Source organism: Osmia lignaria, unplaced genomic scaffold (genome assembly GCF_051020975.1).
Source record: "Osmia lignaria lignaria isolate PbOS001 unplaced genomic scaffold, iyOsmLign1 scaffold0002, whole genome shotgun sequence".
Lineage (NCBI taxonomy): Eukaryota > Metazoa > Arthropoda > Insecta > Hymenoptera > Megachilidae > Osmia > Osmia lignaria.
Window position 1 is genome coordinate 8883741 of NW_027478159.1, and position 72089 is coordinate 8955829.

The window sequence follows — 72089 nt, forward strand, 5'->3', positions numbered from 1 at the left end:
ATCTGCAAATATCTCGGAAACGAAGCGAGCTATGGCAAAATGTTAAGAGACCTTTTTTGTAGAGAATTAAGTTTCCTGCTTTTTATGTTCTATGATATTTTTTGATCAGATGCGTAGTTCTCGAGATATATCAAGATATGTAAAAGTTCCGAAGCCGCACCAACATAATAGAGATACAGAAACACCGCGGCCCCTTTCTTTGAGATAACTCTGCACTAGAGCGAGCCGCAAATGCCACTTCCAGCTTAGCTGTGCAGAAGAAGAACAACAAGAAGAAGAAATATCTCGAAATATGTCCGTCAGGCCACTTCCCTTGAGATAAATCTGCAAATATCTCGGAAACGAAGCGAGCTATGGCAAAATGTTAAGAGACCTTTTTTGTAGAGAATTATGTTTCCTACTTTTTATGTTCTATGATATTTTTTGATCAGACGCGTAGCTCTCGAGATATATCAAGATATTTAAAAGTTCCGAAGCCGCACCAACATAATAGAGATACAGAAACACCGTGGCCCCTCTCTTTGAGATAACTCTGCACTATTGCGAGCTGGAAATGCCACTTCCAGTTTAGCTGTGCAGAAGAAGAACAACAAGAAGAAGAAATATCTCGAAATATGTCCGTCACGCCCCTTCCCTTGAGATATATCTGCAAATATCTCGGAAACGAAGCGAGCTATGGCAAAATGTTAAGAGACGTTTTTTGTAGAGAATTAAGTTTCCTACTTTTTATGTTCTATGATATTTTTTGATCAGATGCGTAGTTCTCGAGATATATCAAGATATTTAAAAGTTCCGAAGCCGCACCAACATAATAGAGATACAGAAACACCGTGGCCCCTTTCTTTGAGATAACTCTGCACTATTGCGAGCTGCAAATGCCACTTCCAGCTTAGCTGTGCAGAGGAAGAACAACAAGAAGAAGAAATATCTCGAAATATGTCCGTCAGGCCAGTTCCTTTGAGCTGTATCTGCAAATATCTCGGAAACGAAGCGAGCTATGGCAAAATGTTAAGAGACGTTTTTTGTAGAGAATTATGTTTCCTACAATTCATGTTCTATGATATTTTTTGATCAGAAGCGTAGTTTTCGAGATATATCGAGATATTTAAAAGTTCCGAAGCCGCACCAACATAATAGGGATACAGAAACACCGTGGCCCCTTTCTTTGAGATAACTCTGCACTAGTGCGAGCCGCAAATGCCACTTCCAGCTTAGCTGTGCAGAAGAAGAACAACAAGAAGAAGAAATATCTCGAAATATGTCCGTCAGGCCCCTTCCCTTGAGATAAATCTGCAAATATCTCGGAAACGAAGCGAGCTATGGCAAAATGTTAAGAGACCTTTTTTGTAGAGAATTAAGTTTCCTACTTTCTATGTTCTATGATATTTTTTGATCAGAAGCGTAGTTCTCGAGATATATCAAGATATTTAAAAGTTCCGAAGCCGCACCAACATAATAGAGATACAGAAACACCGTGGCCCCTTTCTTTGAGATAACTCTGCACTATTGCGAGCTGTAAATGCCACTTCCAGCTTAGCTGTGCAGAAGAAGAACAACAAGAAGAAGAAATATCTCGAAATATGTCCGTCAGGCCCCTTCCCTTGAGATATATCTGCAAATATCTCGGAAACGAAGCGAGCTATGGCAAAATGTTAAGAGACCTTTTTTGTAGAGAATTCTGTTTCCTACAATTTATGTTCTATGATATTTTTTGATCAGAAGCGTAGTTTTCGAGATATATCGAGATATTTAAAAGTTCCGAAGCCGCACCAACATAATAGGGATACAGAAACACCGTGGCCCCTTTCTTTGAGATAACTCTGCACTAGTGCGAGCCGCAAATGCCACTTCCAGCTTAGCTGTGCAGAAGAAGAACAACAAGAAGAAGAAATATCTCGAAATATGTCCGTCAGGCCCCTTTCCTTGAGATAAATCTGCAAATATCTCGGAAACGAAGCGAGCTATGGCAAAATGTTAAGAGACCTTTTTTGTAGAGAATTAAGTTTCCTACTTTTTATCTTCTATGATATTTTTTGATCAGATGCGTAGTTCTCGAGATATATCAAGATATTTAAAAGTTCCGAAGCCGCACCAACATAATAGAGATACAGAAACACCGTGGCCCCTCTCTTTGAGATAACTCTGCACTATTGCGAGCTGGAAATGCCACTTCCAGTTTAGCTGTGCAGAAGAAGGACAACAAGAAGAAGAAATATCTCGAAATATGTCCGTTAGGCCCCTTCCCTTGAGATAAATCTGCAAATATCTCGGAAACGAAGCGAGCTATGGCGAAATGTTAAGAGACCTTTTTTGTAGAGAATTAAGTTTCCTACTTTTTATGTTCTATGATATTTTTTGATCAGATGCGTAGTTCTCGAGATATATCAAGATATTTAAAAGTTCCGAAGCCGCACCAACATAATAGAGATACAGAAACACCGTGGCCCCTTTCTTTGAGATAACTCTGCACTATTGCGAGCTGCTAATGCCACTTCCAGCTTAGCTGTGCAGAGGAAGAACAACAAGAAGAAGAAATATCTCGAAATATGTCCGTCAGGCTAGTTCCTTTGAGCTGAATCTGCAAATATCTCGGAAACGAAGCGAGCTATGGCACAATGTTAAGAGACGTTTTTTGTAGAGAATTATGTTTCCTACAATTTATGGTCTATGATATTTTTTGATCAGAAGCGTAGTTTTCGAGATATATCGAGATATTTAAAAGTTCCGAAGCCGCACCAACATAATAGGGATACAGAAACACCGTGGCCCCTTTCTTTGAGATAACTCTGCACTAGTGCGAGCCGCAAATGCCACTTCCAGCTTAGCTGTGCAGAAGAAGAACAACAAGAAGAAGAAATATCTCGAAATATGTCCGTCAGGCCCCTTCCCTTGAGATAAATCTGCAAATATCTCGGAAACGAAGCGAGCTATGGCGAAATGTTAAGAGACCTTTTTTGTAGAGAATTAAGTTTCCTACTTTTTATCTTCTACGATATTTTTTGATCAGATGCGTAGTTCTCGAGATATATCAAGATATTTAAAAGTTCCGAAGCCGCACCAACATAATAGAGATACAGAAACACCGTGGCCCCTTTCTTTGAGATAACTCTGCACTATTGCGAGCTGCTAATGCCACTTCCAGCTTAGCTGTGCAGAGGAAGAACAACAAGAAGAAGAAATATCTCGAAATATGTCCGTCAGGCCAGTTCCTTTGAGCTGAATCTGCAAATATCTCGGAAACGAAGCGAGCTATGGCAAAATGTTAAGAGACGTTTTTTGTAGAGAATTATGTTTCCTACAATTTATGTTCTATGATATTTTTTGATCAGAAGCGTAGTTTTCGAGATATATCGAGATATTTAAAAGTTCCGAAGCCGCACCAACATAATAGGGATACAGAAACACCGTGGCCCCTTTCTTTGAGATAACTCTGCACTAGTGCGAGCCGCAAATGCCACTTCCAGCTTAGCTGTGCAGAAGAAGAACAACAAGAAGAAGAAATATCTCGAAATATGTCCGTCAGGCCCCTTCCCTTGAGATAAATCTGCAAATATCTCGGAAACGAAGCGAGCTATGGCGAAATGTTAAGAGACCTTTTTTGTAGAGAATTAAGTTTCCTACTTTTTATCTTCTACGATATTTTTTGATCAGATGCGTAGTTCTCGAGATATATCAAGATATTTAAAAGTTCCGAAGCCGCACCAACATAATAGAGATACAGAAACACCGTGGCCCCTTTCTTTGAGATAACTCTGCACTATTGCGCGCTGCAAATGCCACTTCCAGTTTAGCTGTGCAGAAGAAGAACAACAAGAAGAAGAAATATCTCGAAATATGTCCATCAGGACCCTTCCCTTGAGATAAATCTGCAAATATCTCGGAAACGAAGCGAGCTATGGCAAAATGTTAAGAGACCTTTTTTGTAGAGAATAATGTTTCCTACAATTTACGTTCTATGATATTTTTTGATCAGAAGCGTAGTTTTCGAGATATATCGAGATATTTAAAAGTTCCGAAGCCGCACCAACATAATAGAGATACAGAAAAACCGTGGCCCCTTTCTTTGAGATAACTCTGCACTATTGCGACCTGCAAATGCCACTTCCAGCTCAGCTGTGCAGAAGAAGAACAACAAGAAGAAGAAATATCTCGAAATATGTCCGTCAGGCCACTTCCCTTGAGATAAATCTGCAAATATCTCGGAAACGAAGCGAGCTATGGCAAAATGTTAAGAGACCTTTTTTGTAGAGAATTATGTTTCCTACTTTTTATGTTCTATGATATTTTTTGATCAGACGCGTAGCTCTCGAGATATATCAAGATATTTAAAAGTTCCGAAGCCGCACCAACATAATAGAGATACAGAAACAGCGTGGCCCCTTTCTTTGAGATATCTCTGCACTATTGCGAGCTGCAAATGCCACTTCCAGCTTAGCTGCGCAGAAGAAGAACAACAAGAAGAAGAAATATCTCGAAATATGTCCGTCAGGCCCCTTCCCTTGAGATAAATCTGCAAATATCTCGGAAACGAAGCGAGCTATGGCAAAATGTTAAGAGACCTTATTTGCAGAGAATTAAGTTTCCTACTTTTTATGTTCTATGATATTTTTTGATCAGATGCGTAGTTCTCGAGATATATCAAGATATTTAAAAGTTCCGAAACCGCACCAACATAATAGAGATACAGAAACACCGTGGCCCCTTTCTTTGAGATAACTCTGCACTAGTGCGAGCTGTAAATGCCACTTCCAGCTTAGCTGTGCAGAAGATGAACAACAAGAAGAAGAAATATCTCGAAATATGTCCGTCAGGCCCCTTCCCTTGAGATATATCTGCAAATATCTCGGAAACGAAGCGAGCTATGGCAAAATGTTAAGAGAGGTTTTTTGTAGAGAATTAAGTTTCCTACTTTTTATGTTCTATGATATTTTTTGATCAGATGCGTAGTTCTCGAGATATATCAAGATATTTAAAAGTTCCGAAGTCGCACCAACATAATAGAGATACAGAAACACCGTGGCCCCTTTCTTTGAGATAACTCTGCACTATTGCGAGCTGCAAATGCCACTTCCAGCTTAGCTGTGCAGAGGAAGAACAACAAGAAGAAGAAATATCTCGAAATATGTCCGTCAGGCCAGTTCCTTTGAGCTGAATCTGCAAATATCTCGGAAACGAAGCGAGCTATGGCAAAATGTTAAGAGACGTTTTTTGTAGAGAATTATGTTTCCAACAATTCATGTCCTATGATATTTTTTGATCAGAAGCGTAGTTTTCGAGATATATCGAGATATTTAAAAGTTCCGAAGCCGCACCAACATAATAGGGATACAGAAACACCGTGGCCCCTTTCTTTGAGATAACTCTGCACTAGTGCGAGCCGCAAATGCCACTTCCAGCTTAGCTGTGCAGAAGAAGAACAACAAGAAGAAGAAATATCTCGAAATATGTCCGTCAGGCCCGTTCCTTTGAGCTGAATCTGCAAATATCTCGGAAACGAAGCGAGCTATGGCAAAATGTTAAGAGACGTTTTTTGTAGAGAATTATGTTTCCTACAATTTATGTTCTATCATATTTTTTGATCAGAAGCGTAGTTTTCGAGATATATCGAGATATTTAAAAGTTCCGAAGCCGCACCAACATAATAGAGATACATAAACACCGTGGCCCCTTTCTTTGAGATAACTCTGCACTAGTGCGAGCCGCAAATGCCACTTCCAGCTTAGCTGTGCAGAAGAAGAACAACAAGAAGAAGAAATATCTCGAAATATGTCCGACAGGCCCCTTCCCTTGAGATAAATCTGCAAATATCTCGGAAACGAAGCGAGCTATGGCGAAATGTTAAGAGACCTTTTTTGTAGAGAATTAAGTTTCCTACTTTTTATCTTCTATGATATTTTTTGATCAGATGCGTAGTTCTCGAGATATATCAAGATATTTAAAAGTTCCGAAGCCGCACCAACATAATAGAGATACAGAAACACCGTGGCCCCTTTCTTTGAGATAACTCTGCACTATTGCGAGCTGCAAATGCCACTTCCAGCTTAGCTGTGCAGAAGAAGAACAACAAGAAGAAGAAATATCTCGAAATATGTCCGTCAGGCCCCTTCCCTTGAGATATATCTGCAAATATCTCGGAAACGAAGCGAGCTATGGCAAAATGTTAAGAGACCTTTTTTGTAGAGAATTATGTTTCCTACAATTTAGGTTCCATGATATTTTTTGGTCAGAAGCGTAGTTTTCGAGATATATCGAGATATTTAAAAGTTCCGAAGCCGCACCAACATAATAGGGATACAGAAACACCGTGGCCCCTTTCTTTGAGATAACTCTGCACTAGTGCGAGCCGCAAATGCCACTTCCAGCTTAGCTGTGCAGAAGAAGAACAACAAGAAGAAGAAATATCTCGAAATATGTCCGACAGGCCCCTTCCCTTGAGATAAATCTGCAAATATCTCGGAAACGAAGCGAGCTATGGCGAAATGTTAAGAGACCTTTTTTGTAGAGAATTAAGTTTCCTACTTTTTATCTTCTAAGATATTTTTTGATCAGATGCGTAGTTCTCGAGATATATCAAGATAATTAAAGGTTCCGAAGCCGCACCAACATAATAGAGATACAGAAACACCGTGGCCCCTTTCTTTGAGATAACTCTGCACTATTGCGCGCTGCAAATGCCACTTCCAGCTTAGCTGTGCAGAAGAAGAACAACAAGAAGAAGAAATATCTCGAAATATGTCCGTCAGGCCCCTTCCCTCAAGATAAATCTGCAAATATCTCGGAAACGAAGCGAGCTATGGCAAAATGTTAAGAGACCTTTTTTGTAGAGAATTAAGTTTCCTACTTTTTATGTTCTATGATATTTTTCGATCAGAGGCGTAGTTCTCGAGATATATCAAGATATTTAAAAGTTCCGAAGCCGCACCAACATAATAGAGATACAGAAACACCGTGGCCCCTTTCTTTGAGATAACTCTGCACGATTGCGAGCTGGAAATGCCACTTCCAGTTTAGCTGTGCAGAAGAAGAACAACAAGAAGAAGAAATATCTCGAAATATGTCCATCAGGACCCTTCCCTTGAGATAAATCTGCAAATATCTCGGAAACGAAGCGAGCTATGGCAAAATGTTAAGAGACCTTTTTTGTAGAGAATAATGTTTCCTACAATTTACGTTCTATGATATTTTTTGATCAGAAGCGTAGTTTTCGAGATATATCGAAATATTTAAAAGTTCCGAAGCCGCACCAACATAATAGAGATACAGAAACACCGTGGCCCCTTTCTTTGAGATAATTCAGCACTATTGCGAGCTGCAAATGCCACTTCCAGCTTAGCTGTGCAGAAGAAGAACAACAAGAAGAAGAAATATCTCGAAATATGTCCGTCAGGCCCCTTCCCTTGAGATATATCTGCAAATATCTCGGAAACCAAGCGAGCTATGGCAAAATGTTAAGAGACCTTTTTTGTAGAGAATTATGTTTCCTACAATTTAGGTTCTATGATATTTTTTGGTCAGAAGCGTAGTTTTCGAGATATATCGAGATATTTAAAAGTTCCGAAGCCGCACCAACATAATAGAGATACAGAAACACCGTGGCCCCTTTCTTTGAGATAACTCTGCACTAGTGCGAGCCGCAAATGCCACTTCCAGCTTAGCTGTGCAGAAGAAGAACAACAAGAAAAAGAAATATCTCGAAATATGTCCGTCAGGCCCCTTCCCTTGAGATAAATCTGCAAATATCTCGGGAACGAAGCGAGCTATGGCAAAATGTTAAGAGACCTTTTTTGTAGAGAATTAAGTTTCCTACTTTTTATGTTCTATGATATTTTTTGATCAGATGCGTAGTTCTCGAGATATATCAAGATATTTAAAAGTTCCGAAGCCGCACCAACATAATAGAGATACAGAAACACCGTGGCCCCTTTCTTTGAGATAACTCTGCACTATTGCGAGCTGCAAATGCCACTTCCAGCTTAGCTGTGCAGAGGAAGAACAACAAGAAGAAGAAGTATCTCGAAATATGTCCGTCAGGCCCGTTCCTTTGAGCTGAATCTGCAAATATCTCGGAAACGAAGCGAGCTATGGCAAAATGTTAAGAGACGTTTTTTGTAGTGAATTATGTTTCCTACAATTTATGTTCTATGATATTTTTTGATCAGAAGCGTAGTTTTCGAGATATATCGAGATATTTAAAAGTTCCGAAGCCGCACCAACATAATAGAGATACAGAAACACCGTGGCTCCTTTCTTTGAGATAACTCTGCACTAGTGCGAGCCGCAAATGCCACTTACAGCTTAGCTGTGCAGAAGAAGAACAACAAGAAGAAGAAATATCTCGAAATATGTCCGACAGGCCCCTTCCCTTGAGATAAATCTGCAAATATCTCGGAAACGAAGCGAGCTATGGCGAAATGTTAAGAGACCTTTTTTGTAGAGAATTAAGTTTCCTACTTTTTATCTTCTACGATATTTTTTGATCAGATGCGAAGTTCTCGAGATATATCAAGATATTTAAAAGTTCCGAAGCCGCACCAACATAATAGAGATACAGAAACACCGTGGCCCCTTTCTTTGAGATAACTCTGCACAATTGCGCGCTGCAAATGCCACTTCCAGCTTAGCTGTGCAGAAGAAGAACAACAAGAAGAAGAAATATCTCGAAATATGTCCGTCAGGCCCCTTCCCTTGAGATAAATCTGCAAATATCTCGGGAACGAAGCGAGCTATGGCAAAATGTTAAGAGACCTTTTTTGTAGAGAATTAAGTTTCCTACTTTTTATGTTCTATGATATTTTTTGATCAGATGCGTAGTTCTCGAGATATATCAAGATATTTAAAAGTTCCGAAGCCGCACCAACATAATAGAGATACAGAAACACCGTGGCCCCTTTCTTTGAGATAACTCTGCACTATTGCGAGCTGCAAATGCCACTTCCAGCTTAGCTGTGCAGAGGAAGAACAACAAGAAGAAGAAGTATCTCGAAATATGTCCGTCAGGCCCGTTCCTTTGAGCTGAATCTGCAAATATCTCGGAAACGAAGCGAGCTATGGCAAAATGTTAAGAGACGTTTTTTGTAGTGAATTATGTTTCCTACAATTTATGTTCTATGATATTTTTTGATCAGAAGCGTAGTTTTCGAGATATATCGAGATATTTAAAAGTTCCGAAGCCGCACCAACATAATAGAGATACAGAAACACCGTGGCTCCTTTCTTTGAGATAACTCTGCACTAGTGCGAGCCGCAAATGCCACTTACAGCTTAGCTGTGCAGAAGAAGAACAACAAGAAGAAGAAATATCTCGAAATATGTCCGACAGGCCCCTTCCCTTGAGATAAATCTGCAAATATCTCGGAAACGAAGCGAGCTATGGCGAAATGTTAAGAGACCTTTTTTGTAGAGAATTAAGTTTCCTACTTTTTATCTTCTACGATATTTTTTGATCAGATGCGAAGTTCTCGAGATATATCAAGATATTTAAAAGTTCCGAAGCCGCACCAACATAATAGAGATACAGAAACACCGTGGCCCCTTTCTTTGAGATAACTCTGCACAATTGCGCGCTGCAAATGCCACTTCCAGCTTAGCTGTGCAGAAGAAGAACAACAAGAAGAAGAAATATCTCGAAATATGTCCGTCAGGCCCCTTCCCTTGAGATAAATCTGCAAATATCTCGGAAACGAAGCGAGCTATGGCAAAATGTTAAGAGACCTTTTTTGTAGAGAATTAAGTTTCCTACAATTTATGTTCTATGATATTTTTTGATCAGAAGCGTAGTTTTCGAGATATATCGAGATATTTAAAAGTTCGAAGCCGCACCAACATAATAGAGATACAGAAACACCGTGGCCCCTTTCTTTGAGATAACTCTGCACGATTGCGAGCTGGAAATGCCACTTCCAGTTTAGCTGTGCAGAAGAAGAACAACAAGAAGAAGAAATATCTCGAAATATGTCCATCAGGACCCTTCCCTTGAGATAAATCTGCAAATATCTCGGAAACGAAGCGAGCTATGGCAAAATGTTAAGAGACGTTTTTTGTAGAGAATTATGTTTCCTACAATTTATGTTCTATGATATTTTTTGATCAGAAGCGTAGTTTTCGAGATATATCGAGATATTTAAAAGTTCCGACGCCGCACCAACATAATAGAGATACAGAAACACCGTGGCCCCTTTCTTTGAGATAACTCTGCACTATTGCGACCTGCAAATGCCACTTCCAGCTTAGCTGTGCAGAAGAAGAACAACAAGAAGAAGAAATATCTCGAAATATGTCCGACAGGCCCCTTCCCTTGAGATAAATCTGCAAATATCTCGGAAACGAAGCGAGCTATGGCGAAATGTTAAGAGACCTTTTTTGTAGAGAATTAAGTTTCCTACTTTTTATCTTCTATGATATTTTTTGATCAGATGCGTAGTTCTCGAGATATATCGAGATATTTAAAAGTTCCGAAGCCGCACCAACATAATAGAGATACAGAAACACCGTGGCCCCTTTCTTTGAGATAACTCTGCACTAGTGCGAGCCGCAAATGCCACTTCCAGCTTAGCTGTGCAGAAGAAGAACAACAAGAAGAAGAAATATCTCGAAATATGTCCGACAGGCCCCTTCCCTTGAGATAAACCTGCAAATATCTCGGAAACGAAGCGAGCTATGGCAAAATGTTAAGAGACCTTTTTTGTAGAGAATTAAGTTTCCTACTTTTTATGTTCTATGATATTTTTCGATCAGAGGCGTAGTTCTCGAGATATATCAAGATATTTAAAAGCTCCGAAGTCGCACCAACATAATAGAGATACAGAAACACCGTGGCCCCTTTCTTTGAGATAACTCTGCACTATTGCGACCTGCAAATGCCACTTCCAGCTCAGCTGTGCAGAAGAAGAACAACAAGAAGAAGAAATATCTCGAAATATGTCCGTCAGGCCCCTTCCCTTGAGATAAATCTGCAAATATCTCGGAAACGAAGCGAGCTATGGCAAAATGTTAAGAGACCTTTTTTGTAGAGACTTAAGTTTCCTACTTTTTATGTTCTATGATATTTTTTGATCAGATGCGTAGTTTTCGAGATATATCAAGATATTTAAAAGTTCCGAAGCCGCACCAACATAATAGAGATACAGAAACACCGTGGCCCCTTTCTTTGAGATAACTCTGCACTATTGCGAGCTGCAAATGCCACTTCCAGCTTAGCTGTGCAGAGGAAGAACAACAAGAAGAAGAAGTATCTCGAAATATGTCCGTCAGGCCCGTTCCTTTGAGCTGAATCTGCAAATATCTCGGAAACGAAGCGAGCTATGGCAAAATGTTGAGAGACGTTTTTTGTAGAGAATTATGTTTCCTACAATTTATGTTCTATGATATTTTTTGATCAGAAGCGTAGTTTTCGAGATATATCGAGATATTTAAAAGTTCCGATGCCGCACCAACATAATAGAGATACAGAAACACCGTGGCCCCTTTCTTTGAGATAACACTGCACTAGTGCGAGCCGCAAATGCCACTTCCAGCTTAGCTGTGCAGAAGAAGAACAACAAGAAGAAGAAATATCTCGAAATATGTCCGACAGGCCCCTTCCCTTGAGATAAATCTGCAAATATCTCGGAAACGAAGCGAGCTATGGCGAAATGTTAAGAGACCTTTTTTGTAGAGAATTAAGTTTCCTACTTTTTATCTTCTATGATATTTTTTGATCAGATGCGTAGTTCTCGAGATATATCGAGATATTTAAAAGTTCCGAAGCCGCACCAACATAATAGAGATACAGAAACACCGTGGCCCCTTTCTTTGAGATAACTCTGCACTAGTGCGAGCCGCAAATGCCACTTCCAGCTTAGCTGTGCAGAAGAAGAACAACAAGAAGAAGAAATATCTCGAAATATGTCCGACAGGCTCCTTCCCTTGAGATAAATCTGCAAATATCTCGGAAACGAAGCGAGCTATGGCGAAATGTTAAGAGACCTTTTTTGTAGAGAATTAAGTTTCCTACTTTTTATCTTCTATGATATTTTTTGATCAGATGCGTAGTTCTCGAGATATATCAAGATATTTAAAAGTTCCGAAGCCGCACCAACATAATAGAGATACAGAAACACCGTGGCCCCTTTCTTTGAGATAACTCTGCACTATTGCGCGCTGCAAATGCCACTTCCAGCTTAGCTGTGCAGGAGAAGAACAACAAGAAGAAGAAATATCTCGAAATATGTCCGTCAGGCCCCTTCCCTTGAGATAAATCTGCAAATATCTCGGAAACGAAGCGAGCTATGGCAAAATGTTAAGAGACGTTTTTTGTAGAGAATTATGTTTCCTACAATTTATGTTCTATGATATTTTTTGATCAGAAGCGTAGTTTTCGAGATATATCGAGATATTTAAAAGTTCCGAAGCCGCACCAGCATAATAGAGATACAGAAACACCGTGGCCCCTTTCTTTGAGATAACTCTGCACTATTGCGACCTGCAAATGCCACTTCCAGCTTAGCTGTGCAGAAGAAGAACAACAAGAAGAAGAAATATCTCGAAATATGTCCGTCAGGCCCCTTCCCTTGAGATAAATCTGCAAATATCTCGGAAACGAAGCGAGCTATGGCAAAATGTTAAGAGACCTTTTTTGTAGAGAATTAAGTTTCCTACTTTTTATGTTCTATGATATTTTTCGATCAGAGGCGTAGTTCTCGAGATATATCAAGATATTTAAAAGCTCCGAAGCCGCACCAACATAATAGAGATACAGAAACACCGTGGCCCCTTTCTTTGAGATAACTCTGCACGATTGCGAGCTGGAAATGCCACTTCCAGTTTAGCTGTGCAGAAGAAGAACAACAAGAAGAAGAAATATCTCGAAATATGTCCATCAGGACCCTTCCCTTGAGATAAATCTGCAAATATCTCGGAAACAAAGCGAGCTATGGCAAAATGTTAAGAGACGTTTTTTGTAGAGAATTATGTTTCCTACAATTTATGTTCTATGATATTTTTTGATCAGAAGCGTAGTTTTCGAGATATATCGAGATATTTAAAAGTTCCGAAGCCGCACCAACATAATAGAGATACAGAAACACCGTGGCCCCTTTCTTTGAGATAACTCTGCACTATTGCGACCTGCAAATGCCACTTCCAGCTCAGCTGTGCAGAAGAAGAACAACAAGAAGAAGAAATATCTCGAAATATGTCCGTCAGGCCCCTTCCCTTGAGATAAATCTGCAAATATCTCGGAAACGAAGCGAGCTATGGCAAAATGTTAAGAGACCTTTTTTGTAGAGAATTAAGTTTCCTACTTTTTATGTTCTATGATATTTTTTGATCAGATGCGTAGTTCTCGAGATATATCGAGATATTTAAAAGTTCCGAAGCCGCACCAACATAATAGAGATACAGAAACACCGTGGCCCCTTTCTTTGAGATAACTCTGCACTATTGCGAGCTGCAAATGCCACTTCCAGCTTAGCTGTGCAGAGGAAGAACAACAAGAAGAAGAAGTATCTCGAAATATGTCCGTCAGGCCCGTTCCTTTGAGCTGAATCTGCAAATATCTCGGAAACGAAGCGAGCTATGGCAAAATGTTAAGAGACGTTTTTTGTAGAAAATTATGTTTCCTACAATTTATGTTCTATGATATTTTTTGATCAGAAGCGTAGTTTTCGAGATATATCGAGATATTTAAAAGTTCCGAAGCCGCACCAACATAATAGAGATACAGAAACACCGTGGCCCCTTTCTTTGAGATAACTCTGCACTATTGCGCGCTGCAAATGCCACTTCCAGCTTAGCTGTGCAGAAGAAGAACAACAAGAAGAGGAAATATCTCGAAATATGTCCGACAGGCCCCTTCCCTTGAGATAAATCTGCAAATATCTCGGAAACGAAGCGAGCTATGGCGAAATGTTAAGAGACCTTTTTTGTAGAGAATTAAGTTTCCTACTTTTTATCTTCTATGATATTTTTTGATCAGATGCGTAGTTCTCGAGATATATCGAGATATTTAAAAGTTCCGAAGCCGCACCAACATAGTAGAGATACAGAAACACCGTGGCCCCTTTCTTTGAGATAACTCTGCACTAGTGCGAGCCGCAAATGCCACTTCCAGCTTAGCTGTGCAGAAGTAGAACAACAAGAAGAAGAAATATCTCGAAATATGTCCGACAGGCCCCTTCCCTTGAGATAAATCTGCAAATATCTCGGAAACGAAGCGAGCTATGGCGAAATGTTAAGAGACCTTTTTTGTAGAGAATTAAGTTTCCTACTTTTTATCTTCTATGATATTTTTTGATCAGATGCGTAGTTCTCGAGATATATCAAGATATTTAAAAGTTCCGAAGCCGCACCAACATAATAGAGATACAGAAACACCGTGGCCCCTTTCTTTGAGATAACTCTGCACTATTGCGCGCTGCAAATGCCACTTCCAGCTTAGCTGTGCAGAAGAAGAACAACAAGAAGAAGAAATATCTCGAAATATGTCCGTCAGGCCCCTTCCCTTGAGATAAATCTGCAAATATCTCGGAAACGAAGCGAGCTATGGCAAAATGTTAAGAGACCTTTTTTGTAGAGAATTAAGTTTCCTACTTTTTATGTTCTATGATATTTTTCGATCAGAGGCGTAGTTCTCGAGATATATCAAGATATTTAAAAGCTCCGAAGCCGCACCAACATAATAGAGATACAGAAACACCGTGGCCCCTTTCTTTGAGATAACCCTGCACTATTGCGACCTGCAAATGCCACTTCCAGCTCAGCTGTGCAGAAGAAGAACAACAAGAAGAAGAAATATCTCGAAATATGTCCGTCAGGCCCCTTCCCTTGAGATAAATCTGCAAATATCTCGGAAACGAAGCGAGCTATGGCAAAATGTTAAGAGACCTTTTTTGTAGAGACTTAAGTTTCCTACTTTTTATGTTCTATGATATTTTTTGATCAGATGCGTAGTTTTCGAGATATATCAAGATATTTAAAAGTTCCGAAGCCGCACCAACATAATAGAGATACAGAAACACCGTGGCCCCTTTCTTTGAGATAACTCTGCACTATTGCGAGCTGCAAATGCCACTTCCAGCTTAGCTGTGCAGAGGAAGAACAACAAGAAGAAGAAGTATCTCGAAATATGTCCGTCAGGCCCGTTCCTTTGAGCTGAATCTGCAAATATCTCGGAAACGAAGCGAGCTATGGCAAAATGTTAAGAGACGTTTTTTGTAGAGAATTATGTTTCCTACAATTTATGTTCTATGATATTTTTTGATCAGAAGCGTAGTTTTCGAGATATATCGAGATATTTAAAAGTTCCGATGCCGCACCAACATAATAGAGATACAGAAACACCGTGGCCCCTTTCTTTGAGATAACACTGCACTAGTGCGAGCCGCAAATGCCACTTCCAGCTTAGCTGTGCAGAAGAAGAACAACAAGAAGAAGAAATATCTCGAAATATGTCCGACAGGCCCCTTCCCTTGAGATAAATCTGCAAATATCTCGGAAACGAAGCGAGCTATGGCGAAATGTTAAGAGACCTTTTTTGTAGAGAATTAAGTTTCCTACTTTTTATCTTCTATGATATTTTTTGATCAGATGCGTAGTTCTCGAGATATATCGAGATATTTAAAAGTTCCGAAGCCGCACCAACATAATAGAGATACAGAAACACCGTGGCCCCTTTCTTTGAGATAACTCTGCACTAGTGCGAGCCGCAAATGCCACTTCCAGCTTAGCTGTGCAGAAGAAGAACAACAAGAAGAAGAAATATCTCGAAATATGTCCGACAGGCCCCTTCCCTTGAGATAAATCTGCAAATATCTCGGAAACGAAGCGAGCTATGGCGAAATGTTAAGAGACCTTTTTTGTAGAGAATTAAGTTTCCTACTTTTTATCTTCTATGATATTTTTTGATCAGATGCGTAGTTCTCGAGATATATCAAGATATTTAAAAGTTCCGAAGCCGCACCAACATAATAGAGATACAGAAACACCGTGGCCCCTTTCTTTGAGATAACCCTGCACTATTGCGACCTGCAAATGCCACTTCCAGCTCAGCTGTGCAGAAGAAGAACAACAAGAAGAAGAAATATCTCGAAATATGTCCGTCAGGCCCCTTCCCTTGAGATAAATCTGCAAATATCTCGGAAACGAAGCGAGCTATGGCAAAATGTTAAGAGACCTTTTTTGTAGAGAATTGGGTTTCCTACTTTTTATGTTCTATGATATTTTTTGATCAGATGCGTAGTTTTCGAGATATATCAAGATATTTAAAAGTTCCGAAGCCGCCCCAACATAATAGAGATACAGAAACACCGTGGCCCCTTTCTTTGAGATAACTCTGCACTATTGCGAGCTGCAAATGCCACTTCCAGCTTAGCTGTGCAGAGGAAGAACAACAAGAAGAAGAAGTATCTCGAAATATGTCCGTCAGGCCCGTTCCTTTGAGCTGAATCTGCAAATATCTCGGAAACGAAGCGAGCTATGGCAAAATGTTAAGAGACGTTTTTTGTAGAGAATTATGTTTCCTACAATTTATGTTCTATGATATTTTTTGATCAGAAGCGTAGTTTTCGAGATATATCGAGATATTTAAAAGTTCCGAAGGCGCACCAACATAATAGAGATACAGAAACACCGTGGCCCCTTTCTTTGAGATAACTCTGCACTAGTGCGAGCCGCAAATGCCACTTCCAGCTTAGCTGTGCAGAAGAAGAACAACAAGAAGAAGAAATATCTCGAAATATGTCCGACAGGCCCCTTCCCTTGAGATAAATCTGCAAATATCTCGGAAACGAAGCGAGCTATGGCAAAATGTTAAGAGACCTTTTTTGTAGAGAATTAAGTTTCCTACTTTTTATGTTCTATGATATTTTTTGATCAGATGCGTAGTTCTCGAGATATATCAAGATATTTAAAAGCTCCGAAGCCGCACCAACATAATAGAGATACAGAAACACCGTGGCCCCTTTCTTTGAGATAACTCTGCACGATTGCGAGCTGCAAATGCCACTTCCAGTTTAGCTGTGCAGAAGAAGAACAACAAGAAGAAGAAATATCTCGAAATATGTCCATCAGGACCCTTCCCTTGAGATAAATCTGCAAATATCTCGGAAACAAAGCGAGCTATGGCAAAATGTTAAGAGACGTTTTTTGTAGAGAATTATGTTTCCTACAATTTATGTTCTATGATATTTTTTGATCAGAAGCGTAGTTTTCGAGATATATCGAGATATTTAAAAGTTCCGAAGCCGCACCAACATAATAGAGATACAGAAACACCGTGGCCCCTTTCTTTGAGATAACTCTGCACTATTGCGACCTGCAAATGCCACTTCCAGCTCAGCTGTGCAGAAGAAGAACAACAAGAAGAAGAAATATCTCGAAATATGTCCGTCAGGCCCCTTCCCTTGAGATAAATCTGCAAATATCTCGGAAACGAAGCGAGCTATGGCAAAATGTTAAGAGACCTTTTTTGTAGAGAATTAGGTTTCCTACTTTTTATGTTCTATGATATTTTTTGATCAGATGCGTAGTTTTCGAGATATATCAAGATATTTAAAAGTTCCGAAGCCGCACCAACATAATAGAGATACAGAAACACCGTGGCCCCTTTCTTTAAGATAACTCTGCACTATTGCGCGCTGCAAATGCCACTTCCAGGTTAGCTGTGCAGAAGAAGAACAACAAGAAGAAGAAATATCTCGAAATATGTCCGTCAGGCCCCTTCCCTTGAGATAAATCTGCAAATATCTCGGAAACGAAGCGAGCTATGGCAAAATGTTAAGAGACCTTTTTTGTAGAGAATTAAGTTTCCTACTTTTTATGTTCTATGATATTTTTCGATCAGAGGCGTAGTTCTCGAGATATATCAAGATATTTAAAAGCTCCGAAGCCGCACCAACATAATAGAGATACAGAAACACCGTGGCCCCTTTCTTTGAGATAACTCTGCACGATTGCGAGCTGGAAATGCCACTTCCAGTTTAGCTGTGCAGAAGAAGAACAACAAGAAGAAGAAATATCTCGAAATATGTCCATCAGGACCCTTCCCTTGAGATAAATCTGCGAATATCTCGGAAACAAAGCGAGCTATGGCAAAATGTTAAGAGACGTTTTTTGTAGAGAATTATGTTTCCTACAATTTATGTTCTATGATATTTTTTGATCAGAAGCGTAGTTTTCGAGATATATCGAGATATTTAAAAGTTCCGAAGCCGCACCAACATAATAGAGATACAGAAACACCGTGGCCCCTTTCTTTGAGATAACTCTGCACTATTGCGACCTGCAAATGCCACTTCCAGCTCAGCTGTGCAGAAGAAGAACAACAAGAAGAAGAAATATCTCGAAATATGTCCGTCAGGCCCCTTCCCTTGAGATAAATCTGCAAATATCTCGGAAACGAAGCGAGCTATGGCAAAATGTTAAGAGACCTTTTTTGTAGAGAATTAGGTTTCCTACTTTTTATGTTCTATGATATTTTTTGATCAGATGCGTAGTTTTCGAGATATATCAAGATATTTAAAAGTTCCGAAGCCGCCCCAACATAATAGAGATACAGAAACACCGTGGCCCCTTTCTTTGAGATAACTCTGCACTATTGCGAGCTGCAAATGCCACTTCCAGCTTAGCTGTGCAGAGGAAGAACAACAAGAAGAAGAAGTATCTCGAAATATGTCCGTCAGGCCCGTTCCTTTGAGCTGAATCTGCAAATATCTCGGAAACGAAGCGAGCTATGGCAAAATGTTAAGAGACGTTTTTTGTAGAGAATTATGTTTCCTACAATTTATGTTCTATGATATTTTTTGATCAGAAGCGTAGTTTTCGAGATATATCGAGATATTTAAAAGTTCCGAAGCCGCACCAACATAATAGAGATACAGAAACACCGTGGCCCCTTTCTTTGAGATAACTCTGCACGATTGCGAGCTGGAAATGCCACTTCCAGTTTAGCTGTGCAGAAGAAGAACAACAAGAAGAAGAAATATCTCGAAATATGTCCATCAGGACCCTTCCCTTGAGATAAATCTGCAAATATCTCGGAAACGAAGCGAGCTATGGCAAAATGTTAAGAGACCTTTTTTGTAGAGAATTAAGTTTCCTACTTTTTATGTTCTATGATATTTTTTGATCAGATGCGTAGTTCTCGCGATATATCAAGATATTTAAAAGTTCCGAAGCCGCACCAACATAATAGAGATACAGAAACACCGTGGCCCCTTTCTTTGAGATAACTCTGGACTATTGTGAGCTGTAAATGCCACTTCCAGCTTAGCTGTGCAGAAGAAGAACAACAAGAAGAAGAAATATCTCGAAATATGTCCGTCAGGCCTCTGCCCTTGAGATAAATCTGCAAATATCTCGGAAACGAAGCGAGCTATGGCAAAATGTTAAGAGACCTTTTTTGTAGAGACTTAAGTTTCCTACTTTTTATATTCTATGATATTTTTTGATCAGATGCGTAGTTTTCGAGATATATCAAGATATTTAAAAGTTCCGAAGCCGCACCAACATAATAGAGATACAGAAACACCGTGGCCCCTTTCTTTGAGATAACTCTGCACTATTGCGACCTGCAAATGCCACTTCCAGCTTAGCTGTGCAGAAGAAGAACAACAAGAAGAAGAAATATCTCGAAATATGTCCGACAGGCCCCTTCCCTTGAGATAAATCTGCAAATATCTCGGAAACGAAGCGAGCTATGGCGAAATGTTAAGAGACCTTTTTTGTATAGAATTAAGTTTGCTACTTTTTATCTTCTATGATATTTTTTGATCAGAAGCGTAGTTTTCGAGATATATCGAGATATTTAAAAGTTCCGAAGCCGCACCAACATAATAGAGATACAGAAACACCGTGGCCCCTTTCTTTGAGATAACTCTGCACTAGTGCGAGCCGCAAATGCCACTTCCAGCTTAGCTGTGCAGAAGAAGAACAACAAGAAGAAGAAATATCTCGAAATATGTCCGACAGGCCCCTTCCCTTGAGATAAATCTGCAAATATCTCGGAAACGAAGCGAGCTATGGCAAAATGTTAAGAGACCTTTTTTGTAGAGAATTAAGTTTCCTACTTTTTATGTTCTATGATATTTTTTGATCAGATGCGTAGTTCTCGAGATATATCAAGATATTTAAAAGCTCCGAAGCCGCACCAACATAATAGAGATACAGAAACACCGTGGCCCCTTTCTTTGAGATAACTCTGCACGATTGCGAGCTGGAAATGCCACTTCCAGTTTAGCTGTGCAGAAGAAGAACAACAAGAAGAAGAAATATCTCGAAATATGTCCATCAGGACCCTTCCCTTGAGATAAATCTGCAAATATCTCGGAAACAAAGCGAGCTATGGCAAAATGTTAAGAGACGTTTTTTGTAGAGAATTATGTTTCCTACAATTTATGTTCTATGATATTTTTTGATCAGAAGCGTAGTTTTCGAGATATATCGAGATATTTAAAAGTTCCGAAGCCGCACCAACATAATAGAGATACAGAAACACCGTGGCCCCTTTCTTTGAGATAACTCTGCACTATTGCGACCTGCAAATGCCACTTCCAGCTCAGCTGTGCAGAAGAAGAACAACAAGAAGAAGAAATATCTCGAAATATGTCCGTCAGGCCCCTTCCCTTGAGATAAATCTGCAAATATCTCGGAAACGAAGCGAGCTATGGCAAAATGTTAAGAGACCTTTTTTGTAGAGAATTAGGTTTCCTACTTTTTATGTTCTATGATATTTTTTGATCAGATGCGTAGTTTTCGAGATATATCAAGATATTTAAAAGTTCCGAAGCCGCACCAACATAATAGAGATACAGAAACACCGTGGCCCCTTTCTTTAAGATAACTCTGCACTATTGCGCGCTGCAAATGCCACTTCCAGGTTAGCTGTGCAGAAGAAGAACAACAAGAAGAAGAAATATCTCGAAATATGTCCGTCAGGCCCCTTCCCTTGAGATAAATCTGCAAATATCTCGGAAACGAAGCGAGCTATGGCAAAATGTTAAGAGACCTTTTTTGTAGAGAATTAAGTTTCCTACTTTTTATGTTCTATGATATTTTTCGATCAGAGGCGTAGTTCTCGAGATATATCAAGATATTTAAAAGCTCCGAAGCCGCACCAACATAATAGAGATACAGAAACACCGTGGCCCCTTTCTTTGAGATAACTCTGCACGATTGCGAGCTGGAAATGCCACTTCCAGTTTAGCTGTGCAGAAGAAGAACAACAAGAAGAAGAAATATCTCGAAATATGTCCATCAGGACCCTTCCCTTGAGATAAATCTGCAAATATCTCGGAAACAAAGCGAGCTATGGCAAAATGTTAAGAGACGTTTTTTGTAGAGAATTATGTTTCCTACAATTTATGTTCTATGATATTTTTTGATCAGAAGCGTAGTTTTCGAGATATATCGAGATATTTAAAAGTTCCGAAGCCGCACCAACATAATAGAGATACAGAAACACCGTGGCCCCTTTCTTTGAGATAACTCTGCACTATTGCGACCTGCAAATGCCACTTCCAGTTTAGCTGTGCAGAAGAAGAACAACAAGAAGAAGAAATATCTCGAAATATGTCCATCAGGACCCTTCCCTTGAGATAAATCTGCAAATATCTCGGAAACGAAGCGAGCTATGGCAAAATGTTAAGAGACCTTCTTTGTAGAGAATTAAGTTTCCTACTTTTTATGTTCTATGATATTTTTTGATCAGATGCGTAGTTCTCGCGATATATCAAGATATTTAAAAGTTCCGAAGCCGCACCAACATAATAGAGATACAGAAACACCGTGGCCCCTTTCTTTGAGATAACTCTGCACTATTGCGAGCTGCAAATGCCACTTCCAGCTTAGCTGTGCAGAAGAAGAACAACAAGAAGAAGAAGTATCTCGAAATATGTCCGTCAGGCCCCTTCCCTTGAGATAAATCTGCAAATATCTCGGAAACGAAGAGAGCTATGGCAAAATGTTAAGAGACCTTATTTGTAGAGAATTAAGTTTCCTACTATTTATGTTCTATGATATTATTTGATCAGATGCGTAGTTCTCGAGATATATCAAGATATTTAAAGGTTCCGAAGCCGCACCAACATAATAGAGATACAGAAACACCGTGGCCCATTTCCTTGAGATAACTCTGCACTATTGCGAGCTGCAAATGCCACTTCCAGCTTAGCTGTGCAGAGGAAGAACAACAAGAAGAAGAAATATCTCGAAATATGTCCGTCAGGCCAGTTCCTTTGAGCTGAATCTGCAAATATCTCGGAAACGAAGCGAGCTATGGCAAAATGTTAAGAGACCTTTTTTGTAGAGAATTATGTTTCCTACAATTTATGTTCTATGATATTTTTTGATCAGAAGCGTAGTTTTCGAGATATATCGAGATATTTAAAAGTTCCGAAGCCGCACCAACATAATAGAGATACAGAAACACCGTGGCCCCTCTCTTTGAGATAACTCTGCACTATTGCGAGCTGCAAATGCCACTTCCAGCTTAGCTGTGCAGAAGAAGAACAACAAGAAGAAGAAATATCTCGAAATATGTCCGTCAGGCCACGTCTCTTGAGATAAATCTGCAAATATCTCGGAAACGAAACGAGCTATGGCAAAATGTTCAGCGACTTTATTTGTAGAGAATTAAGTTTCCTACTTTTTACGTTCTATGATATTTTTTGATCAGATGCGTAGTTCTCGAGATATATCAAGATATTTAAAAGTTCCGAAGCCGCACCAACATAATAGAGATACAGAAACACCGTGGCCCCTTTCTTTGAGATAACTCTGCACTATTGCGAGCTGTAAATGCCACTTCCAGCTTAGCTGTGCAGAAGAAGACCAACAAGAAGAAGAAATATCTCGAAATATGTCCATCAGGACCCTTCCCTTGAGATAAATCTGCAAATATCTCGGAAACAAAGCGAGCTATGGCAAAATGTTAAGAGACGTTTTTTGTAGAGAATTATGTTTCCTACAATTTATGTTCTATGATATTTTTTGATCAGAAGCGTAGTTTTCGAGATATATCGAGATATTTAAAAGTTCCGAAGCCGCACCAACATAATAGAGATACAGAAACACCGTGGCCCCTTTCTTTGAGATAACTCTGCACTATTGCGACCTGCAAATGCCACTTCCAGCTCAGCTGTGCAGAAGAAGAACAACAAGAAGAAGAAATATCTCGAAATATGTCCGTCAGGCCCCTTCCCTTGAGATAAATCTGCAAATATCTCGGAAACGAAGCGAGCTATGGCAAAATGTTAAGAGACCTTTTTTGTAGAGAATTAGGTTTCCTACTTTTTATGTTCTATGATATTTTTTGATCAGATGCGTAGTTTTCGAGATATATCAAGATATTTAAAAGTTCCGAAGCCGCCCCAACATAATAGAGATACAGAAACACCGTGGCCCCTTTCTTTGAGATAACTCTGCACTATTGCGAGCTGCAAATGCCACTTCCAGCTTAGCTGTGCAGAGGAAGAACAACAAGAAGAAGAAGTATCTCGAAATATGTCCGTCAGGCCCGTTCCTTTGAGCTGAATCTGCAAATATCTCGGAAACGAAGCGAGCTATGGCAAAATGTTAAGAGACGTTTTTTGTAGAGAATTATGTTTCCTACAATTTATGTTCTATGATATTTTTTGATCAGAAGCGTAGTTTTCGAGATATATCGAGATATTTAAAAGTTCCGAAGCCGCACCAACATAATAGAGATACAGAAACACCGTGGCCCCTTTCTTTGAGATAACTCTGCACGATTGCGAGCTGGAAATGCCACTTCCAGTTTAGCTGTGCAGAGGAAGAACAACAAGAAGAAGAAATATCTCGAAATATGTCCGTCAGGCCAGTTCCTTTGAGCTGAATCTGCAAATATCTCGGAAACGAAGCGAGCTATGGCAAAATGTTAAGAGACCTTTTTTGTAGAGAATTATGTTTCCTACAATTTATGTTCTATGATATTTTTTGATCAGAAGCGTAGTTTTCGAGATATATCGAGATATTTAAAAGTTCCGAAGCCGCACCAACATAATAGAGATACAGAAACACCGTGGCCCCTCTCTTTGAGATAACTCTGCACTATTGCGAGCTGCAAATGCCACTTCCAGCTTAGCTGTGCAGAAGAAGAACAACAAGAAGAAGAAATATCTCGAAATATGTCCGTCAGGCCACGTCTCTTGAGATAAATCTGCAAATATCTCGGAAACGAAACGAGCTATGGCAAAATGTTCAGCGACTTTATTTGTAGAGAATTAAGTTTCCTACTTTTTACGTTCTATGATATTTTTTGATCAGATGCGTAGTTCTCGAGATATATCAAGATATTTAAAAGTTCCGAAGCCGCACCAACATAATAGAGATACAGAAACACCGTGGCCCCTTTCTTTGAGATAACTCTGCACTATTGCGAGCTGTAAATGCCACTTCCAGCTTAGCTGTGCAGAAGAAGACCAACAAGAAGAAGAAATATCTCGAAATATGTCCGTCAGGCCCCTTCCCTTGAGATAAATCTGCAAATATCTCGGAAACGAAGCGAGCTATGGCAAAATGTTAAGAGACCTTTTTTGTAAAGAATTAAGTTTCCTACTTTTTATGTTCTATGATATTTTTTGATCAGATGCGTAGTTCTCGAGATATATCCAGATATTTAAAAGTTCCGAAGCGGCACCAACATAATAGAGATACAGAAACACCGTGGCCCCTTTCTTTGAGGTAACTCTGCACTACTGCGAGCTGCAAATGCCACTTCCAGCTTAGCTGTGCAGAAGAAGAACAACAAGAAGAAGAAATATCTCGAAATATGTCCGTCAGACCCCTTCCCTTGAGATAAATCTGCAAATATCTCGGAAACGAAGCGAGCTATGGCAAAATGTTAAGAGACCTTATTTGTTGAGAATTAAGTTTCCTACTTTTTATGTTCTATGATATTATTTGATCAGATGCGTAGTTCTCGAGATATATCAAGATATTTAAAGGTTCCGAAGCCGCACCAACATAATAGAGATACAGAAACACCGTGGCCCCTTTCTTTGAGATAACTCTGCACTATTGCGAGCTGCAAATGCCACTTCCAGCTTAGCTGTGCAGAGGAAGAACAACAAGAAGAAGAAGTATCTCGAAATATGTCCGTCAGGCCCGTTCCTTTGAGCTGAATCTGCAAATATCTCGGAAACGAAGCGAGCTATGGCAAAATGTTAAGAGACGTTTTTTGTAGTGAATTATGTTTCCTACAATTTATGTTCTATGATATTTTTTGATCAGAAGCGTAGTTTTGGAGATATATCGAGATATTTAAAAGTTCCGAAGCCGCACCAACATAATAGAGATACAGAAACACCGTGGCTCCTTTCTTTGAGATAACTCTGCACTAGTGCGAGCCGCAAATGCCACTTCCAGCTTAGCTGTGCAGAGGAAGAACAACAAGAAGAAGAAATATCTCGAAATATGTCCGTCAGGCCCCTTCCCTTGAGATAAATCTGCAAATATCTCGGAAACGAAGCGAGCTATGGCAAAATGTTAAGAGACCTTTTTTGTAGAGAATTAAGTTTCCTACTTTTCATGTTCTATGATATTTTTCGATCAGAGGCGTAGTTCTCGAGATATATCAAGATATTTAAAAGTTCCGAAGCCGCACCAACATAATAGAGATACAGAAACACCGTGGCCCCTTTCTTTGAGATAACTCTGCACGATTGCGAGCTGGAAATGCCACTTCCAGTTTAGCTGTGGAGAAGAAGAACAACAAGAAGAAGAAATATCTCGAAATATGTCCATCAGGACCCTTCCCTTGAGATAAATCTGCAAATATCTCGGAAACGAAGCGAGCTATGGCAAAATGTTAAGAGACCTTTTTTGTAGAGAATTAAGTTTCCTACTTTTTATGTTCTATGATATTTTTTGATCAGATGCGTAGTTCTCGAGATATATCAAGATATTTAAAAGTTCCGAAGCCGCACCAACATAATAGAGATACAGAAACACCGTGGCCCCTTTCTTTGAGTTAACTCTGCACTATTGCGAGCTGTAAATGCCACTTCCAGCTTAGCTGTGCAGAAGAAGAACAACAAGAAGAAGAAATATCTCGAAATATGTCCGTCAGGCCCCGTCTCTTGAGATAAATCTGCAAATATCTCGGAAACGAAGCGAGCTATGGCAAAATGTTAAGAGACCTTATTTGTAGAGAATTAAGTTTCCTACTTGTTATCTTCTATGATATTATTTGATCAGATGCGTAGTTCTCGAGATATATCCAGATATTTAAAAGTTCCGAAGCGGCACCAACATAATAGAGATACAGAAACACCGTGGCCCCTTTCTTTGAGGTAACTCTGCACTACTGCGAGCTGCAAATGCCACTTCCAGCTTAGCTGTGCAGAAGAAGAACAACAAGAAGAAGAAATATCTCGAAATATGTCCGTCAGACCCCTTCCCTTGAGATAAATCTGCAAATATCTCGGAAACGAAGCGAGCTATGGCAAAATGTTCAGCGACTTTATTTGTAGAGAATTAAGTTTCCTACTTTTTACGTTCTATGATATTTTTTGATCAGATGCGTAGTTCTCGAGATATATCAAGATATTTAAAAGTTCCGAAGCCGCACCAACATAATAGAGATACAGAAACACCGTGGCCCCTTTCTTTCAGATAACTATGCACTATTGCGAGCTGCAAATGCCACTTCCAGCTTAGCTGTGCAGAAGAAGAACAACAAGAAGAAGAAATATCTCGAAATATGTCCGTCAGGCCCCTTACCTTGAGATAAATCTGCAAATATCTCGGAAACGAAGCGAGCTATGGCAAAATGTTAAGAGACCTTTTTTGTAGAGAATTAAGTTTCCTACTTTTTATCTTCTATGATATTTTCTGATCCGATGCGTAGTTCTCGAGATATATCAAGATATTTAAAAGTTCCGAAGCCGCACCAACATAATAGAGATACAGAAACAGCGTGGCCCCTTCCTTTGAGATATCTCTGCACTATTGCGAGCTGCAAATGCCACTTCCAGCTTAGCTGCGCAGAAGAAGAACAACAAGAAGAAGAAATATCTCGAAATATGTCCGTCAGGCCCCTTCCCTTGAGATAAATCTGCAAATATCTCGGAAACGAAGCGAGCTATGGCAAAATGTTAAGAGACCTTATTTGTAGAGAATTAAGTTTCCCACTTTTTATGTTCTATGATATTTTTTGATCAGATGCGTAGTTCTCGAGATATATCGAGATATTTAAAAGTTCCGAAGCCGCACCAACATAATAGAGATACAGAAACACCGTGGCCCCTTTCTTTGAGATAACTCTGCACGATTGCGAGCTGGAAATGCCACTTCCAGTTTAGCTGTGCAGAAGAAGAACAACAAGAAGAAGAAATATCTCGAAATATGTCCATCAGGACCCTTCCCTTGAGATAAATCTGCAAATATCTCGGAAACGAAGCGAGCTATGGCAAAATGTTAAGAGACCTTTTTTGTAGAGAATTAAGTTTCCTACTTTTTATGTTCTATGATATTTTTTGATCAGATGCGTAGTTCTCGCGATATATCAAGATATTTAAAAGTTCCGAAGCCGCACCAACATAATAGAGATACAGAAACACCGTGGCCCCTTTCTTTGAGATAACTCTGCACTATTGCGAGCTGCAAATGCCACTTCCAGCTTAGCTGTGCAGAAGAAGAACAACAAGAAGAAGAAGTATCTCGAAATATGTCCGTCAGGCCCCTTCCCTTGAGATAAATCTGCAAATATCTCGGAAACGAAGAGAGCTATGGCAAAATGTTAAGAGACCTTTTTTGTAGAGAATTAAGTTTCCTACTTTTTATGTTCTATGATATTTTTTGATCAGATGCGTAGTTCTCGAGATATATCAAGATATTTAAAAGTTCCGAAGCCGCACCAACATAATAGAGATACAGAAACACCGTGGCCCCTTTCTTTGAGATAACTCTGGACTATTGTGAGCTGTAAATGCCACTTCCAGCTTAGCTGTGCAGAAGAAGAACAACAAGAAGAAGAAATATCTCGAAATATGTCCGTCAGGCCTCTGCCCTTGAGATATACCTGCAAATATCTCGGAAACGAAGCGAGCTATGGCAAAATGTTAAGAGACCTTTTTTGTAGAGAATTATGTTTCCTACAATTTATGTTCTATGATATTTTTTGATCAGAAGCGTAGTTTTCGAGATATATCGAGATATTTAAAGGTTCCGAAGCCGCACCAACATAATAGAGATACAGAAACACCGTGGCCCCTTTCTTTGAGATAACTCTGCACTATTGCGAGCTGCAAATGCCACTTCCAGCTTAGCTGTGCAGAGGAAGAACAACAAGAAGAAGAAGTATCTCGAAATATGTCCGTCAGGCCCGTTCCTTTGAGCTGAATCTGCAAATATCTCGGAAACGAAGCGAGCTATGGCAAAATGTTAAGAGACGTTTTTTGTAGTGAATTATGTTTCCTACAATTTATGTTCTATGATATTTTTTGATCAGAAGCGTAGTTTTCGAGATATATCGAGATATTTAAAAGTTCCGAAGCCGCACCAACATAATAGAGATACAGAAACACCGTGGCTCCTTTCTTTGAGATAACTCTGCACTAGTGCGAGCCGCAAATGCCACTTCCAGCTTAGCTGTGCAGAAGAAGAACAACAAGAAGAAGAAATATCTCGAAATATGTCCGTCAGGCCCCTTCCCTTGAGATAAATCTGCAAATATCTCGGAAACGAAGCGAGCTATGGCAAAATGTTAAGAGACCTTTTTTGTAGAGAATTAAGTTTCCTACTTTTCATGTTCTATGATATTTTTCGATCAGAGGCGTAGTTCTCGAGATATATCAAGATATTTAAAAGTTCCGAAGCCGCACCAACATAATAGAGATACAGAAACACCGTGGCCCCTTTCTTTGAGATAACTCTGCACTATTGCGAGCTGTAAATGCCACTTCCAGCTTAGCTGTGCAGAAGAAGAACAACAAGAAGAAGAAATATCTCGAAATATGTCCGTCAGGCCCCGTCTCTTGAGATAAATCTGCAAATATCTCGGAAACGAAGCGAGCTATGGCAAAATGTTAAGAGACCTTATTTGTAGAGAATTAAGTTTCCTACTTGTTATGTTCTACGATATTATTTGATCAGATGCGTAGTTCTCGAGATATATCCAGATATTTAAAAGTTCCGAAGCGGCACCAACATAATAGAGATACAGAAACACCGTGGCCCCTTTCTTTGAGGTAACTCTGCACTACTGCGAGCTGCAAATGCCACTTCCAGCTTAACTGTGCAGAAGAAGAACAACAAGAAGAAGAAATATCTCGAAATATGTCCGTCAGACCCCTTCCCTTGAGATAAATCTGCAAATATCTCGGAAACGAAGCGAGCTATGGCAAAATGTTAAGAGACCTTATTTGTAGAGAATTAAGTTTCCTACTATTTATGTTCTATGATATTATTTGATCAGATGCGTAGTTCTCGAGATATATCAAGATATTTAAAGGTTCCGAAGCCGCACCAACATAATACAGATACAGAAACACCGTGGCCCATTTCCTTGAGATAACTCTGCACTATTGCGAGCTGCAAATGCCACTTCCAGCTTAGCTGTGCAGAGGAAGAACAACAAGAAGAAGAAATATCTCGAAATATGTCCGTCAGGCCAGTTCCTTTGAGCTGAATCTGCAAATATCTCGGAAACGAAGCGAGCTATGGCAAAATGTTAAGAGACGTTTTTTGTAGAGAATTATGTTTCCTACAATTTATGTTCTATGATATTTTTTGATCAGAAGCGTAGTTTTCGAGATATATCGAGATATTTAAAAGTTCCGAAGCCGCACCAACATAATAGAGATACAGAAACACCGTGGCCCCTCTCTTTGAGATAACTCTGCACTATTGCGAGCTGCAAATGCCACTTCCAGCTTAGCTGTGCAGAAGAAGAACAACAAGAAGAAGAAATATCTCGAAATATGTCCGTCAGGCCACGTCTCTTGAGATAAATCTGCAAATATCTCGGAAACGAAACGAGCTATGGCAAAATGTTCAGCGACTTTATTTGTAGAGAATTAAGTTTCCTACTTTTTACGTTCTATGTTATTTTTTGATCAGATGCGTAGTTCTCGAGATATATCAAGATATTTAAAAGTTCCGAAGCCGCACCAACATAATAGAGATACAGAAACACCGTGGCCCCTTTCTTTGAGATAACTCTGCACTATTGCGAGCTGTAAATGCCACTTCCAGCTTAGCTGTGCAGAAGAAGACCAACAAGAAGAAGAAATATCTCGAAATATGTCCATCAGGACCCTTCCCTTGAGATAAATCTGCAAATATCTCGGAAACAAAGCGAGCTATGGCAAAATGTTAAGAGACGTTTTTTGTAGAGAATTATGTTTCCTACAATTTATGTTCTATGATATTTTTTGATCAGAAGCGTAGTTTTCGAGATATATCGAGATATTTAAAAGTTCCGAAGCCGCACCAACATAATAGAGATACAGAAACACCGTGGCCCCTTTCTTTGAGATAACTCTGCACTATTGCGACCTGCAAATGCCACTTCCAGCTCAGCTGTGCAGAAGAAGAACAACAAGAAGAAGAAATATCTCGAAATATGTCCGTCAGGCCCCTTCCCTTGAGATAAATCTGCAAATATCTCGGAAACGAAGCGAGCTATGGCAAAATGTTAAGAGACCTTTTTTGTAGAGAATTAGGTTTCCTACTTTTTATGTTCTATGATATTTTTTGATCAGATGCGTAGTTTTCGAGATATATCAAGATATTTAAAAGTTCCGAAGCCGCCCCAACATAATAGAGATACAGAAACACCGTGGCCCCTTTCTTTGAGATAACTCTGCACTATTGCGAGCTGCAAATGCCACTTCCAGCTTAGCTGTGCAGAGGAAGAACAACAAGAAGAAGAAGTATCTCGAAATATGTCCGTCAGGCCCGTTCCTTTGAGCTGAATCTGCAAATATCTCGGAAACGAAGCGAGCTATGGCAAAATGTTAAGAGACGTTTTTTGTAGAGAATTATGTTTCCTACAATTTATGTTCTATGATATTTTTTGATCAGAAGCGTAGTTTTCGAGATATATCGAGATATTTAAAAGTTCCGAAGCCGCACCAACATAATAGAGATACAGAAACACCGTGGCCCCTTTCTTTGAGATAACTCTGCACGATTGCGAGCTGGAAATGCCACTTCCAGTTTAGCTGTGCAGAAGAAGAACAACAAGAAGAAGAAATATCTCGAAATATGTCCATCAGGACCCTTCCCTTGAGATAAATCTGCAAATATCTCGGAAACGAAGCGAGCTATGGCAAAATGTTAAGAGACCTTTTTTGTAGAGAATTAAGTTTCCTACTTTTTATGTTCTATGATATTTTTTGATCAGATGCGTAGTTCTCGCGATATATCAAGATATTTAAAAGTTCCGAAGCCGCACCAACGTAATAGAGATACAGAAACACCGTGGCCCCTTTCTTTGAGATAACTCTGCACTATTGCGAGCTGCAAATGCCACTTCCAGCTTAGCTGTGCAGAAGAAGAACAACAAGAAGAAGAAGTATCTCGAAATATGTCCGTCAGGCCCCTTCCCTTGAGATAAATCTGCAAATATCTCGGAAACGAAGAGAGCTATGGCAAAATGTTAAGAGACCTTTTTTGTAGAGAATTAAGTTTCCTACTTTTTATGTTCTATGATATTTTTTGATCAGATGCGTAGTTCTCGAGATATATCAAGATATTTAAAAGTTCCGAAGCCGCACCAACATAATAGAGATACAGAAACACCGTGGCCCCTTTCTTTGAGATAACTCTGGACTATTGCGAGCTGTAAATGCCACTTCCAGCTTAGCTGTGCAGAAGAAGAACAACAAGAAGAAGAAATATCTCGAAATATGTCCGTCAGGCCTCTGCCCTTGAGATATACCTGCAAATATCTCGGAAACGAAGCGAGCTATGGCAAAATGTTAAGAGACCTTTTTTGTAGAGAATTAAGTTTCCTACTTTTTACGTTCTATGATATTTTTTGATCAGATGCGTAGTTCTCGAGATATATCAAGATATTTAAAAGTTCCGAAGCCGCACCAACATAATAGAGATACAGAAACACCGTGGCCCCTTTCTTTGAGATAACTCTGCACTATTGCGAGCTGTAAATGCCACTTCCAGCTTAGCTGTGCAGAAGAAGACCAACAAGAAGAAGAAATATCTCGAAATATGTCCGTCAGGCCCCTTCCCTTGAGATAAATCTGCAAATATCTCGGAAACGAAGCGAGCTATGGCAAAATGTTAAGAGACCTTTTTTGTAAAGAATTAAGTTTCCTACTTTTTATGTTCTATGATATTTTTTGATCAGATGCGTAGTTCTCGAGATATATCCAGATATTTAAAAGTTCCGAAGCGGCACCAACATAATAGAGATACAGAAACACCGTGGCCCCTTTCTTTGAGGTAACTCTGCACTACTGCGAGCTGCAAATGCCACTTCCAGCTTAGCTGTGCAGAAGAAGAACAACAAGAAGAAGAAATATCTCGAAATATGTCCGTCAGACCCCTTCCCTTGAGATAAATCTGCAAATATCTCGGAAACGAAGCGAGCTATGGCAAAATGTTAAGAGACCTTTTTTGTAGAGAATTAAGTTTCCTACTTTTCATGTTCTATGATATTTTTCGATCAGAGGCGTAGTTCTCGAGATATATCAAGATATTTAAAAGTTCCGAAGCCGCACCAACATAATAGAGATACAGAAACACCGTGGCCCCTTTCTTTGAGATAACTCTGCACGATTGCGAGCTGGAAATGCCACTTCCAGTTTAGCTGTGCAGAAGAAGAACAACAAGAAGAAGAAATATCTCGAAATATGTCCATCAGGACCCTTCCCTTGAGATAAATCTGCAAATATCTCGGAAACGAAGCGAGCTATGGCAAAATGTTAAGAGACCTTTTTTGTAGAGAATTAAGTTTCCTACTTTTTATGTTCTATGATATTTTTTGATCAGATGCGTAGTTCTCGAGATATATCAAGATATTTAAAAGTTCCGAAGCCGCACCAACATAATAGAGATACAGAAACACCGTGGCCCCTTTCTTTGAGTTAACTCTGCACTATTGCGAGCTGTAAATGCCACTTCCAGCTTAGCTGTGCAGAAGAAGAACAACAAGAAGAAGAAATATCTCGAAATATGTCCGTCAGGCCCCGTCTCTTGAGATAAATCTGCAAATATCTCGGAAACGAAGCGAGCTATGGCAAAATGTTAAGAGACCTTATTTGTAGAGAATTAAGTTTCCTACTTGTTATCTTCTATGATATTATTTGATCAGATGCGTAGTTCTCGAGATATATCCAGATATTTAAAAGTTCCGAAGCGGCACCAACATAATAGAGATACAGAAACACCGTGGCCCCTTTCTTTGAGGTAACTCTGCACTACTGCGAGCTGCAAATGCCACTTCCAGCTTAGCTGTGCAGAAGAAGAACAACAAGAAGAAGAAATATCTCGAAATATGTCCGTCAGACCCCTTCCCTTGAGATAAATCTGCAAATATCTCGGAAACGAAGCGAGCTATGGCAAAATGTTCAGCGACTTTATTTGTAGAGAATTAAGTTTCCTACTTTTTACGTTCTATGATATTTTTTGATCAGATGCGTAGTTCTCGAGATATATCAAGATATTTAAAAGTTCCGAAGCCGCACCAACATAATAGAGATACAGAAACACCGTGGCCCCTTTCTTTCAGATAACTATGCACTATTGCGAGCTGCAAATGCCACTTCCAGCTTAGCTGTGCAGAAGAAGAACAACAAGAAGAAGAAATATCTCGAAATATGTCCGTCAGGCCCCTTACCTTGAGATAAATCTGCAAATATCTCGGAAACGAAGCGAGCTATGGCAAAATGTTAAGAGACCTTTTTTGTAGAGAATTATGTTTCCTACAATTTATGTTCTATGATATTTTTTGATCAGAAGCGTAGTTTTCGAGATATATCGAGATATTTAAAAGTTCCGAAGCCGCACCAACATAATAGAGATACAGAAACACCGTGGCCCCTTTCTTTGAGATAACTCTGCACTAGTGCGAGCCGCAAATGCCACTTGCAGCTTAGCTGTGCAGAGGAAGAACAACAAGAAGAAGAAATATCTCGAAATATGTCCGTCAGGCCCCTTCCCTTGAGATAAATCTGCAAATATCTCGGAAACCAAGCGAGCTATGGCAAAATGTTAAGAGACCTTTTTTGTAGAGAATTAAGTTTCCTACTTTTTATCTTCTATGATATTTTCTGATCCGATGCGTAGTTCTCGAGATATATCAAGATATTTAAAAGTTCCGAAGCCGCACCAACATAATAGAGATACAGAAACAGCGTGGCCCCTTCCTTTGAGATATCTCTGCACTATTGCGAGCTGCAAATGCCACTTCCAGCTTAGCTGCGCAGAAGAAGAACAACAAGAAGAAGAAATATCTCGAAATATGTCCGTCAGGCCCCTTCCCTTGAGATAAATCTGCAAATATCTCGGAAACGAAGCGAGCTATGGCAAAATGTTAAGAGACCTTATTTGTAGAGAATTAAGTTTCCTACTTTTTATGTTCTATGATATTTTTTGATCAGATGCGTAGTTCTCGAGATATATCAAGATATTTAAAAGTTCCGAAGCCGCACCAACATAATAGAGATACAGAAACACCGTGGCCCCTCTCTTTGAGATAACTCTGCACTATTGCGAGCTGGAAATGCCACTTCCAGTTTAGCTGTGCAGAAGAAGAACAACAAGAAGAAGAAATATCTCGAAATATGTCCGTCAGGCCCCTTCCCTTGAGATCAATCTGCAAATATCTCGGAAACGAAGCGAGCTATGGCAAAATGTTAAGAGACCTTTTTTGTAGAGAATTATGTTTCCTACAATTTATGTTCTATGATATTTTTTGATCAGAAGCGTAGTTTTCGAGATATATCGAGATATTTAAAAGTTCCGAAGCCGCACCAACATAATAGAGATACAGAAACACCGTGGCCCCTTTCTTTGAGATAACTCTGCACTAGTGCGAGCCGCAAATGCCACTTGCAGCTTAGCTGTGCAGAGGAAGAACAACAAGAAGAAGAAATATCTCGAAATATGTCCGTCAGGCCCCTTCCCTTGAGATAAATCTGCAAATATCTCGGAAACGAAGCGAGCTATGGCAAAATGTTAAGAGACCTTTTTTGTAGAGAATTAAGTTTCCTACTTTTTATCTTCTATGATATTTTTTGATCAGATGCGTAGTTCTCGAGATATATCAAGATATTTAAAAGTTCCGAAGCCGCACCAACATAATAGAGATACAGAAACACCGTGGCCCCTCTCTTTGAGATAACTCTGCACTATTGCGAGCTCGAAATGCCACTTCCAGTTTAGCTGTGCAGAAGAAGAACAACAAGAAGAAGAAATATCTCGAAATATGTCCGTTAGGCCCCTTCCCTTGAGATAAATCTGCAAATCTCTCGGAAACGAAGCGAGCTATGGCAAAATGTTAAGAGACCTCTTTTGTAGAGAATTAAGTTTCCTACTTTTTATGTTCGATGATATTTTTTGATCAGATGCGTAGTTCTCGAGATATATCAAGATATTTAAAAGTTCCGAAGCCGCACCAACATAATAGAGATACAGAAACACCGTGGCCCCTTTCTTTCAGATAACTATGCACTATTGCGAGCTGCAAATGCCACTTCCAGCTTAGCTGTGCAGAAGAAGAACAACAAGAAGAAGAAATATCTCGAAATATGTCCGTCAGGCCCCTTACCTTGAGATAAATCTGCAAATATCTCGGAAACGAAGCGAGCTATGGCAAAATGTTAAGAGACCTTTTTTGTAGAGAATTAAGTTTCCTACTTTTTATCTTCTATGATATTTTCTGATCCGATGCGTAGTTCTCGAGATATATCAAGATATTTAAAAGTTCCGAAGCCGCACCAACATAATAGAGATACAGAAACAGCGTGGCCCCTTCCTTTGAGATATCTCTGCACTATTGCGAGCTGCAAATGCCACTTCCAGCTTAGCTGCGCAGAAGAAGAACAACAAGAAGAAGAAATATCTCGAAATATGTCCGTCAGGCCCCTTCCCTTGAGATAAATCTGCAAATATCTCGGAAACGAAGCGAGCTATGGCAAAATGTTAAGAGACCTTATTTGTAGAGAATTAAGTTTCTCACTTTTTATGTTCTATGATATTTTTTGATCAGATGCGTAGTTCTCGAGATATATCAAGATATTTAAAAGTTCCGAAGCCGCACCAACATAATAGAGATACAGAAACACCGTGGCCCCTCTCTTTGAGATAACTCTGCACTATTGCGAGCTGGAAATGCCACTTCCAGTTTAGCTGTGCAGAAGAAGAACAACAAGAAGAAGAAATATCTCGAAATATGTCCGTCAGGCCCCTTCCCTTGAGATAAATCTGCAAATATCTCGGAAACGAAGCGAGCTATGGCAAAATGTTAAGAGACCTTATTTGTAGAGAATTAAGTTTCCTACTTTTTATGTTCTATGATATTTTTTGATCAGATGCGTAGTTCTCGAGATATATCAAGATATTTAAAAGTTCCGAAGCCGCACCAACATAATAGAGATACAGAAACAGCGTGGCCCCTTCCTTTGAGATATCTCTGCACTATTGCGAGCTGCAAATGCCACTTCCAGCTTAGCTGCGCAGAAGAAGAACAACAAGAAGAAGAAATATCTCGAAATATGTCCGTTAGGCCCCTTCCCTTGAGATAAATCTGCAAATATCTCGGAAACGAAGCGAGCTATGGCAAAATGTTAAGAGACCTCTTTTGTAGAGAATTAAGTTTCCTACTTTTTATGTTCGATGATATTTTTTGATCAGATGCGTAGTTCTCGAGATATATCAAGATATTTAAAAGTTCCGAAGCCGCACCAACATAATAGAGATACAGAAACACCGTGGCCCCTTTCTTTGAGATAACTCTGCACTATTGCGAGCTGCAAATGCCACTTCCAGCTTAGCTGTGCAGAAGAAGAACATCAAGAAAAAGAAATATCTCGATTAATGTCCGTCAGGCCCCTTCCCTTGAGATAAATCTGCAAATATCTCGGAAACGAAGAGGGCTATGGCAAAATGTTAAGAGACCTTTTTTGTAGAGAATTAAGTTTCCTACTTTTTATGTTCTATGATATTTTTTTATCTGATGCGTAGTTCTCGAGATATATCAAGATATTTAAAAGTTCCGAAGCCGCACCAACATAATAGAGATACAGAAACACCGTGGCCCCTTTCTTTGAGATAACTCTGCACTATTGAGAGCTGTAAATGCCACTTCCAGCTTAGCTGTGCAGAAGAAGAACAACAAGAAGAAGAAATATCTCGAAATATGTCCGTCAGGCCCCTTCCCTTGGGATATATCTGCAAATATCTCGGAAACGAAGCGAGCTATGGCCAATTGTTAAGAGACTTTTTTGTAGAGAATTAAGTTTCCTACTTTTTATGTTCTATGATATTTTTTGATCAGATGCGTAGTTCTCGAGATATATCAAGATATTTAAAAGTTCCGAAGCCGCACCAACATAATAGAGATACAGAAACACCGTGGCCCCTCTCTTTGAGATAACTCTGCACTATTGCGAGCTGGAAATGCCACTTCCAGTTTAGCTGTGCAGAAGAAGAACAACAAGAAGAAGAATTATCTCGAAATATGTCCGTCAGGCCCCTTCCCTTGAGATCAATCTGCAAATATCTCGGAAACGAAGCGAGCTATGGCAAAATGTTAAGAGACCTTTTTTGTAGAGAATTATGTTTCCTACAATTTATGTTCTATGATATTTTTTGATCAGAAGCGTAGTTTTCGAGATATATCGAGATATTTAAAAGTTCCGAAGCCGCACCAACATAATAGAGATACAGAAACACCGTGGCCCCTTTCTTTGAGATAACTCTGCACTAGTGCGAGCCGCAAATGCCACTTGCAGCTTAGCTGTGCAGAGGAAGAACAACAAGAAGAAGAAATATCTCGAAATATGTCCGTCAGGCCCCTTCCCTTGAGATAAATCTGCAAATATCTCGGAAACGAAGCGAGCTATGGCAAAATGTTAAGAGACCTCTTTTGTAGAGAATTAAGTTTCCTACTTTTTATGTTCGATGATATTTTTTGATCAGATGCGTAGTTCTCGAGATATATCAAGATATTTAAAAGTTCCGAAGCCGCACCAACATAATAGAGATACAGAAACACCGTGGCCCCTTTCTTTGAGATAACTCTGCACTATTGCGAGCTGCAAATGCCACTTCCAGCTTAGCTGTGCAGAAGAAGAACATCAAGAAAAAGAAATATCTCGATTAATGTCCGTCAGGCCCCTTCCCTTGAGATAAATCTGCAAATATCTCGGAAACGAAGAGGGCTATGGCAAAATGTTAAGAGACCTTTTTTGTAGAGAATTAAGTTTCCTACTTTTTATGTTCTATGATATTTTCTTATCTGATGCGTAGTTCTCGAGATATATCAAGATATTTAAAAGTTCCGAAGCCGCACCAACATAATAGAGATACAGAAACACCGTGGCCCCTTTCTTTGAGATAACTCTGCACTATTGAGAGCTGTAAATGCCACTTCCAGCTTAGCTGTGCAGAAGAAGAACAACAAGAAGAAGAAATATCTCGAAATATGTCCGTCAGGCCCCTTCCCTTGGGATATATCTGCAAATATCTCGGAAACGAAGCGAGCTATGGCCAATTGTTAAGAGACCTTTTTTGTAGAGAATTAAGTTTCCTACTTTTTATGTTCTATGATATTTTTTGATCAGATGCGTAGTTCTCGAGATATATCAAGATATTTAAAAGTTCCGAAGCCGCACCAACATAATAGAGATACAGAAACACCGTGGCCCCTTTCTTTGAGATAACTCTGCACTATTGCGTGCTGTAAATGCCACTTCCAGCTTAGCTGTGCAGAAGAAGAACAACAAGAAGAAGAAATATCTCGAAATATGTCCGTCAGGCCCCTTCCCTTGAGATATATCTGCAAATATCTCGGAAACGAAGCTAGCTGTGGCAAAATGTTAAGAGACCTTTTTTGTAGAGAATTATGTTTCCTACAATTTATGTTCTATGATATTTTTTGATGAGAAGCGTAGTTTTCGAGATATATCGAGATATTTAAAAGTTCCGAAGCCGCACCAACATAATAGAGATACAGAAACACCGTGGCCCCTTTCTTTGAGATAACTCTGCACTATTGCGAGCCGCAAATGCCACTTCCAGCTTAGCTGTGCAGAAGAAGAACAACAAGAAGAAGAAATATCTCGAAATATGTCCGTCAGGCCCCTTCCCTTGAGATATATCTGCAAATATCTCGGAAACGAAGCGAGCTATGGCAAAATGTTAAGAGACCTTTTTTGTAGAGAATTATGTTTCCTACAATTTATGTTCTATGATATTTTTTGATCAGAAGCGTAGTTTTCGAGATATATCGAGATATTTAAAAGTTCCGAAGCCGCACCAACATAATAGAGATACAGAAACACCGTGGCCCCTTTCTTTGAGATAACTCTGCGTTTAGTGCGAGCCGCAAATGCCACTTCCAGCTTAGCTGTGCAGAAGAAGAACAACAAGAAGAAGAAATATCTCGAAATATGTCCGTCAGGCCCCTTCCCTTGAGATAAATCTGCAAATATCTCGGAAACGAAGCGAGCTATGGCAAAACCTTAAGAAACCTTTTTGGAGAGAATTAAGTTTCCTACTTTTTATGTTCTATGATATTTTTTGATCAGATGCGTAGTTCTCGAGATATATCAAGATATTTAAAAGTTCCGAAGCCGCACCAACATAATAGAGATACAGAAACACCGTGGCCCCTTTCTTTGAGATAACTCTGCCCTAGTGCGAGCCGCAAATGCCACTTCCAGCTTAGCTGTGCAGAAGAAGAACAACAAGAAGAAGAAATATCTCGAAATATGTCCGTCAGGCCCCTTCCCTTGAGATGTATCTGCAAATATCTCGGAAACGAAGCGAGCTATGGCAAAATGTTAAGAGACCTTTTTTGTAGAGAATTATGTTTCCTACAATTTATGTTCTATGATATTTTTTGATCAGAAGCGGAGTTTTCGAGATATATCGAGATATTTAAAAGTTCCGAAGCCGCACCAACATAATAGAGATACAGAAACACCGTGGCCCCTTTCTTTGAGATAACTCTGCGTTTAGTGCGAGCCGCAAATGCCACTTCCAGCTTAGCTGTGCAGAAGAAGAACAACAAGAAGAAGAAATATCTCGAAATATGTCCGTCAGGCCCCTTCCCTTGAGATAAATCTGCAAATATCTCGGAAACGAAGCGAGCTATGGCAAAATGTTAAGACACCTTTTTTGTAGAGAATTAAGTTTCCTACTTTTTATGTTCTATGATATTTTTTGATCAGATGCGTAGTTCTCGAGATATATCAAGATATTTAAAAGTTCCGAAGCCGCACCAACATAATAGAGATACAGAAACACCGTGGCCCCTTTCTTTGAGATAACTCTGCACTATTGCGAGCTGGAAATGCCACTTCCAGTTTAGCTGTGCAGAGGAAGAACAACAAGAAGAAGAAATATCTCGAAATATGTCCGTCAGGCCCCTTCCCTTGAGATAAATCTGCAAATATCTCGGAAACGAAGCGAGCTATGGCAAAATGTTAAGAGACCTTTTTTGTAGAGAATTAAGTTTCCTACTTTTTATGTTCTATGATATTTTTTGATGAGATGCGTAGTTCTCGAGATATATCAAGATATTTAAAAGTTCCGAAGCCGCACCAACATAATAGAGATACAGAAACACCGTGGCCCCTTTCTTTGAGATAACTCTGCACTATTGCGAGCTGTAAATGCCACTTCCAGCTTAGCTGTGCAGAAGAAGAACAACAAGAAGAAGAAATATCTCGAAATATGTCCGTCAGGCCCCTTCCCTTGGGATATATCCGCAAATATCTCGGAAACGAAGCGAGCTATGGCCAATTGTTAAGAGACCTTTTTTGTAGAGAATTAAGTTTCCTACTTTTTATGTTCTATGATATTTTTCGATCAGATGCGTAGTTCTCGAGATATATCAAGATATTTAAAAGTTCCGAAGCCGCACCAACATAATAGAGATACAGAAACACCGTGGCCCCTTTCTTTGAGATAACTCTGCACTATTGCGTGCTGTAAATGCCACTTCCAGCTTAGCTGTGCAGAAGAAGAACAACAAGAAGAAGAAATATCTCGAAATATGTCCGTCAGGCCCCTTCCCTTGAGATATATCTGCAAATATCTCGGAAACGAAGCTAGCTATGGCAAAATGTTAAGAGACCTTTTTTGTAGAGAATTATGTTTCCTACAATTTATGTTCTATGATATTTTTTGATCAGAAGCGTAGTTTTCGAGATATATCGAGATATTTAAAAGTTCCGAAGCCGCACCAACATAATAGAGATACAGAAACACCGTGGCCCCTTTCTTTGAGATAACTCTGCACTATTGCGAGCCGCAAATGCCACTTCCAGCTTAGCTGTGCAGAAGAAGAACAACAAGAAGAAGAAATATCTCGAAATATGTCCGTCAGGCCCCTTCCCTTGAGATATATCTGCAAATATCTCGGAAACGAAGCGAGGTATGGCAAAATGTTAAGAGACCTTTTTTGTAGAGAATTATGTTTCCTACAATTTATGTTCTATGATATTTTTTGATCAGAAGCGTAGTTTTCGAGATATATCGAGATATTTAAAAGTTCCGAAGCCGCACCAACATAATAGAGATACAGAAACACCGTGGCCCCTTTCTTTGAGATAACTCTGCGTTTAGTGCGAGCCGCAAATGCCACTTCCAGCTTAGCTGTGCAGAAGAAGAACAACAAGAAGAAGAAATATCTCGAAATATGTCCGTCAGGCCCCTTCCCTTGAGATAAATCTGCAAATATCTCGGAAACGAAGCGAGCTATGGCAAAACCTTAAGAAACCTTTTTGGAGAGAATTAAGTTTCCTACTTTTTATGTTCTATGATATTTTTTGATCAGATGCGTAGTTCTCGAGATATATCAAGATATTTAAAAGTTCCGAAGCCGCACCAACATAATAGAGATACAGAAACACCGTGGCCCCTTTCTTTGAGATAACTCTGCACTAGTGCGAGCCGCAAATGCCACTTCCAGCTTAGCTGTGCAGAAGAAGAACAACAAGAAGAAGAAATATCTCGAAATATGTCCGTCAGGCCCCTTCCCTTGAGATGTATCTGCAAATATCTCGGAAACGAAGCGAGCTATGGCAAAATGTTAAGAGACCTTTTTTGTAGAGAATTATGTTTCCTACAATTTATGTTCTATGATATTTTTTGATCAGAAGCGGAGTTTTCGAGATATATCGAGATATTTAAAAGTTCCGAAGCCGCACCAACATAATAGAGATACAGAAACACCGTGGCCCCTTTCTTTGAGATAACTCTGCGTTTAGTGCGAGCCGCAAATGCCACTTCCAGCTTAGCTGTGCAGAAGAAGAACAACAAGAAGAAGAAATATCTCGAAATATGTCCGCCAGGCCCCTTCCCTTGAGATAAATCTGCAAATATCTCGGAAACGAAGCGAGCTATGGCAAAATGTTAAGACACCTTTTTTGTAGAGAATTAAGTTTCCTACTTTTTATGTTCTATGATATTTTTTGATCAGATGCGTAGTTCTCGAGATATATCAAGATATTTAAAAGTTCCGAAGCCGCACCAACATAATAGAGATACAGAAACACCGTGGCCCCTTTCTTTGAGATAACTCTGCACTATTGCGAGCTGGAAATGCCACTTCCAGTTTAGCTGTGCAGAGGAAGAACAACAAGAAGAAGAAATATCTCGAAATATGTCCGTCAGGCCCCTTCCCTTGAGATAAATCTGCAAATATCTCGGAAACGAAGCGAGCTATGGCAAAATGTTAAGAGACCTTTTTTGTAGAGAATTAAGTTTCCTACTTTTTATGTTCTATGATATTTTTTGATCAGATGCGTAGTTCTCGAGATATATCAAGATATTTAAAAGTTCCGAAGCCGCACCAACATAATAGAGATACAGAAACACCGTGGCCCCTTTCTTTGAGATAACTCTGCACTATTGCGAGCCGCAAATGCCACTTCCAGCTTAGCTGTGCAGAAGAAGAACAACAAGAAGAAGAAATATCTCGAAATATGTCCGTCAGGCCCCTTCCCTTGAGATATATCTGCAAATATCTCGGAAACGAAGCGAGGTATGGCAAAATGTTAAGAGACCTTTTTTGTAGAGAATTATGTTTCCTACAATTTATGTTCTATGATATTTTTTGATCAGAAGCGTAGTTTTCGAGATATATCGAGATATTTAAAAGTTCCGAAGCCGCACCAACATAATAGAGATACAGAAACACCGTGGCCCCTTTCTTTGAGATAACTCTGCGTTTAGTGCGAGCCGCAAATGCCACTTCCAGCTTAGCTGTGCAGAAGAAGAACAACAAGAAGAAGAAATATCTCGAAATATGTCCGTCAGGCCCCTTCCCTTGAGATATATCTGCAAATATCTCGGAAACGAAGCTAGCTATGGCAAAATGTTAAGAGACCTTTTTTGTAGAGAATTATGTTTCCTACAATTTATGTTCTATGATATTTTTTGATCAGAAGCGTAGTTTTCGAGATATATCGAGATATTTAAAAGTTCCGAAGCCGCACCAACATAATAGAGATACAGAAACACCGTGGCCCCTTTCTTTGAGATAACTCTGCACTATTGCGAGCCGCAAATGCCACTTCCAGCTTAGCTGTGCAGAAGAAGAACAACAAGAAGAAGAAATATCTCGAAATATGTCCGTCAGGCCCCTTCCCTTGAGATATATCTGCAAATATCTCGGAAACGAAGCGAGCTATGGCAAAATGTTAAGAGACCTTTTTTGTAGAGAATTATGTTTCCTACAATTTATGTTCTATGATATTTTTTGATCAGAAGCGTAGTTTTCGAGATATATCGAGATATTTAAAAGTTCCGAAGCCGCACCAACATAATAGAGATACAGAAACACCGTGGCCCCTTTCTTTGAGATAACTCTGCGTTTAGTGCGAGCCGCAAATGCCACTTCCAGCTTAGCTGTGCAGAAGAAGAACAACAAGAAGAAGAAATATCTCGAAATATGTCCGTCAGGCCCCTTCCCTTGAGATAAATCTGCAAATATCTCGGAAACGAAGCGAGCTATGGCAAAATGTTAAGACACCTTTTTTGTAGAGAATTAAGTTTCCTACTTTTTATGTTCTATGATATTTTTTGATCAGATGCGTAGTTCTCGAGATATATCAAGATATTTAAAAGTTCCGAAGCCGCACCAACATAATAGAGATACAGAAACACCGTGGCCCCTTTCTTTGAGATAACTCTGCGTTTAGTGCGAGCCGCAAATGCCACTTCCAGCTTAGCTGTGCAGAAGAAGAACAACAAGAAGAAGAAATATCTCGAAATATGTCCGTCAGGCCCCTTCCCTTGAGATGTATCTGCAAATATCTCGGAAACGAAGCGAGCTATGGCAAAATGTTAAGAGACCTTTTTTGTAGAGAATTATGTTTCCTACAATTTATGTTCTATGATATTTTTTGATCAGAAGCGTAGTTTTCGAGATATATCGAGATATTTAAAAGTTCCGAAGCCGCACCAACATAATAGAGATACAGAAACACCGTGGCCCCTTTCTTTGAGATAACTCTGCGTTTAGTGCGAGCCGCAAATGCCACTTCCAGCTTAGCTGTGCAGAAGAAGAACAACAAGAAGAAGAAATATCTCGAAATATGTCCGTCAGGCCCCTTCCCTTGAGATAAATCTGCAAATATCTCGGAAACGAAGCGAGCTATGGCAAAATGTTAAGACACCTTTTTTGTAGAGAATTAAGTTTCCTACTTTTTATGTTCTATGATATTTTTTGATCAGATGCGTAGTTCTCGAGATATATCAAGATATTTAAAAGTTCCGAAGACGCACCAACATAATAGAGATACAGAAACACCGTGGCCCCTTTCTTTGAGATAACTCTGCACTATTGCGAGCTGCAAATGCCACTTCCAGCTTAGCTGTGCAGAAGAAGAACAACAAGAAGAAGAAATATCTCGAAATATGTCCGTCAGGCCCCTTCCCTTGAGATAAATCTGCAAATATCTCGGAAACGAAGAGAGCTATGGCAAAATGTTAAGAGACCTTTTTTGTAGAGAATTAAGTTTCCTACTTTTTATGTTCTATGATATTTTTTGATCAGATGCGTAGTTCTCGAGATATATCAAGATATTTAAAAGTTCCGAAGCCGCACCAACATAATAGAGATACAGAAACACCGTGGCCCCTTTCTTTGAGATAACTCTGCACTATTGCGAGCTGTAAATGCCACTTCCAGCTTAGCTGTGCAGAAGAAGAACAACAAGAAGAAGAAATATCTCGAAATATGTCCGTCAGGCCCCTTCCCTTGGGATATATCTGCAAATATCTCGGAAACGAAGCGAGCTATGGCCAATTGTTAAGAGACCTTTTTTGTAGAGAATTAAGTTTCCTACTTTTTATGTTCTATGATATTTTTCGATCAGATGCGTAGTTCTCGAGATATATCAAGATATTTAAAAGTTCCGAAGCCGCACCAACATAATAGAGATACAGAAACACCGTGGCCCCTTTCTTTGAGATAACTCTGCACTATTGCGTGCTGTAAATGCCACTTCCAGCTTAGCTGTGCAGAAGAAGAACAACAAGAAGAAGAAATATCTCGAAATATGTCCGTCAGGCCCCTTCCCTTGAGATATATCTGCAAATATCTCGGAAACGAAGCTAGCTATGGGAAAATGTTAAGAGACCTTTTTTGTAGAGAATTATGTTTCCTACAATTTATGTTCTATGATATTTTTTGATCAGAAGCGTAGTTTTCGAGATATATCGAGATATTTAAAAGTTCCGAAGCCGCACCAACATAATAGAGATACAGAAACACCGTGGCCCCTTTCTTTGAGATAACTCTGCACTATTGCGAGCCGCAAATGCCACTTCCAGCTTAGCTGTGCAGAAGAAGAACAACAAGAAGAAGAAATATCTCGAAATATGTCCGTCAGGCCCCTTCCCTTGAGATATATCTGCAAATATCTCGGAAACGAAGCGAGGTATGGCAAAATGTTAAGAGACCTTTTTTGTAGAGAATTATGTTTCCTACAATTTATGTTCTATGATATTTTTTGATCAGAAGCGTAGTTTTCGAGATATATCGAGATATTTAAAAGTTCCGAAGCCGCACCAACATAATAGAGATACAGAAACACCGTGGCCCCTTTCTTTGAGATAACTCTGCGTTTAGTGCGAGCCGCAAATGCCACTTCCAGCTTAGCTGTGCAGAAGAAGAACAACAAGAAGAAGAAATATCTCGAAATATGTCCGTCAGGCCCCTTCCCTTGAGATATATCTGCAAATATCTCGGAAACGAAGCTGGCTATGGCAAAATGTTAAGAGACCTTTTTTGTAGACAATTATGTTTCCTACAATTTATGTTCTATGATATTTTTTGATCAGAAGCGTAGTTTTCGAGATATATCGAGATATTTAAAAGTTCCGAAGCCGCACCAACATAATAGAGATACAGAAACACCGTGGCCCCTTTCTTTGAGATAACTCTGCACTATTGCGAGCCGCAAATGCCACTTCCAGCTTAGCTGTGCAGAAGAAGAACAACAAGAAGAAGAAATATCTCGAAATATGTCCGTCAGGCCCCTTCCCTTGAGATATATCTGCAAATATCTCGGAAACGAAGCGAGCTATGGCAAAATGTTGAGAGACCTTTTTTGTAGAGAATTAAGTTTCCTACTTTCTATGTTCTATGATATTTTTTGATCAGATGCGTAGTTCTCGAGATATATCAAGATATTTGAAAGTTCCGAAGCCGCACCAACATAATAGAGATACAGAAACACCGTGGCCCCTTTCTTTGAGATAACTCTGCACTATTGCGAGCTGCAAATGCCACTTCCAGCTTAGCTGTGCAGAAGAAGAACATCAAGAAGAAGAAATATCTCGAAATATGTCCGTCAGGCCCCTTCCCTTGAGATAAATCTGCAAATATCTCGGAAACGAAGAGAGCTATGGCAAAATGTTAAGAGACCTTTTTTGTAGAGAATTATGTTTCCTACAATTTATGTTCTATGGTATTTTTTGATCAGAAGCGTAGTTTTCGAGATATATCGAGATATTTAAAAGTTCCGAAGCCGCACCAACATAATAGAGATACAGAAACACCGTGGCCCCTTTCGTTGAGATAACTCTGCACTAGTGCGAGCCGCAAATGCCACTTCCGGCTTAGCTGTGCAGAAGAAGAACAACAAGAAGAAGAAATATCTCGAAATATGTCCGTCAGGCCCCTTCCCTTGAGATAAATCTGCAAATATCTCGGAAACGAAGCGAGCTATGGCAAAATGTTAAGAGACCTTTTTTGTAGAGAATTATGTTTCCTACAATTTATGTTCTATGGTATTTTTTGATCAGAAGCGTAGTTTTCGAGATATATCGAGATATTTAAAAGTTCCGAAGCCGCACCAACATAATAGAGATACAGAAACACCGTGGCCCCTTTCGTTGAGATAACTCTGCACTAGTGCGAGCCGTAAATGCCACTTCCAGCTTCGCTGTGCAGAAGAAGAACAACAAGAAGAAGAAATATCTCGAAATATGTCCGTCAGGCCCCTTCCCTTGAGATAAATCTGCAAATATCTCGGAAACGAAGCGAGCTATGGCCAATTGTTAAGAGACCTTTTTTGTAGAGAATTAAGTTGCCTACTTTTTATGTTCTATGATATTTTTTGATCAGATGCGTAGTTCTCGAGATATATCAAGATATTTAAAAGTTCCGAAGCCGCACCAACATAATAGAGATACAGAAACACCGTGGCCCCTTTCTTTGAGATAACTCTGCACTATTGCGAGCTGCAAATGCCACTTCCAGCTTAGCTGTGCAGAAGAAGAACATCAAGAAGAAGAAATATCTCGAAATATGTCCGTCAGGCCCCTTCCCTTGAGATAAATCTGCAAATATCTCGGAAACGAAGCGAGCTATGGCAAAACCTTAAGAAACCTTTTTGGAGAGAATTAAGTTTCCTACTTTTTATGTTCTATGATATTTTTTGATCAGATGCGTAGTTCTCGAGATATATCAAGATATTTAAAAGTTCCGAAGCCGCACCAACATAATAGAGATACAGAAACACCGTGGCCCCTTTCTTTGAGATAACTCTGCACTATTGCGTGCTGTAAATGCCACTTCCAGCTTAGCTGTGCAGAAGAAGAACAACAAGAAGAAGAAATATCTCGAAATATGTCCGTCAGGCCCCTTCCCTTGAGATATATCTGCAAATATCTCGGAAACGAAGCTAGCTGTGGCAAAATGTTAAGAGACCTTTTTTGTAGAGAATTATGTTTCCTACAATTTATGTTCTATGATATTTTTTGATCAGAAGCGTAGTTTTCGAGATATATCGAGATATTTAAAAGTTCCGAAGCCGCACCAACATAATAGAGATACAGAAACACCGTGGCCCCTTTCTTTGAGATAACTCTGCACTATTGCGAGCCGCAAATGCCACTTCCAGCTTAGCTGTGCAGAAGAAGAACAACAAGAAGAAGAAATATCTCGAAATATGTCCGTCAGGCCCCTTCCCTTGAGATATATCTGCAAATATCTCGGAAACGAAGCGAGCTATGGCAAAATGTTAAGAGACCTTTTTTGTAGAGAATTATGTTTCCTACAATTTATGTTCTATGATATTTTTTGATCAGAAGCGTAGTTTTCGAGATATATCGAGATATTTAAAAGTTCCGAAGCCGCACCAACATAATAGAGATACAGAAACACCGTGGCCCCTTTCTTTGAGATAACTCTGCGTTTAGTGCGAGCCGCAAATGCCACTTCCAGCTTAGCTGTGCAGAAGAAGAACAACAAGAAGAAGAAATATCTCGAAATATGTCCGTCAGGCCCCTTCCCTTGAGATAAATCTGCAAATATCTCGGAAACGAAGCGAGCTATGGCAAAACCTTAAGAAACCTTTTTGGAGAGAATTAAGTTTCCTACTTTTTATGTTCTATGATATTTTTTGATCAGATGCGTAGTTCTCGAGATATATCAAGATATTTAAAAGTTCCGAAGCCGCACCAACATAATAGAGATACAGAAACACCGTGGCCCCTTTCTTTGAGATAACTCTGCACTAGTGCGAGCCGCAAATGCCACTTCCAGCTTAGCTGTGCAGAAGAAGAACAACAAGAAGAAGAAATATCTCGAAATATGTCCGTCAGGCCCCTTCCCTTGAGATGTATCTGCAAATATCTCGGAAACGAAGCGAGCTATGGCAAAATGTTAAGAGACCTTTTTTGTAGAGAATTATGTTTCCTACAATTTATGTTCTATGATATTTTTTGATCAGAAGCGGAGTTTTCGAGATATATCGAGATATTTAAAAGTTCCGAAGCCGCACCAACATAATAGAGATACAGAAACACCGTGGCCCCTTTCTTTGAGATAACTCTGCGTTTAGTGCGAGCCGCAAATGCCACTTCCAGCTTAGCTGTGCAGAAGAAGAACAACAAGAAGAAGAAATATCTCGAAATATGTCCGTCAGGCCCCTTCCCTTGAGATAAATCTGCAAATATCTCGGAAACGAAGCGAGCTATGGCAAAATGTTAAGACACCTTTTTTGTAGAGAATTAAGTTTCCTACTTTTTATGTTCTATGATATTTTTTGATCAGATGCGTAGTTCTCGAGATATATCAAGATATTTAAAAGTTCCGAAGCCGCACCAACATAATAGAGATACAGAAACACCGTGGCCCCTTTCTTTGAGATAACTCTGCACTATTGCGAGCTGGAAATGCCACTTCCAGTTTAGCTGTGCAGAGGAAGAACAACAAGAAGAAGAAATATCTCGAAATATGTCCGTCAGGCCCCTTCCCTTGAGATAAATCTGCAAATATCTCGGAAACGAAGCGAGCTATGGCAAAATGTTAAGAGACCTTTTTTGTAGAGAATTAAGTTTCCTACTTTTTATGTTCTATGATATTTTTTGATGAGATGCGTAGTTCTCGAGATATATCAAGATATTTAAAAGTTCCGAAGCCGCACCAACATAATAGAGATACAGAAACACCGTGGCCCCTTTCTTTGAGATAACTCTGCACTATTGCGAGCTGTAAATGCCACTTCCAGCTTAGCTGTGCAGAAGAAGAACAACAAGAAGAAGAAATATCTCGAAATATGTCCGTCAGGCCCCTTCCCTTGGGATATATCTGCAAATATCTCGGAAACGAAGCGAGCTATGGCCAATTGTTAAGAGACCTTTTTTGTAGAGAATTAAGTTTCCTACTTTTTATGTTCTATGATATTTTTCGATCAGATGCGTAGTTCTCGAGATATATCAAGATATTTAAAAGTTCCGAAGCCGCACCAACATAATAGAGATACAGAAACACCGTGGCCCCTTTCTTTGAGATAACTCTGCACTATTGCGTGCTGTAAATGCCACTTCCAGCTTAGCTGTGCAGAAGAAGAACAACAAGAAGAAGAAATATCTCGAAATATGTCCGTCAGGCCCCTTCCCTTGAGATATATCTGCAAATATCTCGGAAACGAAGCTAGCTATGGCAAAATGTTAAGAGACCTTTTTTGTAGAGAATTATGTTTCCTACAATTTATGTTCTATGATATTTTTTGATCAGAAGCGTAGTTTTCGAGATATATCGAGATATTTAAAAGTTCCGAAGCCGCACCAACATAATAGAGATACAGAAACACCGTGGCCCCTTTCTTTGAGATAACTCTGCACTATTGCGAGCCGCAAATGCCACTTCCAGCTTAGCTGTGCAGAAGAAGAACAACAAGAAGAAGAAATATCTCGAAATATGTCCGTCAGGCCCCTTCCCTTGAGATATATCTGCAAATATCTCGGAAACGAAGCGAGGTATGGCAAAATGTTAAGAGACCTTTTTTGTAGAGAATTATGTTTCCTACAATTTATGTTCTATGATATTTTTTGATCAGAAGCGTAGTTTTCGAGATATATCGAGATATTTAAAAGTTCCGAAGCCGCACCAACATAATAGAGATACAGAAACACCGTGGCCCCTTTCTTTGAGATAACTCTGCGTTTAGTGCGAGCCGCAAATGCCACTTCCAGCTTAGCTGTGCAGAAGAAGAACAACAAGAAGAAGAAATATCTCGAAATATGTCCGTCAGGCCCCTTCCCTTGAGATATATCTGCAAATATCTCGGAAACGAAGCTAGCTATGGCAAAATGTTAAGAGACCTTTTTTGTAGAGAATTATGTTTCCTACAATTTATGTTCTATGATATTTTTTGATCAGAAGCGTAGTTTTCGAGATATATCGAGATATTTAAAAGTTCCGAAGCCGCACCAACATAATAGAGATACAGAAACACCGTGGCCCCTTTCTTTGAGATAACTCTGCACTATTGCGAGCCGCAAATGCCACTTCCAGCTTAGCTGTGCAGAAGAAGAACAACAAGAAGAAGAAATATCTCGAAATATGTCCGTCAGGCCCCTTCCCTTGAGATATATCTGCAAATATCTCGGAAACGAAGCGAGCTATGGCAAAATGTTAAGAGACCTTTTTTGTAGAGAATTATGTTTCCTACAATTTATGCTCTATGATATTTTTTGATCAGAAGCGTAGTTTTCGAGATATATCGAGATATTTAAAAGTTCCGAAGCCGCACCAACATAATAGAGATACAGAAACACCGTGGCCCCTTTCTTTGAGATAACTCTGCGTTTAGTGCGAGCCGCAAATGCCACTTCCAGCTTAGCTGTGCAGAAGAAGAACAACAAGAAGAAGAAATATCTCGAAATATGTCCGTCAGGCCCCTTCCCTTGAGATAAATCTGCAAATATCTCGGAAACGAAGCGAGCTATGGCAAAATGTTAAGACACCTTTTTTGTAGAGAATTAAGTTTCCTACTTTTTATGTTCTATGATATTTTTTGATCAGATGCGTAGTTCTCGAGATATATCAAGATATTTAAAAGTTCCGAAGCCGCACCAACATAATAGAGATACAGAAACACCGTGGCCCCTTTCTTTGAGATAACTCTGCGTTTAGTGCGAGCCGCAAATGCCACTTCCAGCTTAGCTGTGCAGAAGAAGAACAACAAGAAGAAGAAATATCTCGAAATATGTCCGTCAGGCCCCTTCCCTTGAGATATATCTGCAAATATCTCGGAAACGAAGCGAGCTATGGCAAAATGTTAAGAGACCTTTTTTGTAGAGAATTATGTTTCCTACAATTTATGTTCTATGATATTTTTTGATCAGAAGCGTAGTTTTCGAGATATATCGAGATATTTAAAAGTTCCGAAGCCGCACCAACATAATAGAGATACAGAAACACCGTGGCCCCTTTCTTTGAGATAACTCTGCGTTTAGTGCGAGCCGCAAATGCCACTTCCAGCTTAGCTGTGCAGAAGAAGAACAACAAGAAGAAGAAATATCTCGAAATATGTCCGTCAGGCCCCTTCCCTTGAGATAAATCTGCAAATATCTCGGAAACGAAGCGAGCTATGGCAAAACCTTAAGAAACCTTTTTGGAGAGAATTAAGTTTCCTACTTTTTATGTTCTATGATATTTTTTGATCAGATGCGTAGTTCTCGAGATATATCAAGATATTTAAAAGTTCCGAAGCCGCACCAACATAATAGAGATACAGAAACACCGTGGCCCCTTTCTTTGAGATAACTCTGCACTAGTGCGAGCCGCAAATGCCACTTCCAGCTTAGCTGTGCAGAAGAAGAACAACAAGAAGAAGAAATATCTCGAAATATGTCCGTCAGGCCCCTTCCCTTGAGATGTATCTGCAAATATCTCGGAAACGAAGCGAGCTATGGCAAAATGTTAAGAGACCTTTTTTGTAGAGAATTATGTTTCCTACAATTTATGTTCTATGATATTTTTTGATCAGAAGCGGAGTTTTCGAGATATATCGAGATATTTAAAAGTTCCGAAGCCGCACCAACATAATAGAGATACAGAAACACCGTGGCCCCTTTCTTTGAGATAACTCTGCGTTTAGTGCGAGCCGCAAATGCCACTTCCAGCTTAGCTGTGCAGAAGAAGAACAACAAGAAGAAGAAATATCTCGAAATATGTCCGTCAGGCCCCTTCCCTTGAGATAAATCTGCAAATATCTCGGAAACGAAGCGAGCTATGGCAAAACCTTAAGAAACCTTTTTGGAGAGAATTAAGTTTCCTACTTTTTATGTTCTATGATATTTTTTGATCAGATGCGTAGTTCTCGAGATATATCAAGATATTTAAAAGTTCCGAAGCCGCACCAACATAATAGAGATACAGAAACACCGTGGCCCCTTTCTTTGAGATAACTCTGCACTAGTGCGAGCCGCAAATGCCACTTCCAGCTTAGCTGTGCAGAAGAAGAACAACAAGAAGAAGAAATATCTCGAAATATGTCCGTCAGGCCCCTTCCCTTGAGATGTATCTGCAAATATCTCGGAAACGAAGCGAGCTATGGCAAAATGTTAAGAGACCTTTTTTGTAGAGAATTATGTTTCCTACAATTTATGTTCTATGATATTTTTTGATCAGAAGCGGAGTTTTCGAGATATATCGAGATATTTAAAAGTTCCGAAGCCGCACCAACATAATAGAGATACAGAAACACCGTGGCCCCTTTCTTTGAGATAACTCTGCGTTTAGTGCGAGCCGCAAATGCCACTTCCAGCTTAGCTGTGCAGAAGAAGAACAACAAGAAGAAGAAATATCTCGAAATATGTCCGTCAGGCCCCTTCCCTTGAGATAAATCTGCAAATATCTCGGAAACGAAGCGAGCTATGGCAAAATGTTAAGACACCTTTTTTGTAGAGAATTAAGTTTCCTACTTTTTATGTTCTATGATATTTTTTGATCAGATGCGTAGTTCTCGAGATATATCAAGATATTTAAAAGTTCCGAAGCCGCACCAACATAATAGAGATACAGAAACACCGTGGCCCCTTTCTTTGAGATAACTCTGCACTATTGCGAGCTGGAAATGCCACTTCCAGTTTAGCTGTGCAGAGGAAGAACAACAAGAAGAAGAAATATCTCGAAATATGTCCGTCAGGCCCCTTCCCTTGAGATAAATCTGCAAATATCTCGGAAACGAAGCGAGCTATGGCAAAATGTTAAGAGACCTTTTTTGTAGAGAATTAAGTTTCCTACTTTTTATGTTCTATGATATTTTTTGATCAGATGCGTAGTTCTCGAGATATATCAAGATATTTAAAAGTTCCGAAGCCGCACCAACATAATAGAGATACAGAAACACCGTGGCCCCTTTCTTTGAGATAACTCTGCACTATTGCGAGCTGTAAATGCCACTTCCAGCTTAGCTGTGCAGAAGAAGAACAACAAGAAGAAGAAATATCTCGAAATATGTCCGTCAGGCCCCTTCCCTTGGGATATATCTGCAAATATCTCGGAAACGAAGCGAGCTATGGCCAATTGTTAAGAGACCTTTTTTGTAGAGAATTAAGTTTCCTACTTTTTATGTTCTATGATATTTTTCGATCAGATGCGTAGTTCTCGAGATATATCAAGATATTTAAAAGTTCCGAAGCCGCACCAACATAATAGAGATACAGAAACACCGTGGCCCCTTTCTTTGAGATAACTCTGCACTATTGCGTGCTGTAAATGCCACTTCCAGCTTAGCTGTGCAGAAGAAGAACAACAAGAAGAAGAAATATCTCGAAATATGTCCGTCAGGCCCCTTCCCTTGAGATATATCTGCAAATATCTCGGAAACGAAGCTAGCTGTGGCAAAATGTTAAGAGACCTTTTTTGTAGAGAATTATATTTCCTACAATTTATGTTCTATGATATTTTTTCATCAGAAGCGTAGTTTTCGAGATATATCGAGATATTTAAAAGTTCCGAAGCCGCACCAACATAATAGAGATACAGAAACACCGTGGCCCCTTTCTTTGAGATAACTCTGCACTATTGCGAGCCGCAAATGCCACTTCCAGCTTAGCTGTGCAGAAGAAGAACAACAAGAAGAAGAAATATCTCGAAATATGTCCGTCAGGCCCCTTCCCTTGAGATATATCTGCAAATATCTCGGAAACGAAGCGAGCTATGGCAAAATGTTAAGAGACCTTTTTTGTAGAGAATTATGTTTCCTACAATTTATGTTCTATGATATTTTTTGATCAGAAGCGTAGTTTTCGAGATATATCGAGATATTTAAAAGTTCCGAAGCCGCACCAACATAATAGAGATACAGAAACACCGTGGCCCCTTTCTTTGAGATAACTCTGCGTTTAGTGCGAGCCGCAAATGCCACTTCCAGCTTAGCTGTGCAGAAGAAGAACAACAAGAAGAAGAAATATCTCGAAATATGTCCGTCAGGCCCCTTCCCTTGAGATAAATCTGCAAATATCTCGGAAACGAAGCGAGCTATGGCAAAACCTTAAGAAACCTTTTTGGAGAGAATTAAGTTTCCTACTTTTTATGTTCTATGATATTTTTTGATCAGATGCGTAGTTCTCGAGATATATCAAGATATTTAAAAGTTCCGAAGCCGCACCAACATAATAGAGATACAGAAACACCGTGGCCCCTTTCTTTGAGATAACTCTGCACTAGTGCGAGCCGCAAATGCCACTTCCAGCTTAGCTGTGCAGAAGAAGAACAACAAGAAGAAGAAATATCTCGAAATATGTCCGTCAGGCCCCTTCCCTTGAGATGTATCTGCAAATATCTCGGAAACGAAGCGAGCTATGGCAAAATGTTAAGAGACCTTTTTTGTAGAGAATTATGTTTCCTACAATTTATGTTCTATGATATTTTTTGATCAGAAGCGGAGTTTTCGAGATATATCCAGATATTTAAAAGTTCCGAAGCCGCACCAACATAATAGAGATACAGAAACACCGTGGCCCCTTTCTTTGAGATAACTCTGCGTTTAGTGCGAGCCGCAAATGCCACTTCCAGCTTAGCTGTGCAGAAGAAGAACAACAAGAAGAAGAAATATCTCGAAATATGTCCGTCAGGCCCCTTCCCTTGAGATAAATCTGCAAATATCTCGGAAACGAAGCGAGCTATGGCAAAATGTTAAGACACCTTTTTTGTAGAGAATTAAGTTTCCTACTTTTTATGTTCTATGATATTTTTTGATCAGATGCGTAGTTCTCGAGATATATCAAGATATTTAAAAGTTCCGAAGCCGCACCAACATAATAGAGATACAGAAACACCGTGGCCCCTTTCTTTGAGATAACTCTGCACTATTGCGAGCTGGAAATGCCACTTCCAGTTTAGCTGTGCAGAGGAAGAACAACAAGAAGAAGAAATATCTCGAAATATGTCCGTCAGGCCCCTTCCCTTGAGATAAATCTGCAAATATCTCGGAAACGAAGCGAGCTATGGCAAAATGTTAAGAGACCTTTTTTGTAGAGAATTAAGTTTCCTACTTTTTATGTTCTATGATATTTTTTGATGAGATGCGTAGTTCTCGAGATATATCAAGATATTTAAAAGTTCCGAAGCCGCACCAACATAATAGAGATACAGAAACACCGTGGCCCCTTTCTTTGAGATAACTCTGCACTATTGCGAGCTGTAAATGCCACTTCCAGCTTAGCTGTGCAGAAGAAGAACAACAAGAAGAAGAAATATCTCGAAATATGTCCGTCAGGCCCCTTCCCTTGGGATATATCTGCAAATATCTCGGAAACGAAGCGAGCTATGGCCAATTGTTAAGAGACCTTTTTTGTAGAGAATTAAGTTTCCTACTTTTTATGTTCTATGATATTTTTCGATCAGATGCGTAGTTCTCGAGATATATCAAGATATTTAAAAGTTCCGAAGCCGCACCAACATAATAGAGATACAGAAACACCGTGGCCCCTTTCTTTGAGATAACTCTGCACTATTGCGTGCTGTAAATGCCACTTCCAGCTTAGCTGTGCAGAAGAAGAACAACAAGAAGAAGAAATATCTCGAAATATGTCCGTCAGGCCCCTTCCCTTGAGATATATCTGCAAATATCTCGGAAACGAAGCTAGCTATGGCAAAATGTTAAGAGACCTTTTTTGTAGAGAATTATGTTTCCTACAATTTATGTTCTATGATATTTTTTGATCAGAAGCGTAGTTTTCGAGATATATCGAGATATTTAAAAGTTCCGAAGCCGCACCAACATAATAGAGATACAGAAACACCGTGGCCCCTTTCTTTGAGATAACTCTGCACTATTGCGAGCCGCAAATGCCACTTCCAGCTTAGCTGTGCAGAAGAAGAACAACAAGAAGAAGAAATATCTCGAAATATGTCCGTCAGGCCCCTTCCCTTGAGATATATCTGCAAATATCTCGGAAACGAAGCGAGGTATGGCAAAATGTTAAGAGACCTTTTTTGTAGAGAATTATGTTTCCTACAATTTATGTTCTATGATATTTTTTGATCAGAAGCGTAGTTTTCGAGATATATCGAGATATTTAAAAGTTCCGAAGCCGCACCAACATAATAGAGATACAGAAACACCGTGGCCCCTTTCTTTGAGATAACTCTGCGTTTAGTGCGAGCCGCAAATGCCACTTCCAGCTTAGCTGTGCAGAAGAAGAACAACAAGAAGAAGAAATATCTCGAAATATGTCCGTCAGGCCCCTTCCCTTGAGATATATCTGCAAATATCTCGGAAACGAAGCTAGCTATGGCAAAATGTTAAGAGACCTTTTTTGTAGAGAATTATGTTTCCTACAATTTATGTTCTATGATATTTTTTGATCAGAAGCGTAGTTTTCGAGATATATCGAGATATTTAAAAGTTCCGAAGCCGCACCAACATAATAGAGATACAGAAACACCGTGGCCCCTTTCTTTGAGATAACTCTGCACTATTGCGAGCCGCAAATGCCACTTCCAGCTTAGCTGTGCAGAAGAAGAACAACAAGAAGAAGAAATATCTCGAAATATGTCCGTCAGGCCCCTTCCCTTGAGATATATCTGCAAATATCTCGGAAACGAAGCGAGCTATGGCAAAATGTTAAGAGACCTTTTTTGTAGAGAATTATGTTTCCTACAATTTATGTTCTATGATATTTTTTGATCAGAAGCGTAGTTTTCGAGATATATCGAGATATTTAAAAGTTCCGAAGCCGCACCAACATAATAGAGATACAGAAACACCGTGGCCCCTTTCTTTGAGATAACTCTGCGTTTAGTGCGAGCCGCAAATGCCACTTCCAGCTTAGCTGTGCAGAAGAAGAACAACAAGAAGAAGAAATATCTCGAAATATGTCCGTCAGGCCCCTTCCCTTGAGATAAATCTGCAAATATCTCGGAAACGAAGCGAGCTATGGCAAAATGTTAAGACACCTTTTTTGTAGAGAATTAAGTTTCCTACTTTTTATGTTCTATGATATTTTTTGATCAGATGCGTAGTTCTCGAGATATATCAAGATATTTAAAAGTTCCGAAGCCGCACCAACATAATAGAGATACAGAAACACCGTGGCCCCTTTCTTTGAGATAACTCTGCGTTTAGTGCGAGCCGCAAATGCCACTTCCAGCTTAGCTGTGCAGAAGAAGAACAACAAGAAGAAGAAATATCTCGAAATATGTCCGTCAGGCCCCTTCCCTTGAGATATATCTGCAAATATCTCGGAAACGAAGCGAGCTATGGCAAAATGTTAAGAGACCTTTTTTGTAGAGAATTATGTTTCCTACAATTTATGTTCTATGATATTTTTTGATCAGAAGCGTAGTTTTCGAGATATATCGAGATATTTAAAAGTTCCGAAGCCGCACCAACATAATAGAGATACAGAAACACCGTGGCCCCTTTCTTTGAGATAACTCTGCGTTTAGTGCGAGCCGCAAATGCCACTTCCAGCTTAGCTGTGCAGAAGAAGAACAACAAGAAGAAGAAATATCTCGAAATATGTCCGTCAGGCCCCTTCCCTTGAGATAAATCTGCAAATATCTCGGAAACGAAGCGAGCTATGGCAAAACCTTAAGAAACCTTTTTGGAGAGAATTAAGTTTCCTACTTTTTATGTTCTATGATATTTTTTGATCAGATGCGTAGTTCTCGAGATATATCAAGATATTTAAAAGTTCCGAAGCCGCACCAACATAATAGAGATACAGAAACACCGTGGCCCCTTTCTTTGAGATAACTCTGCACTAGTGCGAGCCGCAAATGCCACTTCCAGCTTAGCTGTGCAGAAGAAGAACAACAAGAAGAAGAAATATCTCGAAATATGTCCGTCAGGCCCCTTCCCTTGAGATGTATCTGCAAATATCTCGGAAACGAAGCGAGCTATGGTAAAATGTTAAGAGACCTTTTTTGTAGAGAATTATGTTTCCTACAATTTATGTTCTATGATATTTTTTGATCAGAAGCGGAGTTTTCGAGATATATCGAGATATTTAAAAGTTCCGAAGCCGCACCAACATAATAGAGATACAGAAACACCGTGGCCCCTTTCTTTGAGATAACTCTGCGTTTAGTGCGAGCCGCAAATGCCACTTCCAGCTTAGCTGTGCAGAAGAAGAACAACAAGAAGAAGAAATATCTCGAAATATGTCCGTCAGGCCCCTTCCCTTGAGATAAATCTGCAAATATCTCGGAAACGAAGCGAGCTATGGCAAAATGTTAAGACACCTTTTTTGTAGAGAATTAAGTTTCCTACTTTTTATGTTCTATGATATTTTTTGATCAGATGCGTAGTTCTCGAGATATATCAAGATATTTAAAAGTTCCGAAGCCGCACCAACATAATAGAGATACAGAAACACCGTGGCCCCTTTCTTTGAGATAACTCTGCACTATTGCGAGCTGGAAATGCCACTTCCAGTTTAGCTGTGCAGAGGAAGAACAACAAGAAGAAGAAATATCTCGAAATATGTCCGTCAGGCCCCTTCCCTTGAGATAAATCTGCAAATATCTCGGAAACGAAGCGAGCTATGGCAAAATGTTAAGAGACCTTTTTTGTAGAGAATTAAGTTTCCTACTTTTTATGTTCTATGATATTTTTTGATCAGATGCGTAGTTCTCGAGATATATCAAGATATTTAAAAGTTCCGAAGCCGCACCAACATAATAGAGATACAGAAACACCGTGGCCCCTTTCTTTGAGATAACTCTGCGTTTAGTGCGAGCCGCAAATGCCACTTCCAGCTTAGCTGTGCAGAAGAAGAACAACAAGAAGAAGAAATATCTCGAAATATGTCCGTCAGGCCCCTTCCCTTGAGATATATCTGCAAATATCTCGGAAACGAAGCTAGCTATGGCAAAATGTTAAGAGACCTTTTTTGTAGAGAATTATGTTTCCTACAATTTATGTTCTATGATATTTTTTGATCAGAAGCGTAGTTTTCGAGATATATCGAGATATTTAAAAGTTCCGAAGCCGCACCAACATAATAGAGATACAGAAACACCGTGGCCCCTTTCTTTGAGATAACTCTGCACTATTGCGAGCCGCAAATGCCACTTCCAGCTTAGCTGTGCAGAAGAAGAACAACAAGAAGAAGAAATATCTCGAAATATGTCCGTCAGGCCCCTTCCCTTGAGATATATCTGCAAATATCTCGGAAACGAAGCGAGCTATGGCAAAATGTTAAGAGACCTTTTTTGTAGAGAATTATGTTTCCTACAATTTATGTTCTATGATATTTTTTGATCAGAAGCGTAGTTTTCGAGATATATCGAGATATTTAAAAGTTCCGAAGCCGCACCAACATAATAGAGATACAGAAACACCGTGGCCCCTTTCTTTGAGATAACTCTGCGTTTAGTGCGAGCCGCAAATGCCACTTCCAGCTTAGCTGTGCAGAAGAAGAACAACAAGAAGAAGAAATATCTCGAAATATGTCCGTCAGGCCCCTTCCCTTGAGATGTATCTGCAAATATCTCGGAAACGAAGCGAGCTATGGCAAAATGTTAAGAGACCTTTTTTGTAGAGAATTATGTTTCCTACAATTTATGTTCTATGATATTTTTTGATCAGAAGCGTAGTTTTCGAGATATATCGAGATATTTAAAAGTTCCGAAGCCGCACCAACATAATAGAGATACAGAAACACCGTGGCCCCTTTCTTTGAGATAACTCTGCGTTTAGTGCGAGCCGCAAATGCCACTTCCAGCTTAGCTGTGCAGAAGAAGAACAACAAGAAGAAGAAATATCTCGAAATATGTCCGTCAGGCCCCTTCCCTTGAGATAAATCTGCAAATATCTCGGAAACGAAGCGAGCTATGGCAAAATGTTAAGACACCTTTTTTGTAGAGAATTAAGTTTCCTACTTTTTATGTTCTATGATATTTTTTGATCAGATGCGTAGTTCTCGAGATATATCAAGATATTTAAAAGTTCCGAAGACGCACCAACATAATAGAGATACAGAAACACCGTGGCCCCTTTCTTTGAGATAACTCTGCACTATTGCGAGCTGCAAATGCCACTTCCAGCTTAGCTGTGCAGAAGAAGAACAACAAGAAGAAGAAATATCTCGAAATATGTCCGTCAGGCCCCTTCCCTTGAGATAAATCTGCAAATATCTCGGAAACGAAGAGAGCTATGGCAAAATGTTAAGAGACCTTTTTTGTAGAGAATTAAGTTTCCTACTTTTTATGTTCTATGATATTTTTTGATCAGATGCGTAGTTCTCGAGATATATCAAGATATTTAAAAGTTCCGAAGCCGCACCAACATAATAGAGATACAGAAACACCGTGGCCCCTTTCTTTGAGATAACTCTGCACTATTGCGAGCTGTAAATGCCACTTCCAGCTTAGCTGTGCAGAAGAAGAACAACAAGAAGAAGAAATATCTCGAAATATGTCCGTCAGGCCCCTTCCCTTGGGATATATCTGCAAATATCTCGGAAACGAAGCGAGCTATGGCCAATTGTTAAGAGACCTTTTTTGTAGAGAATTAAGTTTCCTACTTTTTATGTTCTATGATATTTTTCGATCAGATGCGTAGTTCTCGAGATATATCAAGATATTTAAAAGTTCCGAAGCCGCACCAACATAATAGAGATACAGAAACACCGTGGCCCCTTTCTTTGAGATAACTCTGCACTATTGCGTGCTGTAAATGCCACTTCCAGCTTAGCTGTGCAGAAGAAGAACAACAAGAAGAAGAAATATCTCGAAATATGTCCGTCAGGCCCCTTCCCTTGAGATATATCTGCAAATATCTCGGAAACGAAGCTAGCTATGGCAAAATGTTAAGAGACCTTTTTTGTAGAGAATTATGTTTCCTACAATTTATGTTCTATGATATTTTTTGATCAGAAGCGTAGTTTTCGAGATATATCGAGATATTTAAAAGTTCCGAAGCCGCACCAACATAATAGAGATACAGAAACACCGTGGCCCCTTTCTTTGAGATAACTCTGCACTATTGCGAGCCGCAAATGCCACTTCCAGCTTAGCTGTGCAGAAGAAGAACAACAAGAAGAAGAAATATCTCGAAATATGTCCGTCAGGCCCCTTCCCTTGAGATATATCTGCAAATATCTCGGAAACGAAGCGAGGTATGGCAAAATGTTAAGAGACCTTTTTTGTAGAGAATTATGTTTCCTACAATTTATGTTCTATGATATTTTTTGATCAGAAGCGTAGTTTTCGAGATATATCGAGATATTTAAAAGTTCCGAAGCCGCACCAACATAATAGAGATACAGAAACACCGTGGCCCCTTTCTTTGAGATAACTCTGCGTTTAGTGCGAGCCGCAAATGCCACTTCCAGCTTAGCTGTGCAGAAGAAGAACAACAAGAAGAAGAAATATCTCGAAATATGTCCGTCAGGCCCCTTCCCTTGAGATATATCTGCAAATATCTCGGAAACGAAGCTGGCTATGGCAAAATGTTAAGAGACCTTTTTTGTAGAGAATTATGTTTCCTACAATTTATGTTCTATGATATTTTTTGATCAGAAGCGTAGTTTTCGAGATATATCGAGATATTTAAAAGTTCCGAAGCCGCACCAACATAATAGAGATACAGAAACACCGTGGCCCCTTTCTTTGAGATAACTCTGCACTATTGCGAGCCGCAAATGCCACTTCCAGCTTAGCTGTGCAGAAGAAGAACAACAAGAAGAAGAAATATCTCGAAATATGTCCGTCAGGCCCCTTCCCTTGAGATATATCTGCAAATATCTCGGAAACGAAGCGAGCTATGGCAAAATGTTAAGAGACCTTTTTTGTAGAGAATTATGTTTCCTACAATTTATGTTCTATGATATTTTTTGATCAGAAGCGTAGTTTTCGAGATATATCGAGATATTTAAAAGTTCCGAAGCCGCACCAACATAATAGAGATACAGAAACACCGTGGCTCCTTTCTTTGAGATAACTCTGCGTTTAGTGCGAGCCGCAAATGCCACTTCCAGCTTAGCTGTGCAGAAGAAGAACAACAAGAAGAAGAAATATCTCGAAATATGTCCGTCAGGCCCCTTCCCTTGAGATAAATCTGCAAATATCTCGGAAACGAAGCGAGCTATGGCAAAATGTTAAGACACCTTTTTTGTAGAGAATTAAGTTTCCTACTTTTTATGTTCTATGATATTTTTTGATCAGATGCGTAGTTCTCGAGATATATCAAGATATTTAAAAGTTCCGAAGCCGCACCAACATAATAGAGATACAGAAACACCGTGGCCCCTTTCTTTGAGATAACTCTGCACTAGTGCGAGCCGCAAATGCCACTTCCAGCTTAGCTGTGCAGAAGTCGAACAACAAGAAGAAGAAATATCTCGAAATATGTCCGTCAGGCCCCTTCCCTTGAGATGTATCTGCAAATATCTCGGAAACGAAGCGAGCTATGGCAAAATGTTAAGACACCTTTTTTGTAGAGAATTAAGTTTCCTACTTTTTATGTTCTATGATATTTTTTGATCAGATGCGTAGTTCTCGAGATATATCAAGATATTTAAAAGTTCCGAAGCCGCACCAACATAATAGAGATACAGAAACACCGTGGCCCCTTTCTTTGAGATAACTCTGCACTATTGCGAGCTGCAAATGCCACTTCCAGCTTAGCTGTGCAGAGGAAGAACAACAAGAAGAAGAAATATCTCGAAATATGTCCGTCAGGCCCCTTCCCTTGAGATATATCTGCAAATATCTCGGAAACGAAGCGAGCTATGGCAAAATGTTGAGAGACCTTTTTTGTAGAGAATTAAGTTTCCTACTTTCTATGTTCTATGATATTTTTTGATCAGATGCGTAGTTCTCGAGATATATCAAGATATTTGAAAGTTCCGAAGCCGCACCAACATAATAGAGATACAGAAACACCGTGGCCCCTTTCTTTGAGATAACTCTGCACTATTGCGAGCTGCAAATGCCACTTCCAGCTTAGCTGTGCAGAAGAAGAACATCAAGAAGAAGAAATATCTCGAAATATGTCCGTCAGGCCCCTTCCCTTGAGATAAATCTGCAAATATCTCGGAAACGAAGAGAGCTATGGCAAAATGTTAAGAGACCTTTTTTGTAGAGAATTATGTTTCCTACAATTTATGTTCTATGGTATTTTTTGATCAGAAGCGTAGTTTTCGAGATATATCGAGATATTTAAAAGTTCCGAAGCCGCACCAACATAATAGAGATACAGAAACACCGTGGCCCCTTTCGTTGAGATAACTCTGCACTAGTGCGAGCCGCAAATGCCACTTCCGGCTTAGCTGTGCAGAAGAAGAACAACAAGAAGAAGAAATATCTCGAAATATGTCCGTCAGGCCCCTTCCCTTGAGATAAATCTGCAAATATCTCGGAAACGAAGCGAGCTATGGCAAAATGTTAAGAGACCTTTTTTGTAGAGAATTATGTTTCCTACAATTTATGTTCTATGGTATTTTTTGATCAGAAGCGTAGTTTTCGAGATATATCGAGATATTTAAAAGTTCCGAAGCCGCACCAACATAATAGAGATACAGAAACACCGTGGCCCCTTTCGTTGAGATAACTCTGCACTAGTGCGAGCCGTAAATGCCACTTCCAGCTTAGCTGTGCAGAAGAAGAACAACAAGAAGAAGAAATATCTCGAAATATGTCCGTCAGGCCCCTTCCCTTGAGATAAATCTGCAAATATCTCGGAAACGAAGCGAGCTATGGCCAATTGTTAAGAGACCTTTTTTGTAGAGAATTAAGTTGCCTACTTTTTATGTTCTATGATATTTTTTGATCAGATGCGTAGTTCTCGAGATATATCAAGATATTTAAAAGTTCCGAAGCCGCACCAACATAATAGAGATACAGAAACACCGTGGCCCCTTTCTTTGAGATAACTCTGCACTATTGCGAGCTGCAAATGCCACTTCCAGCTTAGCTGTGCAGAAGAAGAACATCAAGAAGAAGAAATATCTCGAAATATGTCCGTCAGGCCCCTTCCCTTGAGATAAATCTGCAAATATCTCGGAAACGAAGCGAGCTATGGCCAATTGTTAAGAGACCTTTTTTGTAGAGAATTAAGTTTCCTACTTTTTATGTTCTATGATATTTTTTGATCAGATGCGTAGTTCTCGAGATATATCAAGATATTTAAAAGTTCCGAAGCCGCACCAACATAATAGAGATACAGAAACACCGTGGCCCCTTTCTTTGAGATAACTCTGCACTAGTGCGAGCCGCAAATGCCACTTCCAGCTTAGCTGTGCAGAAGAAGAACAACAAGAAGAAGAAATATCTCGAAATATGTCCGTCAGGCCCCTTCCCTTGAGATAAATCTGCAAATATCTCGGAAACGAAGCGAGCTATGGCTAAATGTTAAGAGACCTTTTTTGTAGAGAATTAAGTTTCCTACTTTTTATGTTCTATGATATTTTTTGATCAGATGCGTAGTTCTCGAGATATATCAACATATTTAAAAGTTCCGAAGCCGCACCAACATAATAGAGATACAGAAACACCGTGGCCCCTTTCTTTGAGATAACTCTGCACTATTGTGAGCTGCAAATGCCACTTCCAGCTTAGCTGTGCAGAGGAAGAACAACAAGAAGAAGAAATATCTCGAAATATGTCCGTCAGGCCAGTTCCTTTGAGCTGAATCTGCAAATATCTCGGAAACGAAGCGATCTATGGCAAAATGTTAAGAGACATTTTTTGTAGAGAATTATGTTTCCTACAATTTATGTTCTATGATATTTTTTGATCAGAAGCGTAGTTTTCGAGATATATCGAGATATTTAAAAGTTCCGAAGCCGCACCAACATAATAGGGATACAGAAACACCGTGGCCCCTTTCTTTGAGATAACTCTGCACTAGTGCGAGCCGCAAATGCCACTTCCAGCTTAGCTGTGCAGAAGAAGAACAACAAGAAGAAGAAATATCTCGAAATATGTCCGTCAGGCCCCTTCCCTTGAGATAAATCTGCAAATATCTCGGAAACGAAGCGAGCTATGGCAAAATGTTAAGAGACCTTTTTTGTAGAGAATTAAGTTTCCTACTTTTTATGTTCTATGATATTTTTTGATCAGATGCGTAGTTCTCGAGATATATCAAGATATTTAAAAGTTCCGAAGCCGCACCAACATAATAGAGATACAGAAACACCGTGGCCCCTTTCTTTGAGATAACTCTGCACTAGTGCGAGCCGCAAATGCCACTTCCAGCTTAGCTGTGCAGAAGTCGAACAACAAGAAGAAGAAATATCTCGAAATATGTCCGTCAGGCCCCTTCCCTTGAGATGTATCTGCAAATATCTCGGAAACGAAGCGAGCTATGGCAAAATGTTAAGACACCTTTTTTGTAGAGAATTAAGTTTCCTACTTTTTATGTTCTATGATATTTTTTGATCAGATGCGTAGTTCTCGAGATATATCAAGATATTTAAAAGTTCCGAAGCCGCACCAACATAATAGAGATACAGAAACACCGTGGCCCCTTTCTTTGAGATAACTCTGCACTATTGCGAGCTGCAAATGCCACTTCCAGCTTAGCTGTGCAGAGGAAGAACAACAAGAAGAAGAAATATCTCGAAATATGTCCGTCAGGCCCCTTCCCTTGAGATATATCTGCAAATATCTCGGAAACGAAGCGAGCTATGGCAAAATGTTGAGAGACCTTTTTTGTAGAGAATTAAGTTTCCTACTTTCTATGTTCTATGATATTTTTTGATCAGATGCGTAGTTCTCGAGATATATCAAGATATTTGAAAGTTCCGAAGCCGCACCAACATAATAGAGATACAGAAACACCGTGGCCCCTTTCTTTGAGATAACTCTGCACTATTGCGAGCTGCAAATGCCACTTCCAGCTTAGCTGTGCAGAAGAAGAACATCAAGAAGAAGAAATATCTCGAAATATGTCCGTCAGGCCCCTTCCCTTGAGATAAATCTGCAAATATCTCGGAAACGAAGAGAGCTATGGCAAAATGTTAAGAGACCTTTTTTGTAGAGAATTATGTTTCCTACAATTTATGTTCTATGGTATTTTTTGATCAGAAGCGTAGTTTTCGAGATATATCGAGATATTTAAAAGTTCCGAAGCCGCACCAACATAATAGAGATACAGAAACACCGTGGCCCCTTTCGTTGAGATAACTCTGCACTAGTGCGAGCCGCAAATGCCACTTCCGGCTTAGCTGTGCAGAAGAAGAACAACAAGAAGAAGAAATATCTCGAAATATGTCCGTCAGGCCCCTTCCCTTGAGATAAATCTGCAAATATCTCGGAAACGAAGCGAGCTATGGCAAAATGTTAAGAGACCTTTTTTGTAGAGAATTATGTTTCCTACAATTTATGTTCTATGGTATTTTTTGATCAGAAGCGTAGTTTTCGAGATATATCGAGATATTTAAAAGTTCCGAAGCCGCACCAACATAATAGAGATACAGAAACACCGTGGCCCCTTTCGTTGAGATAACTCTGCACTAGTGCGAGCCGTAAATGCCACTTCCAGCTTAGCTGTGCAGAAGAAGAACAACAAGAAGAAGAAATATCTCGAAATATGTCCGTCAGGCCCCTTCCCTTGAGATAAATCTGCAAATATCTCGGAAACGAAGCGAGCTATGGCCAATTGTTAAGAGACCTTTTTTGTAGAGAATTAAGTTGCCTACTTTTTATGTTCTATGATATTTTTTGATCAGATGCGTAGTTCTCGAGATATATCAAGATATTTAAAAGTTCCGAAGCCGCACCAACATAATAGAGATACAGAAACACCGTGGCCCCTTTCTTTGAGATAACTCTGCACTATTGCGAGCTGCAAATGCCACTTCCAGCTTAGCTGTGCAGAAGAAGAACATCAAGAAGAAGAAATATCTCGAAATATGTCCGTCAGGCCCCTTCCCTTGAGATAAATCTGCAAATATCTCGGAAACGAAGCGAGCTATGGCCAATTGTTAAGAGACCTTTTTTGTAGAGAATTAAGTTTCCTACTTTTTATGTTCTATGATATTTTTTGATCAGATGCGTAGTTCTCGAGATATATCAAGATATTTAAAAGTTCCGAAGCCGCACCAACATAATAGAGATACAGAAACACCGTGGCCCCTTTCTTTGAGATAACTCTGCACTAGTGCGAGCCGCAAATGCCACTTCCAGCTTAGCTGTGCAGAAGAAGAACAACAAGAAGAAGAAATATCTCGAAATATGTCCGTCAGGCCCCTTCCCTTGAGATAAATCTGCAAATATCTCGGAAACGAAGCGAGCTATGGCTAAATGTTAAGAGACCTTTTTTGTAGAGAATTAAGTTTCCTACTTTTTATGTTCTATGATATTTTTTGATCAGATGCGTAGTTCTCGAGATATATCAACATATTTAAAAGTTCCGAAGCCGCACCAACATAATAGAGATACAGAAACACCGTGGCCCCTTTCTTTGAGATAACTCTGCACTATTGTGAGCTGCAAATGCCACTTCCAGCTTAGCTGTGCAGAGGAAGAACAACAAGAAGAAGAAATATCTCGAAATATGTCCGTCAGGCCAGTTCCTTTGAGCTGAATCTGCAAATATCTCGGAAACGAAGCGATCTATGGCAAAATGTTAAGAGACATTTTTTGTAGAGAATTATGTTTCCTACAATTTATGTTCTATGATATTTTTTGATCAGAAGCGTAGTTTTCGAGATATATCGAGATATTTAAAAGTTCCGAAGCCGCACCAACATAATAGGGATACAGAAACACCGTGGCCCCTTTCTTTGAGATAACTCTGCACTAGTGCGAGCCGCAAATGCCACTTCCAGCTTAGCTGTGCAGAAGAAGAACAACAAGAAGAAGAAATATCTCGAAATATGTCCGTCAGGCCCCTTCCCTTGAGATAAATCTGCAAATATCTCGGAAACGAAGCGAGCTATGGCAAAATGTTAAGAGACCTTTTTTGTAGAGAATTAAGTTTCCTACTTTTTATGTTCTATGATATTTTTTGATCAGATGCGTAGTTCTCGAGATATATCAAGATATTTAAAAGTTCCGAAGCCGCACCAACATAATAGAGATACAGAAACACCGTGGCCCCTTTCCTTGAGATAACTCTGCACTATTGCGAGCTGTAAATGCCACCTCCAGCTTAGCTGTGCAGAAGAAGAACAACAAGAAGAAGAAATATCTCGAAATATGTCCGTCAGGCCCCTTCCCTTGAGATATATCTGCAAATATCTCGGAAACGAAGCGAGCTATGGCAAAATGTTAAGAGACCTTTTTTGTAGAGAATTATGTTTCCTACAATTTACGTTCTATGATATTTTTTGATCAGAAGCGTAGTTTTCGAGATACATCGAGATATTTAAAAGTTCCGAAGCCGCACCAACATAATAGAGATACAGAAACACCGTGGCCCCTTTCTTTGAGATAACTCTGCACTAGTGCGAGCCGCAAATGCCACTTCCAGCTTAGCTGTGCAGAAGAAGAACAACAAGAAGAAGAAATATCTCGAAATATGTCCGTCAGGCCCCTTCCCTTGAGATAAATGTGCAAATATCTCGGAAACGAAGCGAGCTATGGCAAAATGTTAAGAGACCTTTTTTGTAGAGAATTAAGTTTCCTACATTTTATGTTCTATGATATTTTTGGATCAGATGCGTAGTTCTCGAGATATATCAAGATATTTAAAAGTTCCGAAGCCGCACCAACATAATAGAGATACAGAAACACCGTGGCCCCTTTCTTTGAGATAACTCTGCACTATTGCGAGCTGCAAATGCCACTTCCAGCTTAGCTGTGCAGAGGAAGAACAACAAGAAGAAGAAATATCTCGAAATATGTCCGTCAGGCCAGTTCCTTTGAGCTGAATCTGCAAATATCTCGGAAACGAAGCGAGCTATGGCAAAATGTTAAGAGACATTTTTTGTAGAGAATTATGTTTCCTACAATTTATGTTCTATGATATTTTTTGATCAGAAGCGTAGTTTTCGAGATACATCGAGATATTTAAAAGTTCCGAAGCCGCACCAACATAATAGAGATACAGAAACACCGTCGCCCCTTTCTTTGAGATAACTCTGCACTAGTGCGAGCCGCAAATGCCACTTCCAGCTTAGCTGTGCAGAAGAAGAACAACAAGAAGAAGAAATATCTCGAAATATGTCCGTCAGGCCCCTTCCCTTGAGATATATCTGCAAATATCTCGGAAACGAAGCGAGCTATGGCAAAATGTTAAGAGACATTTTTTGTAGAGAATTATGTTTCCTACAATTTATGTTCTATGATATTTTTTGATCAGAAGCGTAGTTTTCGAGATACATCGAGATATTTAAAAGTTCCGAAGCCGCACCAACATAATAGAGATACAGAAACACCGTGGCCCCTTTCTTTGAGATAACTCTGCACTAGTGCGAGCCGCAAATGCCACTTCCAGCTTAGCTGTGCAGAAGAAGAACAACAAGAAGAAGAAATATCTCGAAATATGTCCGTCAGGCCCCTTCCCTTGAGATATATCTGCAAATATCTCGGAAACGAAGCGAGCTATGGCAAAATGTTAAGAGACCTTTTTTGTAGAGAATTATGTTTCCTACAATTTACGTTCTATGATATTTTTTGATCAGAAGCGTAGTTTTCGAGATACATCGAGATATTTAAAAGTTCCGAAGCCGCACCAACATAATAGGGATACAGAACCACCGTGGCCCCTTTCTTTGAGATAACTCTGCACTAGTGCGAGCCGCAAATGCCACTTCCAGCTTAGCTGTGCAGAAGAAGAACAACAAGAAGAAGAAATATCTCGAAATATGTCCGTCAGGCCCCTTCCCTTGAGATAGATCTGCAAATATCTCGGAAACGAAGCGAGCTATGGCAAAATGTTAAGAGACCTTTTTTGTAGAGAATTATGTTTCCTACAATTTATGTTCTATGATATTTTTTGATCAGAAGCGTAGTTTTCGAGATATATCGAGATATTTAAAAGTTCCGAAGCCGCACCAACATAATAGAGATACAGAAACACCGTGGCCCCTTTCTTTGAGATAACTCTGCACTATTGCGAGCCGCAAATGCCACTTCCAGCTTAGCTGTGCAGAAGAAGAACAACAAGAAGAAGAAATATCTCGAAATATGTCCGTCAGGCCCCTTCCCTTGAGATATATCTGCAAATATCTCGGAAACGAAGCGAGCTATGGCAAAATGTTAAGAGACCTTTTTTGTAGAGAATTATGTTTCCTACAATTTATGTTCTATGATATTTTTTGATCAGAAGCGTAGTTTTCGAGATATATCGAGATATTTAAAAGTTCCGAAGCCGCACCAACATAATAGAGATACAGAAACACCGTGGCCCCTTTCTTTGAGATAACTCTGCGTTTAGTGCGAGCCGCAAATGCCACTTCCAGCTTAGCTGTGCAGAAGAAGAACAACAAGAAGAAGAAATATCTCGAAATATGTCCGTCAGGCCCCTTCCCTTGAGATAAATCTGCAAATATCTCGGAAACGAAGCGAGCTATGGCAAAATGTTAAGACACCTTTTTTGTAGAGAATTAAGTTTCCTACTTTTTATGTTCTATGATATTTTTTGATCAGATGCGTAGTTCTCGAGATATATCAAGATATTTAAAAGTTCCGAAGCCGCACCAACATAATAGAGATACAGAAACACCGTGGCCCCTTTCTTTGAGATAACTCTGCGTTTAGTGCGAGCCGCAAATGCCACTTCCAGCTTAGCTGTGCAGAAGAA